Genomic DNA, 71,465 nt, shown 5'->3' on the forward strand with positions numbered 1-71,465 from the left:
GGGCAACATCAAGCCCATGGGAAAGAATCATATGACTGGGCAAGATGTCCCCAAACACCCAGGCTCCAGGTCCCAGGGTAGGACTGCAGGCTGGTGCCAAGAGGGGCTGAGAGGCAGCGTAGGCAGTTCTGAGAAACTCAGTCCTACGGGTCTATTTCTCTAGGTTTTATCTTGTTGCCGGAAGAATCACACTCTTTAAACACCGTGGTTTTGTAATATATTTTGATAGCATTACTTCCCTGACTCAAAGTTTCTTAGCTATTGATATATACTTATATATTTATTACCATATTTATATAATAATACAATATTATTATAAAGTATATGTTATACATATTTTTTTATTGGTTACTCTTCCAGATAAATATGACAATCATTTTGTCGGGAAGGCTGGTTCCTCCCCGGAGCTCACCTAAGTTACACCATTTGAGGGTCTGCCTAATTCACCCGCTTGGATCATCAAGCAACATCCTCATGATGAACTATGCAAGAGCCCAAGTGAACCAGGCTCCAGTTGTGCAGTTAGATTTCATGCAATTTTTAGCTTGTAGAGGGAGGGTTCTAAAGAGGGAGGATATTTTGGCCACACTTCTCTGAAAAGCTTAAATGAAAAGGAGCAGTTTATCATGCCAACCAGTTTCAAAGTCTATTTTTCCCCTCTCTCCAAAGTGGAATTACTCCCTCATGTGATAAATATTATTTTTTTAAATTTACTTCTATTGGTAACATGATGGAATTACATTTACAAATGCTCTTGTATTTGTCTCTGTCTGTGGAACACAGACTAGTGACTTAGCCTTTCTGAGCCTCAGTTCTCACATCTGTAAAATGGCACTAACGATCTTCATTATGCCAAATGCCTGGCTCGGAATCTGGTTCCAAGTAAGCAGTCAGTAAATGGCAGCTATAGCAGAATTATGAGAGGTAGTAGAGCATATGGGTTAAGACTACAGGCTCTGGAGCTAGACTTCTTGAGTTCAAATCTGATCTTAATCGCTAATTTTCTGATCTTAGACAAGTTACCTAACCTGAACATGCTTTAGTTTCTTTCCTCTTCTGCAACATATCGGTGATGAAAGTACCTGCTTTATTGGTTGGAAAGAATGAGTTCATGCTATAAAACAGATCAGTTTCTGGTACATATTAGGAACGCAGTTAACAGTAGCTACTTCTGTTGACCTGCCTTGGTAGTGTGATTACTGATGGTCTTGGGCATCGTCATTCGGTCACACGCCACAACCAAGAATATGTTACCTCATAGCACCACCTAGTGCTTATTTGGGGAAATTCCAAATGTATCCTTCAAGCAACTATCATTTGGTTGGGAGATGATCCCTTTTTTTTTTTTTTTAAAGTAGGCTCTGTGCCCAGTGTAGAGCCTAACATAGGGTTTGAACTCACAACCTGGAGATCAAGAGTCACATGCTCTACCGATTGAGCCAGCCAGGTACCCCGGGAGAATGTCATCTTTTAAAAAATAGGGGCGCCCAGGGGGCTCAGTCAGTTAAGCATCTGCTTTCAGCTCAGATCATGATCCCCGGGTCCTAGGATAAAGCCCCGAGTTGGGCTCCCCGCTCCACAGGGAGTCAGCTTCTCCCTCTCCCTCTGCCTTCAGCTCTCCCTGCTTGTGTTCTCTCCTCTGTCAAATAAATAAATAAAATATTTCTTAAAATTAAATAATTAGTTAAAAAATAAGAAGAACCATTTTTAGGCATATATTTTTTTGGAAATATCACGATTTCAACTTTTCTCTAGTCTATCTGGCTTGTATTTAGAACAGTCAATTGTTCTTGATTACAAACAACAGAAACTGACTCTGGCTGAATTAAGCAGATTATTGAGCATTTCACTGAATCAACAGGAAAGGGAACCAGCCTAGGGAAATGGACAGGAAGCAAGGGAGGCTAAGCAGTGGGGACCCCAGTGAAGGTTATGCCATAGAACTGGCTTGATTAGTATGTCACTACTGGCAAGGGCTACCTCTACTATTTCTAGATGCCACCACCAGAAATCACTGCTGCCTTTGGACTTGATCTGTTGCTGGCTGCAGGGGCCTCTGCTAGATACAGGTTCTACGAATGAATTCAGAAACTGCCACTTTCTGTATAAATCTCTCAAGATTCAAAGCATTTGGTGAGACCCTGGGTCCCCTAGCAGTGTCCTAGCTGCCCAGAGCCTGTAAAGAGACACCATGTGCTTCCCACGGTTTCCACAGTAGGAGGTGACACCTTGCCTTCCAGATTCATGGTGATGGATTGCCTTGAAAAAGAAGGTTTAGGGGCACCTGCCTGGTTCAGTCAGTAGAGTGCAGGGTTGTAAGGTCTAGCCCCACATTGGATGTAGAAATGACATAAAATTGTTTGAAAATCTTAGAGAAAGAAGGTTCAGATATCAACCTCAGGGAGGGTTACCAGAGAAAATACAGGACACCCAGTTAAATGTGAGTTTCAGGGGGGAAATAAATGCTTTCTTTTTAAAATTTTATTTTTAAGTCATCTCTACATCCAACATGGGGCTCGAACTCACAACCCCGAGATCAAGAATCACAGGCTCTACCAACTGAGCCAGCCGGGCGTCCCTGAATGCTTCTTTAGTATGAGTATGTGAATATTGCACGGAACATAAAGCAAAAACTTGAAAAAGACAATCATGCCTAGTTTAGGTAAGGAGGACACAGGGGGACCAGTTCTCTCATACATACATTGTCGCTTTTATTAGTAAAAGTGTATTAGTCTGGGGTCCAGAGAAGCAAAACCAGTAGGAGAAATATATAAAAGAGATTTATTATAGGGATTGGCTCACACAATTATGGAGGCCGAAGTCCCACAGTCTGCCATCTGCAAGCTGGGAACCCAGGAAGCCAGAAGTGGAATCCCAGGCTGAGTCCAAAGGCCTGAGAACCCAGATTACTGATGGTGTCAATCCCAGTCCAAGGGCAAGAAGAGACCAATACCCCAGCTCAGGCAAGCAGGCAGGAAGGTGGCGAAGCCTCCCTTCCTTTCCTTTTTGTTCTATTCAGGTCCTTAACAGATTGCATGATGCCCACTCGCTTTGAGGGGGGCAATATACTGAGTCTGCTGATTCAAATACTGATCTAATCTAGAAACACCCTCACAGACACGCCCAGAAAGAATGTTTCATCTGGGTACCTCACGGGAATTGCAAACTGGTGCAGCCACCTGTGGAGAATAGCATGGAGATTCTCCATGAAAAATAGAACTACTCTATGATCCATTAATTGCACTACTGGGTATTTACTCCAAAAATACAAAAAAAAATACTAGCTCAAATAGATACACGCACTCCTATATTTATAGTAGTATTATCTACAATAGCCAAATTATGGAAGTAGCCCAAGTTTCCATCCATAGATGAATGGATAAAGAAGATGTGGTGTAACTACATATACAATGGAATATTATTCAGCCATTAAAAAAAAAGAATGAAATCTTGCAATGGATGGATCTAAAGAATATAATGCTAAGTGAAATAAGTCAGTCAAAGAAAGACAAATACCACATAATTTCACTCATATGTGGAATTTAAGAAACAAAACAAACAAGCAAAGGTGAGGGGAGAGAGAGACAAACCGAGAAAGACTCTTAACCATAGAGAACAAACTGATGGTTACCAGAAGGTAGAGGGTGGAGGATGGTGGAAACAGGTGATGGGGATTAAGAGTAGTACACTCATCTTGATGAGCACTGAGTAATGATGTGTAGAATTGTTGAATCACTATATTATACACCTGAAATTAATATAACACTGTATGTTAACTATACTGGAATTAAAATAAAGCTTTTTTTAATAAAGCTTTTAAAAAGCTTTTTTAAAAAAAGAAAAAAACCTGAGCACCTCATGGCCCCATCAGATTCACACATAAAAATCAACCAATCACACCAATTGCATTAAAAATACAACCAAAAAAAAATACAACCTCTGACCCAATAAGTCTATTTTTAGAAATCATTATGGCCTTTGACTCAGGAGTTGAATTTTAAGGAATTTGTTCTAAGGAAATAATCAGAAATAAGCAATAACTTGTATACATAGCACTCGCTGCTGTTATTGTTCAAAAAAAAATTGGAAAGAAGCCTAAACATGCAAATAAGGGAATGATTAAATAAATTACGGTTGGTTAATGCACATGATGGTATTATGCAGTCCTTAAAATGATGTTTATGAAGAATTTTAGATATAACTAAAATCACCCAACTAGAGAGGATGGTATTAACATGGTGGGGCTGGAACAACTGTGGGCACCAAGGTCTTGAGAGTATGTGTCCCATGCAGAAGAAACTGACAAAGGAATGTTCACAGATAGAAGCAAGGCAGATAACTGCATGTACAGCTCGCTAGCTGTATAATTTTTGGCAACTTACTAAACCTCTATCTCATCTGTAAAATGGGGATAATATAACAGAACTTAGAATAGTGCCTTGCACATACAAAGTGTTAAGTATTAGCATTCATGTGCATACGTGTGCTGCATGCATTTGAAGAGAGAGAAGTGGTGGTCAAGAGACAGTTGTAAAAATGGTGGCCACTCAACCCCATGTTCCTGTATTTCCACAAAAGTTTCATGGATGTTGGGAAGTTTCCCGGATTGCAGCTATGTTGATATATTGATATGTTCTTGAAATCGACAATCCTAATAGAAGCTTCCAGAATGCCCACTTCCCTGACTAGGGCAGAGGTCACAGCACCCCTGATGGTAGAGCCCTGGGAGTCATTCTCAAAGTCTTGCTCCTCCAGTTCTTCCAGGGATTTTGTAAGCACTTAATTCCTTGCATTAGGTTCCTTTTTCAAAAGTACTAAACAATTTCTGCTTCTTACCACTGAACGCTAGTACAGGGGTGAAATAAAAAGGTTTGGGACACGTAAAGATCTTAATGCCTTTTGACATCAGGTGTGCCTAATCATACCTAGGTGTCTGAAATCTAGGCGTAGGACAAGGGCAAATAGTTTAAATATATGAGTCATAAGCATATGAATAACACTTTAAGCCATAAGAAGAGATGAAATCTTCTAGCTAGAGAGTAGGGACAGATGCTGGCCCGGGACATACTCAGGGCACCTCAACATTTAAAAGTCTGACAAAGGAGGTAGAAATGGAAAACCAAGCTGAGAAGGAGTAGCCAGTGACAAAAGGGGGAAAAAAACCATCATAGTATGTATCCCAGAAACCCAATAAAGAAAGTAACTCAAGGTGCACTGATGAACTCTGTCAAATGCTGTTGAGAAACAAAGACAAGGTTATGAAAATGTCCCTGGGATTGGAAATAGAGACAAGAATATTCTGAAAGAATGGTGGGGACGTGATGCATTATACCAACAAGGAAAACAAAGAAGGCAGACACATGGAGAGGGTAGTGGGTTTGGTAGTAGGAGGATAAGGGAGTTTCCACCTAATTGCTTCTATTTTCCTAATAAAATAAAATGCAAGGTCATCAATTGCGAATGAAAACAGAGAGAGGATATTCAAGGTCTGCAAAGAACGGAGATGGTGTGATAAAGCGTGAGGGACGGAGTGGGGATAGACCGTCGCCATAGGTATCATTGTTGGGCAGCATTGTCCATTTGGGATTATGGTAAAAAATCCTCAAGTATGTCCTTCCCCATCTGTTCTTCCCAGGTGACCACTGATCTGTTTTCTGTCACTATACATTAGATTGCATTTGCTGGAGATTTAGATCAATGGGATCATATATCACACATACCTTTTTGTCCCTAAATCTTTCACATTGTTGATGCTACTATACATGGCATCTTTTTCATTTCAATTTCTGATTGCTCACTGCTGTTATCTAGAACTAAAATTGATGCTTCTACATCACTCTTGTATCCTTCAACCTTGTTAAACTCATTTATTACTTCTAAGAGCTTATTTGTAGAATCCATTGGATTTCCTATATAAATGAGCATGGACTCTGCGAATAATAAGTTCTATTTCTTCTTTTCCAAAAAAATAAATAATTTTTTTCAAGTGAGACCAGCTGGTAGGGTACTGTGCTTTCTGCTACCATGTTCAGTTGTTTATGTGTAGTTAGGGAATAGGGGGACCATTGGGTGTTAACCAGGATTAGGTTTTGTAAAGGTCTAGTGTGTAACCAAGAGAGAAGGTAGTCAATGGAGGGTAGACAGAAAAGCTGGTTGGAGTTGAAGACTATCAAGACAGTAGAAGGCCAGGATGGGGGATAGGTCATCCATGTGAATGTTGAAGTCACCAAGAATGATGAACCAGCATCAGTGTGAGGGGCACAACTGAATCTGGAGGAAGAGGCTCCCTCAGTAGAATGTATACACCTGCTGTTCTGGGCTTCTAGAGAGTGGAAGGGCTTGGAGTGTAGATCCCAGACACTCTGGGACTCGGCCCCCCTCCTTAATATGTGCTCAGAGTTAGGGGATCAAGCACTCACCAGGGCTGGCCCCCACGCCAGTCTTTCCACCCTGAGAGGCCTCCACTCTCAGACAATCCAGCTGCAAGCTCTCCCTAACCTAGACTGGATAGAAACAAAGTGCTCTTTACTCTCCTTCTCAGGCAGTTCAAGTCCAGACCACCTGTCACCAAGCCCTGGCCACCCTTTGAGGCAAGACAGAGTGAGGGAGAGAAAAATCAACTTTATTTAGTGAAGCCACAGTTAATTAGATTATCCTGGCACAAAAAAAAATAAAAGAAAGAATAATTCCCGAATTTTAACCCCAGATATTTCTAGATGGGATAGTGAGATCACACGTATATACATGCTAAGGTATGGAGTATGTGTGCGTGTATGTGTGTGTGTACACACAAGCAAAAGGAGATAGAGAAAATTGGTCTTTGATACCTTACACCTGCCATTCATTTGATGATTCCTCCCATTTTATTTACGTCTCTAGTCCTAGGGCTACTCATGCCCCCAGATTTTTCCCTAGGCTATAGAGGGATGCTGATAGAGGGATGCTGTCTATATGCCCTGTGACTCAGGATTGTGTTTCCGTCCCTATTCACTGGTCCTCTTTTAGATGACAATGGATATGAATGGGTTAATGGGATTAAAAACAACCCTACTGTTGCTTTAGCAAACCACTGAGTTTCCTAGGCAACATAATGCCTGAATTTCTCCTGTTTCTTCCTGTCTCTAAAAGCCCCTCTGGAGGGAATGGAGAAAATATTAACCTTGGCTTGCACTCAAGTCCTTGCTCTTCCCCTCCCCCTCCTCCCTCGACTCCCCCAGCAGTTGACCTTGCCTCCTACTTTGTTGAAAACATTGAGGCTGTCAGGTGTAAATTCCCTCAACCTTGAGGTCCCCACCTCTCTTCTTCCCCTCTTAAAGGACAAGGCACATCCTTGTGCCTGTCCTTTTGATTTCAAGGTCTCCTGTCTCACTTCCTGCCACGAGATTGGTGAATATCCCCCACCTCCTTCCTGTATTTTCAATCTCTGAGCATCTGCTGGCCACCGCGCTGTTGGCCTAAGTTTATTGCACTTGAGGGAAAACAAATCAAACCGAGAAATCCAACTTCCCCTGTCTTCCATCCCGCTCCCTGTAGGCAAGCTTCTAAAGCTTATTGTTTGAGAGCTAGATATCCCTGACCCTCACAGCCCACCCACTCGCGAGGCCACTGGAACCAGGCTTCTACCCTCCCCTCCTGACGCAACACTAAGGGGACTCCAGTTTAGGTAACCCAGCGCTTGTTAATGGCCGTGGCCAACTTACTCCTTAGCCTGCCTGCCTGCCTGATGACTCAGCAGCGCTCAACATTGTGAACCTCTCCTCTCTTTGCTTTGGATCAGACCTCGGACCATACTCTCCCAGTTGCTATTCTCAATCTCTGATGGGTTCCTCTTTCTCTACCTATCCCTACAATGGTAGTCTTCCCTGAGATTCTCTCCTGGCCCTCTTTTTCTCTCCACAACTGGCTCACACCCTATAGACGCCAGGCAAGTAACATGAATACGTAATGGGAGGCTGATGGGTGCCTGACAGTGGAGAATGTGCTGGAATTCACAAAGAAGCATGCACCGCCCCCCCTTTTGGTAAGAAACAGTAACCCTCTTCTCTTCATTTTCCACTTTTGAGAGTCTTGAGTTCCAAAAACATTTGACTCTCTTCTTCACTATTAATGAAACCAGAGCAACTATGATAAAAGACAACCGATATTTGGTCTCAGTGTGGGGGATAGAGTAAGGAAAAGTGCCCTTTGAAGGAGGCAGCTGCCTGTCTGCTCCGACCAGTTGTTGCCACAAAGGGATCTAGTGCCAGATCTTCTCACTGTTTACAAGAAGTCAGAAATACAGGTTTCTGTACAAATCTTTTGGTTAAGTGTTTACATTTTAAATTTTAAAAATCAACACAATGTGAGAGTCAAATAGACATGCATCTGAGACAGCTCTAATGACCAGGGCCAACAATTTTCTTTTTAATTAATTAATTGATTTGAGAGAGAGAGAGAGAGAGAAGGAGCAGTGGGGAGAGGCAGAGGGAAAGAGAGAGAGAGAGAGAAGCAGGCTCCGGGCTGAGCAATGTCTGCTAGATCCCAGGTCTCTGGGATTATGCATAACCTGAGCTGAAGGTAGATGCTTAACCGACAGAGCCACCTAGGAGCCCCAGAGATGGGGCATTTCTAATAAGCTCCGAGCTGATGCCTACACTGCTGGTCCATGAACCACACTTTAAGACACAACCTCCATCTGAACAACATGGAAAGTAAATTCACTTGTCAAACATCTACTAATTTTTAAGGCTCAGCTCAAATGTCATCTTCTGTATGAAATCTTTCTAGGTCATACCTCTCATCCCTCCTTTCTCTAAATCCTCCTTATCGTGTGCAGACCACAATCGCACCATCTATAACCTCTTAACTGTATGTCTCCCATCGCTAGACAGTGAGCTCCTTCCTTAAGGGGCATTCATAGCATCTACCAACAAAGCCTAGCATGGAGCAGGATCCAAGAGATCCTCAAGGTCAAATGGACACAGATGGACAGGCCCCTTTTGGGTGTCTTTAAAATCTTAGCTCCTGGGGATCCCTGGGTGGCTCAGCGGTTTGGCACCTGCCTTCGGCCCAGAGCGTGGTCCTGGAGTCCCAGGATCGAGTCCTGGGATCGAGTCCCACATCGGGCTCCCTGCATGGAACCTGCTTCTGTCTCTGCCTGTCTCTCTCTCTCTCTCTCTCTCTCTCTCTCTCTCTCTCTCTCTTTCTCTGTCTCTCATGAATGAATAAATAAAATCTTTTTTAAAAATCTTAGCACCAAATGCTGCCTACTCAAATCTCTGAAAATGTAGAATCCCTATACTTCCCTTTTTTGTTTTTGGAGGTTTTTTTGGAATCCATATATTTCTATTACATAAGACATAGTTAGCAACTTTGAAGTTTTGGTTTTTATCCTTTTAAAAGTTTGAACTTGGGACACATGCGTGGCTCAGTGGTTGAGCGTCTGCCTTCGGCTCAGGGCTTGATCCCAGGGAGCCTGCTTCTCCCTCTGCTTCTCCCTCTGCCTGTGTCTCTGCCTCTCTCTGTTTCTCTCATGAATAAATAAATAAAATCTTTAAAAAAATAAATAAAAGCTTGAACTTTGTGTTACTTTTTTACAGTAATGAAAGTAATTTATGTTCACAGTACAAAAAAAGGAAGCAAAAATTACCCATAATCTCACAACCCAGAGATAGTTGTCATTAACATTTAAAAAATTTTAATTCCACTATAGTTAACATCCTAGTTGTCATAAGTTCTTTTTTTCAAGAGTTCAATGTCCCTCTTTTCTTTTTTCTTTTTTTTTTTAATGTCCCTCTTTATAGATGAGGTCATAGGTAGAGACAATGATAACTCGGGCTAACAATTCAAGCAGGAACCACTGTCCATTTTAAGGCCTATAGAAAACTGGGTTATGTTTTACTACAAAATTTTAAAATACATTAATTCAAGCTACCGTGTAAAAGACATTTTTAAAATGAAGAATATGTCTTCATTGAACACCTGCAAATGGTTCTTTCCTAAACCCGTACTACTAGATGTGGCTCTTAAAAACCCAAATAATCAGCTTGAACTTAAATGAAAGAACCTATACTGACCATAAAGGGAAAGAGGCTTATCTGAGATATTGCAGCACCAACTTCCACAAACTCTAGTGGAAGTTAAGACATACTCTGCTGCTAGCTGAAAACATTTCACTCATGTCAGGGAAAATTGCACTACACTAACAACTTAAGTGAGCAATAGCTCAAGTATATTAGAGAAATCTATTTTGTAGGCTTCCTTCTCTATAGAGGCTATCAGCTCACTCTCAAGGCTCCGAAACTCAGCAAGCATGGTCAGGGAGAAAACAAGGCAGACTTCAATGAGGAATTGGCCAAGTCACATTTCCTGAGGGAAGTAATTCTGATTGTTCTTGTTATGTGTTCTCTCGATCTTCAAGCTCTTTTAAAACCTAGTCCGTTTCCAAGATCACTCTGAAAATGAATCAGTCTGATGCATAAACCCTTTTTTTGGTGGCTTTATGGAAAACACATCTTTGGAAAAATGCATAAATACTTTTCAAGTCCTAATACATAAAGCACATAAGCAGGCAGTATTCCCTGAGATGGTCTAAGGCTTACTTTTGCACCAACAATTCAGAAAGGTCCCTTGACTCCTAAGTTGGCCTTTAGAGATGACAACTCAACACAGAAAGCAAATTCAGTTGTCAAACATCTACTAATTTAGAGCAAAGTTGTATGACAGAGCAAAACTTCATTTATCATATTTTATCTTCTGTAAACTTAAAAATTGTTAAATAATAACTCCAGGCCCCAATGTAGACCATGAATCTACTATCAATTTTTAAAAGTTTCCATCTTCCTAAAAGAAGTGTGGTGTTTTGGGCTGCTAGATCAAGATCAGAGATCAAATCTGTTGCCATGCAACACAAATTTGGACACAGTAACATAAAATCATTCTGGTAACCTGACACCTGGCCAAGATTCCAAGACTATAGAATTAAAGGCATTCTTTCGGATTCTGTCCCTTAATAGGAAAACATGAAAAGGCTTCCAGCTCAGTAGAGACCTTGAACAAAGCATGGTGGGTGCACGTGGCTGGCTTAGTCCCCTGGAGCTAGCAACTCTTGATCTTGGGGTTGTGAGTTCCAGCCCCACGTTGAGTGTAGAGATTTCTTTAAAAAAAAAAAAAGCGTGGTAGAAGTGGGCAGGTTTAGAGGTGGTGGCTCAGCAGTTGAGCATCTGCCTTTGGCTCAGGTCGTGATCCCAGGGTCCTTGGATCGAGTCCCACATCAGGTTCCCTGTGCGGAGCCTGCTTCTCCCTCTGCCTATGTCTCTGCCTCTGTGTGTGTGTGTCTCTCATGAATAAATAAATAAAATCTTTTTAAAAAGTGAGCAGGTTTTCAGACCCTGGGTAATGCCTGGCAAATTCAACGGGCCAAAGGAGTGAGATTTCATGATGGGGCTCTCACCACTTACTAGTTTGGGGCCAATTTTCCATAGCCTCCTCTCTCAGCATCATTGTCTTGCCAATACTCATCTCGTGCTTGTTCTCCAGATCACCCATGGCCATACTACCTGCCCTCCTTAAAACCTGCGTCCCAGTCTGCATGAATGATCCCGTCACCCAAATGTGTTCCATGCATGTACCTCATGGCATTTTCTGCACCTGCTCTTGAGTGGTACTCCACAAAGCAGAACCCACATGCTGTTGTCTTCATCTTCGGGTCCTTCATGATTTTCTTTATGCCTCCACTTCTGCTGAAGAGTTCATAGATTTTTCCTTTCAGTGGTGTAAAAGGAAAGGTTTTCAGCATCCAATACACAGCTATCTTCAGTAATTTTTCCTGTTCTTCACTGTCACCTTGGAAGGGCTGGTCCCAGTACCAGCTCAGTTCCACGCAGGAGTCGCTGCACAGCGCAACTTCGGCAGGCCACTGGGCATAGTGCAGACAGGTGGATGGGACCTCTGCCCCTCCCGGAACCATGAGGTGGCTGCAGCTGTGTCAGAAACGCAGCTGTCGGGGATCCCTGGGTGGCTCAGCGGCTCAATGCCTGCCTTTGGCCCAGGGCGTGATCCTGGAGCCCCAGGATCGAGTCCCGTGTCAGGCTCCCAGCATGGAGCCTGCTTCTCCCTCTGCCTGTGTCTCTGCCTCTCTCTCTCTCTCTCTCATGAATAAATAAAATCTTAAAAAAAAAAGAAACCCAGTTGTCATTAACGATTATGTATATTTCCTTCATGTTTTGTCTGTGCATGTATGTTTCACATAGTGGGTTTCCATATTCAAATTAGTTAAAGTCCACAAATGTTTAACTGAGCACCTGCTATGGGCCAGCCACTATTCTAAGTACAGGGGATATGGTGGGGAAAGAAAGAAAATTTCTCTTCTTGTGTGGCTCACATTCAAGATAGAGAAGATAATCAAAAAAGTGAGTGAATGATATTGTATATTAGGAAGCAGTAAATACAATGGAGAAAAATAAAGCCCAGAAGGGGGATGGAGAGGCGGGGGATGATGTTTCAAGATCTGAAAGCAATGAAGGAATGATCCATGAGGATATTTGGGCAAGAGCATTCCAGCAAAAGAAATCACAAGTACAGAGTCCCTGAACTGGAAACAGGTTTGGTTGTTCCAAGGCCTTACTGAGGCTGAAAGTAGAGTGACCAAGGAAGGAATTGGGAAATGAGGTGCTCAAGTCCTAAAGGTGAGGGTTGGGTAGGGCGGTGTGAATCCTGTGGGGCTTTGAAAGCTGCTGTAAGGACTTTGGACTTTTGCTCTGAGTGAGATGAAGCGCATCTTTGAATACTTAGTTTCAAACTGGTTTCCAGTTTTTGCTACCATCTATCATGCTTTGTGATTTTTTTTTTTCCGTACAAATCTCTGTTTACAGAGATATACATATAGAGAGTGCTCCGGTGAGCACTTCCCCAGGAAAAAGTTCTAGAAGTTAAATTCCTTGGTCACAGGTTAGGAATAATTTGAGGCACTTGCTGCATATTGCCAAAAGGGCTTTCTAGAAAGGCTAACCTCATTTAAAATGTAATTTAGGGGATGCCTGGGTGGCTCAGCCGTTGAGTGTCTGCCTTCGGCTCATGAGATCCAGGATTGAGTCCCGCAATGGGCTCCCTGTGAGGGGCCTGCTTCTCCCTTTGCCTATGTCTCTGCCTCTCTCTCTATGTCTCTCACGAATAAATAAATAAATCTTTTTTAAAAAGAAAATATAATTTAGTTGACATTGAGTGCCTACTACTTTATTGAGGCAGACATGGTCTAGGTGCTTTAAATACATCGGTGAACAAATGAATCTTTCATTCTAGCAATTTCATTCTTGCCAGCATTGTGTCAGAGTGCTTGCCTTGCTGTATGCTTGCCAACATGAAGTATTACCATTCTTAAAAAGCTTCAAGAAACAAAAGGCAAAAAAGAATGCTCCAGTAATTTGAATGATGAAAAGTGGTACGTTGTTACTATGTTCTTTTGGATTTGATTACTAGTGAAGTCGAATTACTTCCCACACATTTTCTAGCTAATCAGCCAAATTGTCCTATTTTTCTTTAAAAGCTTTTAGAGACCTTTGAAAATAATTTAAAGGAGGCAGGAGGTTTGGAAACATTAACAGACTTAATATATATCTTGGGAAATAAGTAGTCCACAGGTCAAGTACATAAGCTTTAGAAATTGATTTGAAGCCAAAGAGCACATATAATGCAACTCTTATGTTCTGGAGAGGGCTTTTAAGTCAGGAGCTCCCTTCCTATTTCCACAGAATTCGAGAACTCTGGACAAAACCTTTCCACCGACTACAAGCCAGAATGGGGTGGGGGGCTGCTTTTCCTCAACAATCTCAACATCCCAGGGTTACTTAAGAGCCCACCTAAATATCAAATAAGTGCCAAGAGCATTTATATTCTCAAGCTGTATCGCTGCTTGAAGTTTTAAGTTGAATACATTTTCTACCCACTGTGTGAGGCAGGATTTCCTTCAATCAATTATCCAGGGGAATACAGAGGTGTAGCAGGAAGGACATTGTACTGTGATGAATGAAAATTATAAACCCTCCAGCCTTCCATAAAGGCATTTACCCCACTTTTTATAAAGACAAAATATAGGTGTCTGCATGGCTCAGTGGGTTAAGTGTCTGACTCTTGATTTTAGCTCAGACCATGATCTCAGGATTGTGGGATCCAGCCCCGCATCAGTCTCTATGCTCAGCGGGGACTCTGCTTGAGATTCTCTCTCTCCCTCTTCCTCTGCTCTCCACTCCCCACTCTTTCAAATAAATTTAAAAAGATAAAATATAGCTGAAGTGAGATAACATACAGCATTGTGTAAGTTTAAGGTATACAACACACTGATACGTTTATATTGTAATAGGATTGTTGTTGTAGCATTAGCTAACACCTGTCTCATCCCATAGTGATCATTTCTTCTAGTGGTGGGAAAAAATAAGATCTAGTCTCTTAGGAAGTTTAATGTTTAAGATACAGGTTTGTGGCCTATAATCACTGTACTGTACTAATAGTGTACATTAGCTCTTCAGGACTTATTTATCTACTAGTTGCGAGTATGCACCCTAATACATCTCTCCCCTTCTCCCACCCCCAGCCCTTGGTCACCACCATTCCACTGTGTGTTTGTGAGTTCAGTGTCTGCTTTTAGATTCCACGTATAAGAAATATCATACTGTATTGTCTTTCTGCCTCTGACATTTCCCCTACTTTCAGTAGTGTTTATTTTTGAGGAGAGAGAATCAGGGATGAAGAGAAGGATTTTATTTTTTTAAGATTTTATTTATTCATTCATGAGAGACACACAGAGAGAGGCAGAGACTGAGGCAGAGGAATAAGCAGGCTCCATGCAGGGAGCCCGATGCAGGGAGGGGTGGGGGGACACGACTCCATCTGATCCCGGATTCCAGGATCACGACCTGAGCCAAAGGCACAGGCTCAACCACTGAGCCACCCAGGTGTCCCAACAAATATGACTCTTAAAAAATTTCAACAGGGGGGCAGCCAGGGTGGCTCAGCGGTTTAGCGCTGCCTTTAGCCCAGGGTGTGATCCTGGAGACACGAGATCAAGTCCCACATCAGGCTTCCTGCATGGAGCCTGCTTCTCCCTCTGCCTGTGTCTCTGCCTCTCTCTGTGTGTGTCTCATGAATAAATAAAATAAAATCTTTATTAAAAACAAAAACAAAACAAAACAAAACTTGGGCAGCCCCAGTGGCTCAGCGGTTTAGTGCCCCTTTCAACCCCGGGTGTGATCCTGGAGACCTGGGATCAAGTCCCACGTTGGGCTCCCTGCATAGAGCCTGCTTCTCCCTCTGCCTGTGTCTCTGCCTCTCTCTCTCTCACTCTCTCTCTCTCTCTCTGTCTCTCATGAATAAAGAAATAAAAATTTTTTAAAAATTTCAACAGGGGTTATCTGGGTGGGAGCTAATGACTTATTTTTTACTTTGTATCTCTATTAGAAAAAAAAAAACTCTGGTGAACCATTTATTATTCTTAAATTTCCCCAGTTTTGTAAAACAAAATTTCTGTGTGTGTGTGTGTGTTTCACATGTCTGCAAGAATATAAAACGAACTGCTAATGTGTGGGCCCCATTTAAAGATTGCCTGGGGAGCTGGGAGACAAAGAATGAATTTCATTTTTTCTTTTGTTTTCTTTTATTGTTTTTATTGTTTATTTATTAAACAACTTACATATTGTTTGTTTGTTATAATGAGCATGTTTTACCGTTCTACATTTTTTTCACAAAACTAATAATAAACCTTTTTCTTCTTCTGAAGCTAAAAGTGACATGTGCTGACTGTAAAAAATGTAGGAAAGCACAAAGAAACAAACAATCATGACAGTTAACATTTTTACCAGGTTTCCTTTTAGGCTTCCTTTTAATGCATTTTTTAAACACAGTTGAGTTTTCATACTGTGTAGTTTCGTATTGTTTTTCTTTCTTAATATTAAGACATAAGCATTTTCCCATGTCATGCATGCCATAATAATGTTTTATGGTTTTGTCACATTGCAAGTGGATTAATCAGCTATTTCTACTGGCTGGCTCAGTCAGTAGAGCATGCAACTCTTGCTCTTGCGTAATAAGTTAGAGCCCCACATTGGACATAGAGCTTAGTTTTAAAAAAACTTTTCTGATAAGCATCTTGGTAATGAAATCTTCATTTGCATTTCTAAGTGTTTCCTTGGCATGGATTCCTAGAGGTCAAAGCACTGGACCAAAGAGTACATTTCTAGAAGTGGGATTAATGGATAGAAACTATTTTTATGAATGACAAAAGGCTATGTCAATTTCTACTCCCAACAGAATACAAGAGTCTCATCACCCTCCTGCCAGCCTTGTAGATCATCCTTTTTCTCCTTGAATCTTTCCGACAGGGAGGTCAGGTGGTAGGTGACAGTGGTATCTCCATTTTTCATTGCCAGCGAGACTGAACATTTTTCATATGCTTATTCACCATTGGTGCGCACTCTTCTTTGGGCTACCTATTTCCATTTTTGCCCATTTATTGACTAACATCTTATGGATTTTCTTATCAATCAAAGTGAGCCCTTACAAGATATTAACCCTTTTCTCTGTCATTAGATGTAAATGAAAATATTTTTCACAAGTTTGTTGGTTTTCACAAATACCTTGGCCATAGACTTTTAAAACCAAAGACAGGGCAGCCCTGGTGGCGCAGCGGTTTAGCGCCTTCTGCAGCCCAGGGTGTGATCCTGGAGACCCTGGATCGAGTCCCACGTCGGGCTTCCTGCGTGGAGCCTGCTTCTCCCTCTGCCTGTGTCTCTGCCTCTCTCTCGCTCTTTCTGAATGAATAAATAAATAAATCTTTAAAAAAATAAATAAATAAAACCAAAGACAGAGTCTAAATATAGCCTTGTGCCCTCAGTTTAAGCCTGCTTTCACTTGATTACATCGAAGAAGTTTGACAAAAGACCTATAAGGGCCATTTCAGCTAACCCTAAATTCAGATTTGTGGGGAAAAAAATGTGTGGGCCCAATTTAAGGATTATTCCACTCATATGTACTTTTAAATGATTTAAGAAGATGGGGTGGGGGCAGGGATGGAAGCAGTTTGTGCCAGAAATTTTTTGTGCTCAGAAATTCTGAGGTAAGAAGCCAATTCTCTCGAATCTCTTGCGTGTTGAGAGGGGGAGTAAATTATGTGTAAGCGAACAGAACTCTTGGTGGAAAAGTACTGCTCTGGGCCGCAGATGTGAGCAGGGTTTGGTTTTAATTATATTTCCCCCTTCTGTCTATTCTTTCTTCCGCTCCCCTCCCCCCTGTGACAGTGAAGAGGGCGGCCAGATTAGGTTTTTATAGGGTATAGACAGCCCTCCTCCCTAAGGCCTGCTCCTGTGCAGACGGTTAGCACATCAATAGCCGGGGGAAATACCCGGGAAAGGAAGGGACCAAACAGGATCTCCCGGTAACTCCCGCTTTCGTCTGGGATACAGCACAGGGTTATTGAGACTGCCAAGGGTAGCTCGACAGGTTTCAAATAAAAGAACGCTGTCGGTGGATCGCGGTTTGGCGCCTGCCTTTGGCCCGGGGCGCGATCCTGGAGACTCGAGATCGAATCCCACGTCGGGCTCCCGGTGCATGGAGCCTGCCCCTCTCTCTGTGACTATCATAAAAAAATAAAGGAGCGCTGCCAACAAAGAAACTTTGCTATTTTGAGCCAAAAAAAAAAAAAAAAAGCGCAACAACTGAAGGTTGCTTGCTGATGCGTTGGGACTGAGCAAGTCTGTGATTGCGAAAGGGTTTACATTTCCGAGAATGAACCCAACTTAAACCCGGTGAGCCGATCCGACACCCCCAGATATTGGGAGGACTGTCAGGGGCCTGTGCACTGACGAGAGCTCCCCGGGGTGTCCTCGCCACAGCCTCCGGCGGCGAGGATTGCAGAAGGGTCGTTAAGGGGAGTGGAACGGGGTTCCCGAGGTGGAAATGCGTGGTCTGGGCCTCCAAGGTGGAAAGAGCAGCTCGAGGAGTCTCTTTCCGGGGCCCCAAGAGAGCCTCGCGGTCCCGGGGGACGGGCGGGGAAAGGGGAGGCTTCAGAATGGGAGGCGAGGGGGAAGCCGCAGCGAGAGAAATGGAGTCGCGAGCGGCGCGCAACAGGTGGCCGAGCAAAGGCCAGGCTCCGCGAGCTGGTCGCGGCGCGCAGCCGGCGAGGGTGCGGAGGAGGGCTGCGCGCTGCGTCGCGCTCAGCGAGAGGCCGGCGCCGGGACGGCGTGAGGCCGGGCCCCGGGCCTCTCGGGTTGGGCGGAGGCCGGCAGCGGCTCCCCCCGCCGCAGGGCAGGCGGGCCCCGGCCCCGGGAGAGGAGCGACCGTCGGGAGACCAGGTGGGGGGCGGCGGCCGGACGCAGCGCTGTGCCTCGGCGGGCGCGGGGGGCGGGGCCGGGAGGCTCCGCCCTCCCGCCCGCCCCGCCTCCTCCGCCGGGTAGTCCTTGTCCGCTGAGCCCCGCGCGCACTAGCTCGCTGAGAGGGAGGAGAAAGCAGCCAGTTCCGGAGCCCTCCCTAGCCCGGCCCAACCTTTGCTCCAGCGATCATGGCTGCCGAGGATGTGGCGGCGACCGGCGCCGACCCGAGCGAGCTGGAGGGTGGCGGGCTGCTGCACGAGATTTTCACGTCGCCGCTCAACCTGCTGCTGCTCGGCCTCTGCGTCTTCCTGCTGTACAAGATCGTGCGCGGGGACCAGCCGGCGGCCGGCGGCGACAGCGACGACGACGAGCCGCCCCCGCTGCCCCGCCTTAAGCGGCGCGACTTCACCCCCGCCGAGCTGCGGCGCTTCGACGGCGTCCAGGACCCGCGCATACTCATGGCCATCAACGGCAAGGTGTTCGACGTGACCAAAGGCCGCAAGTTCTACGGGCCCGGTAACGGCGGCCGCCTAGGGGACGCGGAGACAAAAGCAGGGGCCCCGGCCCGGGGCTGGGGCTGGGGCTGGGGCCGGGGGAGGCGCGGGGGAGAGGGGCGCCCCGAGGGAGGCATGGCGGCGAGCGGGCGGCCGTGGCAGGGCGGCTCCCCGGCGGCGGCGGGCGAGGGCCACTCTAGAAGGGCTGCGGCGGGCGGGGGACGCCGCCAGCGCGGGGATGGGGGGAGGCTGGAGCGCCCGGGCCGGGGGCGCGGGGCGGGGGGGCGAGCTCGCCAGCCTGGAAGGCCGAACGCGCCGTTCAGGGAGCTTCGGGGGCATGGGGTTTGAGGGTTCCTTGAAGGAGGGGCGGTGTCGGGCTGGAGAAGGGAAACTTGGGTGTCTCGAGGGCAGCGGGGTGGCGGTAGGTGAGGGCAGGGGTGGGAGGAGGTCCAGGCTCGGCGAAGAGGCCAGGCCCTCTGCCGCCGGGACTGGCGGTGCTGCCTGTGGCGATGTGGGAGCGGGGCGGAGGTGGGATCGGTGGCAGGTAGCAGCCGTGTGCGTGCGTAGTCTGTGTCGGTGGCTGGCCAGGCGCGAGTGTGCGCGCGCGCGCGTGCTTGGAATGTGGCATGTGTCAGGTATGTGTGTGGCGTGTGTTTGGTATGTGTGTGCGCGTGCTGTGTGTGGCCGACCGGAAAGCTGGAAGGTGAACGGAGAGGCTCCCTGGGTGGGGGGCGGAGGGGAAGGGAGCCCATCTAGGGCAGAAGGAGGCTGAACGTAGCGGACAATGGGATCGTGGCGAGATGAAAAGGTAATACAGCATTTTAGTCCGTCTACAAGCGGGAGAGAAAGGACTAGAAGCCAAAAAAAAAAAATTAAAAATGGAGGGAGGGAGAAGTGGGAGGATCCTGGGAAACAAAAGGGGTAGGGCTGTGAAAGCTGCTGGGTGTGGGGATTTCAGGAAAAGCCAACCAGAGGGGAAATGAGGGTGGATGACTGCTGAGCCTTAGAGGGGGGTAGGCTCGAAGGGCCTTAGAGATGAGGCTTTCTAAGCCTGGTTGCGGATCAGAATCACCTGATGCGCCTGAGGAAAAACACAGATTCAAGGCTTAATCACAGCAACAGTGGAGGAGGCTCTGTGGGGGAGGTCCAGCAAATCTGCGTTTTAAGCGGCTCCCCCAGGCACATTTGAGAAGGGGCCAGGTTTGGAAAGTCCTGCAGTGTAGTAGAATATTCCGGAGATGAAGAGGAAGAGATTTTAGCTCCTGTAATAATGAACTCCTAGAAACAGGGAGCTCAGGGAGTGTGTCCACATTGAGGGTGCCCCTCCCCACTGGTCTGGAGAGAGGAAAGAGGATAGAAGGCAGTGATCTACGTCATCTCCAGTCCTGCTTTGTTTCACTCCGCCAGTTCAACTAACCAAAATCAGATGGGTTGGGGTTCTTCAGGAACTGGTCCCCTTAGCGGTTTTTGTGGTTAATTTAGAAGACCTACTTTCTGTAGGCCATGGAACTGTCCAAATAATTTGAAAACCACCCCTTTATTGTTGTCATTTCCACTTTACGTAATCATGTAAATAGCTGTTCCTACTGAGCTACAACCATCAAGTACTCCACGCGGGTACATAGAGCAACATCATAGGATTGTAATTTGCAAAGTCATTGAGAGGAATGCAGGCCTGCAGCACAGAAACACAAAAACTGGGGAGTCAGGCGACCTGAGTTCTAATCCCAGTTGGATTAGTGACTGGCTGTGCGACCTTGTGTGAAGCATTGTTCTCTCTGGGCCTTAGTTGTCTCTCTGAAAAATGCTAAGGATAGGCCCATTGTGAGATCTCCTCAGTCTACCCTGTGGTATCATCCTGTGAGCCCATGAATATGTGATACCATGTGCAAATGATAATTCATGTAAAAAAGGATTCCTAAAAATTACTCGTTCTGGTGCCCATCATTCCACACATGGTGCTTTTGTGGGTACTAGAAGTACAGCCATGAGTGAAACAGACACAAATCTCTGCTCACGGAGCTTATATTCTACTGAAGACACGTTCTGGTCAATAGTCTATATTCTCCAAAGACACTTAATGTTCTCCTTGAGCCATTTTTAAGTATTCTGTGACCATAATCTCTGAAGTATTGAGGTCAAAACCAGAACAGTTGGTCTGTTTTCAAGTATTAGGTGCTACGATGTCCATTACCATGTATATATACACATATATATACACATACACACACTTGTGAAAACCATAATGGAGGTTTTTTTTTACCTTCATTAGTAGACATGGTAGCATGTAATGAAAATTGCAAACAACCACTCTTCTTTAGAACCTTATTTGCATTTAAAAGTTGATCATAAATTTTGTCTATTTTTTAAATTTTTATTTATTTATGATAGTCACACACACACAGAGAGAAAGAGATGCAGAGACATAGGCAGAGGGAGAAGCAGGCTCCATGCACCGGGAGCCCAATGTGGGATTCGATCCCGAGTCTCCAGGATCACGCCCTGGGCCAAAGGCAGGCGCTAAACTGCTGCGCCACCCAGGGATCCCAATTTTGTCTAATTTGTAAAAATAAAAAAAAAAATTCTAGGGGATTGAGGTTTCAGTGACCAGGCCATACTGAAACTTGATCTCCTTATACTTGGCATAGTAATTATTTACAGACTTTTTAATGTCTGAGTTGCTACCCAATCTACCTTGGGGAAACAACACATGGGTTAAAGTACACTGGGTTCTTTTCATTTACTTGTGCAATATATAAATAAGTTGAAACACCTACTTTAAGTACCTATTGAATAATTCACCACTCTCTTGGACAAAAGTTCAGTGTAATATTATATATAATAGCATTGTAATGTTTTACATAATATTGGGATATTGATTCAGTCTTTTTTTTCCCATGGAAGTCTAAGTATTTTGAGTCTTGTCTTCAAGCTCACCAGAGTGACAAACCTGATCCCCTCTGCTACCTCTTCTTTACTGATAGTGTAGATTATGTAACATGTAGATAGATTTCTGAACTACTGATACTCTTATAAAACGATTTCTGCTGCAGATGCCACATGTTAATGTTTAATACAGTCTCACAACCAAAGATTGCTATAAAATACTTTTGACTCATTAAAACATATCAGAATACGTTCCATAAGGAAATGTTTTCATTTATGCCTTCTTACTTCCTTCCTTAAGAAGCCACTACTTTCTTTCTTTCTTTTTTTTTTTTTTTTTTAGAAGCCACTACTTTCACTGGTGTAGCCCAAGCGCCTACAACAGAGACAGACTCTGGGTTCAACGTCCTAAAGTTGAATTCTGACCCTTGAATTCAGTGTTATCTTGGATGATTTCCTACTACCACCACCCCATCCTGCCCCAGGAGATAATCATTCATGGCTGTTTTATTAGTTATTTGAGAATCAAAGGAAATGGATGATAATGTATAGCATATTGATTCGTAAAAGTCTAATGACAACAGGTCCTTCAGGTTCTACTACATAATGATGAAAATACCAACATTTACTTCTGGTTTGCAGATGGAATTTGATGCTGCAAAAGAGAGCTGTCTTTGTTGATGGGTAAGGAAGCCATTTTCTGTGTATGAACCACAGAGAAATTACTGTCTAATAAAAAATTGGTCTTTGGTTTTGTCTGTTTTTTAAGAGGGGCCATACGGGGTCTTTGCTGGAAGAGATGCATCCCGGGGCCTTGCCACATTTTGCCTGGATAAGGAAGCACTGAAGGAAGAGTACGATGACCTTTCTGACCTCACTCCTGCCCAGCAGGAGACCCTGAGTGACTGGGACTCTCAGTTCACTTGTAAGCATTTTTAAAAAATTGTGCCTGGATCAAATTTCTACCAGTAATGGGATTCACAGCAGTACAATAGTTACTACTAAGCAGCCTGAAACTGGGGAGCATTTTGATAGGCTCCTGAATCTTGGATGGATCAAGTTCATGGCTTGAAGTAATTGCAGCAGTGCTGAGTCACTTGCTGTGATTGCATCCAATTTTTAGCTAGTTCTCTATGGAAACTTTGGTTTCTGTTATATAAATCTTTGACAGGTTCATATGGATTCCACACTAGGATTTGGTGCTTGTGGTGTAGGGGAAAGTATCGTGGCCATGTAGGCTACAGAGAGAGGGATTTTCAGAAGTCCTCACCAGTAAGACTTGCTGTTTAAAAGCAGCCCACATTTCTGTTGAAGAATGGGAGACTTGTGTTCTACAAAACAGCTTCTCTCTTAATCTAATTGAGCCTAACTATAGGCCTCATCCACAAATGATGCTTATAATCTGCCCAACAACAATGGTGTCTGCATTTTTAAAAAGAAAAAGAGGAGCTGCTTGTTTTCCTGGTTTATGCTATAGGCTGAGATCTTTGGGAGGAGGGGGGAGTCAGGACGGGGGTTAAGTTCAAATTTCAAGAACTGAGGACTTGGCTTTGGTTGAGCCTAAGTGTTTAACAATCACTTTAGCAACATTGCACTGCTAAGAATTTGACTAATCTTTCCCACCTTTGAAGCAGTATATAAAGACTGTGACCATCACTTCAAGATGTTTTATTTTCAAATTTATCTTTTCTGTTTGCTGTTCTCTATAGCCAGTTAAATATTACTGACTCTTTTGGCTGAATCCAACCATTTTCTTTGAAAATAATGCTGACTTCAGAGTCTGGGTTAATTATTAGCTAGCTGTGACTCACTCCACCTTCAAGTTTTGGGTCCCAACTGGACAGAAGTGTAGCTTTCAGGTCTAGAGGCAGGTTTTTACTTTGAAAACACAATTCAACTAACATCGTCCCTGATTTTTTTTTTTATTTGTATCCAAAGGATGCCTTTGTAAACAGAGGTTCTTTTATGTGGAGCTGCCGAGTTGTAATTTCTGACTTAACAAAGCTCAATCTTCTAGGGCTTGCCTTCACCAGGGAGGTAAAAACCATAAAAACTTTCTCCCCCTTAAACTAATAAGACCAGGCCCATATTCTGTGTTGACACTTGAGCTCCACTCGAGACTGGTGTGGACTCTCCTTCAAGCAGGTTTCTTGGGCGCCACCCAGCTTTTGTCTTGCACAGTCCTGAGCACCCTAGGGACCTTCATAACATGTTCAAATAGGGAAGTTCCTATTGTTTCCAGTGATTATTTCACACAAAAGCAGGCCTGGCTACCTGGTTAGACAGGTTGGTTACTCCTCTAATTTCTACCCATATGCAGAAAGAGGAGACTCTCAGCCCTCTAGGCCTCTGACATTGATAAGATTAACCCTGTGTTAGCTGGGCCACAAGAGAACAGCCAGTGTGGTGGTTGGTGGTCTGTTGACTCTATCCCCTCTCTCCTTTTTAAAAAAATTTTTATTGAAATTCAGTTTAAGTAATCTATACTGTATTCTTAGTTTCAGAGGTAGAGTTTAGTGATTTCTTGAGTTGCATACAATGCCCAGTGCTCATTCCATCACGTGCCCACCTTAATGCCCATCACCCAGTTTAACCCTAACCCCATCCCCCCATCCCCTCCAGCGACCCTCAGTTCTCTATAGTTAAGAGTCTCTTATGGTTTTCCTCCCTCTCTGTTTTCATCTTTATTTTTCCCTCCCTTCCCCTATGGTTCATCTGCTTTGTTCCTTAAACTCCACATGAGTGACATCATATGGTATTTGTCTTTCTCTGACTGAGTTAATCTTGCTTAGCATCATACACTCTAGCTCCATCCACATCACTGCAAATGGCAAGATTTCATTCTTTTTGGTGGCTGAGTTTCTGGTTTGCAGTCTTAAGTCTGTTTTCTCCAACATCTCCAGTGCTCTCCTGCCTCCTTAATCACTTTCTTTAACTGCCCTGCACAGCTTTTTTCCTGGGGTGGAGAAAACATTCAGTCTCCTGCTTTCGTTCATCCACTAGACTCCTCATCCCTTCACCACCAACCATCTGAGAAGTGCTTGTCCCCAACCACTACTTCATTTCCTCCCCATACTTCCTTACTCTCTGAGACAGTTTGCTGCCCCACAATTCCACTGAACTTTTCTTTCTCAGAGGTTTCCAGGAACCTGCTTCTTGCCAATATTAACTTCACTTTTCCAGCCCTTGTGGACTTCCTGTTGCGTGCCCCCCACCCACCCACAGAGGGGCTCCCTCTCCAGAGCTCTCAGTTTGGTTCATGGAAGCTCCAGGCTTAACTTCATCAACTCACGTTTCCATTTTCCTTTAAAGTAGCTCATATCCTAGCCTTTCTGTTCCCATGGACACCCTACTCCTGGCTCTTGTTCCTTCACACACAGATCTACCCACTGCCCCCCCACCCCGCCCCGGGCAGCCTGCGCCTGGTCTCCTGGCTCTAATCCGCCTGATATGCCACCACCATCCCATGTTGGCCAAAGCACTGGTTTCCTGTGTCGTTCTTTTGTCACACACTTTTGCCACCTATAGGATTAGGTCCAAATGCTTCAGGTTGGCTTTCCACAACCTTCGTAATATTTACCCACACTGCTTAGCCATCTGCACTCCCACTGTTGCTGTCAGCTTGGTCTCTCTATGGCTCTCCAGATCTGTTACATCTCCCCTGCATGCCTTTTTGTACACTGCAATTCCATTTTCTGGAAACCCCTCTCGTCTCAGATCCTTCCGTGCATTTCCCAAAGCATTGCCTTCTTTGGGAGGGTGTTCTAGAATCCTCACTCACAGCTCATGAGCCCTTGCTCTTCTCACCCCCTCCTGTCCACAAATACGACTCCCTGGGACCTTCCCAGTGCCCGACATCACTACCTGTTCTGTATTTCTCCTGAATGAAACTCTTAATTCCCCATTGGCAAGGACTGTGCTGTATGTCCTCTGTGATTGACAACTTCGAGAAGCCCAGCACATTGCAGCACAGGCGGTAGGCCTCTACCGAATGCTTTCCAATGAAATGTAGCGGTTCTCTGTAAAGCGTGAGAGTGCTCATTTGTGTTTTCTTCTCTCCCTCCAGTCAAGTACCATCATGTGGGCAAACTGCTGAAGGAGGGGGAGGAGCCCACTGTGTACTCTGATGAGGAAGAAGCAAAAGATGAGAATGCTCGGAAAAATGATTAAAGCACCCAGTGGAAGCATATCTATTTTTGTATTTTGCAGAATCATTTGTAACATTCCAGTCTGTCTTTAAAACATGGTGATTTCGATATTTAGAGAAGTTTCGAACTTGCTGTAAGTTTTTGTAATTAACATCACTAGTGACACTGATATAATTAACCTCTGTCTCCAAGTGCATGACGTGTTTGTGTGTCACAGACCCAGACCGTGAACTGCAGTGCCGTAATCCAAATGTTGGCACTCTCCTTCTGTCTGTAGTTAGTGCAGGCTGCCTTTAGTTTTTCCTGAGAGAGACAGGTAAGACTTGGGTATTTCCCCCAAACAGGTAAAAATGTTAAATGGGAAAAGTCCTTCTAGTCCCGAAAAAAAGGATCCCCTTCTGGTCCTGATGTCCTCAAGAGTGCAAAGCTCTTCCTCCTCAATTGACTTAACTGCATGATTTCTGTTTTATCTACCTCTAAAGCAAATCTGCAGTGTTCCAAAGCCTGCCTTGGTATTGACTAAAGAGAGCTGCCCAGGAAAAAAGAAAGAAATCTTAAAGCTGGGCTTGGTTGGGAAAAATACATTCACTGTGTTTCTAGACTGCATCATTCTTTTTGTCCTCCTCTGGACACTTAGAAGCCCCCACTAACACAGCAATGTATAATAAGGCTCTAAAAACACCATCTGAATGTTCAAAAGAAAGCTTCGGAAGAAATCTACTGGCTTCCCGAAAAACCTAAATATACAAAGAAAATGTAGAACTATTTCCCCAATCCCCATGTTCACAGTGGGACAGTGTTGATTTCACACAGTTTTTGCCGTGAGAGGGATTATGGTGAACAGAAGCAGGCGTTTGCCCTCTGGAGAGCCTACACATACACCGCACAACACACGCCCCTGAGGAATGAAGAAAGTACACATTACTAGCCAAATGGTTTTTAACGTATATTTCTTAAGGTAACAGTTATTCTTCCCTTGTTACAAAACCATAGCCACTGCAAGAGTAGTAGGGCAAGAGTCAAGGTCTTTGATATTGGTCTTTTGGTTAACAATAAACTTAGCTTAAGTAGACTGTACAGTTGTATGAATTTGTAAAAGTATTATATGAACAACTAGTGAGGTTTCAAACTCTTGTAACTGTAGTTGAATAGTTCTTGTATTTTCTTGTGAACCGTGTTTAATGGTTTTACCTCAAATCAGAAAACAAAATGAAGTGCTTTGGTCAGTTAATAAAATGGTTTTACCCAGTATAGTGTGGTGGGTTTTTAAACCTTTTAAGGTTTCTTAAACCTTAACCTAAGAAACCAGATTCAATCATTTTACTTTAGCTTAATGCTCAGCTCCCCTTTTGGGGGGGTGTGTGCGCATGCATGAGTGTGTGTGTGTGTGTGTGTGTGTGTGTGTGTATTCCAGTAAAGGAGCAAAACTGCAGAGGCCTCACACCGAAAACCAAATACCAGCTTGTCCTGTTAAATAGTGAATTGAGGGGGGCCTGCGTGGCTCAGTAGGTTTAGCATCTCCCTTTGGCTCAAGTCATGATCTCGGAGTTCTGTGTCTAGGCTCCCTGCTCAGGGAGGGTCTGCTTCTCCCTCTGCCCCTCTCTCCCCACTCATGTACTCTTTCAAATATATAAAATCTTTTTTAAAAAACCAGTGAAATGAGATTAGCTAGCCTGCCCTAATGAAAATGCAAAAACCAACATTGTTTTTTAAATTAGTAAATTTATTTTTTGTGACTTGTCAAATTCTGCCTCTAAACTCAGAGGCACCTCTGCCTTGAGGTCCAGAGCAAGGTTATTACGGGGTAGCTTTACTAAGGGCATAAAAAGTGCCAAGGCAGCGTTGGTTCTGTTTTCAGATATCATCTGATCAGGAAAGTATTCAGGAATTCTATCCTAGCAAAATCAATTCACCTCTTGTCAAAAGATCAAATTTGCATATGCAGTTCATTGTGTAAACACGTCTTTCTCTGAATATTGATGTTTTGTCATTTTAACATTCAAGTTGGCAGAGTCTTATTACAAGGGAAGTATTCTGACCTGAAAGCTTGCAGCTTTCCAGTTTTTCTGTTTCCAAACCATTGCCTGTTTCTGTTGTTTTTAAATGAGCCTATCCCCCCAACTTGCTTTCATTCAACTGATATCTGAGTTGCCCATTTTGTGCCAAACACCCTGTTATACCGTGTGCTTTGGGGAAGGGGGTGGGAGGGAGAAAAGTTGGGCCACCTTGCACCCTGAAATCCCATTTAGACCGAAGTGAAGATCAGGCTACTCCTTCCGAGTTAAATGGGTTTGTCTGATGCCAAGAGGAAATCGTCCAGAGCCTGGCTAAAGCTTCGATCTCTAACCCAATTCCCCGCCATTCCGAATGAAATCAACATTATATTGATTACATGTAAAAGGCTATTACTATAAGGCAGGACTCTGGTCTAAAAACTTCTCAAATCCAGCTAGCATATTCCAAAACCACATTATATAAAAGGTGCCATTCAAGATGGGCGTGGTGGTTACAGGCTCCTGGCCAGCAGGGGAGGTGTCAGGTGAACCCCACAGGTTTGTGCCCCTGCTTTTACCCAGCCCCCAGCTGAGGTGCTGTGTGTGTCCTCAGGACTCGGAACTCTAGCTCCTAAGCTGTTTTCTGTACCTCCAGATCTGTGGCTTCTCTGCATAAGGATACATCCACCTTAACCTCAGGGGGCCAAAGAGGCTAATCCAAAATCTAGAACAAGCTTCCAGACAGCCCATGCTGTTTCAGAGAGTGCTCTTTGACACCCTCCCCCGCCCCAGCAACAAGGACCCTTTCAGATTGTACTAATAAGGTATAGCCTCCGATAAAGAACACTTAGAGGCTTAGAGGCGGTTTGCTGTGCGCCTCACATGAAAACACAGGTGACTCCCCACTGGTCAAAGCTCCTAGCTTCTCTGACCAGACCTCCCCCATCCCACACCCACACTAACATCAGGATATTGTAGAAACTTGAACACTGCCAAGTGCCAAATGGGTGAGGTGAACCGTGTGGGGCCCACGTCGCTGCCTTCTAAGATTACTTAACTGGTAAAACCTTTGCTGAAGGGAGGACAGTTTTAAGTCCAAATACTATTATCTCAATTTATCCAAAATGAAGATTAAAAACTGTGATCTTCAGTTGCATGAGCTCTGACATGTCAGTTCCCAAACATTAGCATCATGTAGGGAAAAGTTGCATAGCAGCAGTATTAAAGCCAGATGTGTATGTTTTCATAGAAAATGTAGATGTGTGATAGCTGAGCCAATGCACGTGGTAAATGAACAGACTCTAGCCACTACAACCATTTTATTTTTAATATATCTGAAAATTAAATATGTACTATTTCTCTAACAATGCAAATGAGATAGGATTGGCAACAGTAGTGCAAAGCAGCATACTATAAGTAGAAACTCACCCCCACCCCTGTGGAATTATTAGCATTTATTTAAAACATTTTAAACAGTCTCGCAACAAACAAAAATACATTTATTTGGTTCTTACTTTGAAAATTACCAGGTTATATGGCTTTCTACCTGAGAAATTCAAACAAATGGAACAAAAAGACATGGACAGATTTTTAGTTTTTTTAAAGCGCTATCATCAGCAGCACATACAAGGGAAAAAAAAAACATGAAAACACCTATTTAAAAAGACAGTTTGAAGTTCAGGCCCTTACTTAATAGGTCATAGAAAAAAGATATGAGAAAATATTTTTGCACCACTTAACAGCACAACAAAGAGCAATGTTGATTAATAGAAAGTGATTACAATATTTTCTGTTCTATTCATTCCTTACTAAGCCATTCATTCCATTGAAAAGGACAGGATAAATTCTTCTCTTCCTCATTTAAGGCCTACATACACACACAAAAAAGGTTTATTCAAATCTAAAATGCATTACCACAAGACATATAAAAATCCAAGGTTGTACAGAAAGTAAACATGAAACGAGTATTTTTACTTACATCTAGGTCCCAGGATGGTATTTAGCAAACAAAACCAGACAAAGTATTATATAGAAGTGACTTAGCACCAGTTCTATTATTACCCCCCCCCCCCAAAATTGCACATGCTGTCTTCTGCAATTTATTTTTCATGTCTGGTTACTGAGCAGCAAATTGTTTTCATGCCTAAAAATCTCTGCAAAGAAAATTATCTAATGAAGAAGAAATGAAGACTTGTTTTCAAAACAAGCAGAAGTGCTTTCCATTACAAACCCAGAATGTTCTTTGTTTCAGTGGCATGAAACATGAAAAAATAAGGAGGCAGGGTCTCAGTGGAGGGAAAAATACCTAGGTACCAAAAGTTGTCTGACAAAATACGAGCTCTTAGCCCTTGAAAAGGCTACTCTGGATGACAGTACTTTAAACATGAGTAGTCCTTGCTAGTCCTCAGGAGAAAAGGCACTCACCCCATGAGCGATTTTTCAGAGCTGACCAGCCAAACCGAGTTTTGATGGCAGAGTCACTAGTTTGAAAGAGGAACTGAATACACGGGAGCCAACAAATCATTCATTGGTTATCATCTCATTAATAATAAGCACGACCTGCTATGTTACATTCATTTTTGAGCTTTTGCACAAACTAGCATATCTCTACTAATTGTGATTAGAAGAGATCAATGAAATGATGTGTGGTTCTTACTTCAGGTAAATGAGAAGACCTTGTAGCCCCTTCAGGGATCAGGTTGCTCAAGGGGCCAGTTATGAGCACAGAGCGTGCGTGCCTCCTCATTCAGGGCAACCGCACTGACTGGCGTCCTACCTTGGCCCTACCAGTTGGTACTTTCCTATGGAATATCCAGTTAAGACTGAAATGAATCACATCCTCTGAAAATGTTGCCTTCCACTGCTGCTGTGAGTGAAAATCTCCTTTTCCTGCTGCAGCCAGTCAGATCTCATTGATGTCTTCCACTGCCGAGTCAGGTATAGCTTTGTTGGGGGAAAAAAAGACGGTCATCTACTGCCCCTGAGGCCCTAAATCCTATGTAAGGCAGAATGAATCAGCCGAGCTTTCAATAGAACATGCACTGCGTTAAGATGTAAGTCTTTACGAATCTATAAAATATCTCAATTTAAAAACATATTCAAGAAGTCCAAAACCAGTAGGTAAAAAGATAAATTGCTTCTGTTAAGAGTTTACAAATCCTGCACACATAGCATTTTCCCCAGCTAGAAAACTAGGGCTTTGCCCTTGACTCCTCCTAACTCCATGGCATTATTGAGGATTGAGGAGGCACTTGTTAGTGTTTTATAAAAGTCAGTTTGGGGATAGTCAGTGGCTTTTTACGAACTGATGTCACCCAACCCTGAGTGAAAGGATTACATAACCTGAAATGGAATATTGCCATGTCCTATCTTCCCAAGTGCCGTTATTGGTACCTTGGGATCTTTCCATATTTCCTTTTGCAAATCCCACTGGTTATTTTACTTCGATTCTCTTGCTTTTCTAGGATGGAATGATATGGGGTTCTTCAAAAAAAAAAAAAAAACAAAAACAAAAACAGCTCTGCGAATGGTCCGCCATCCGTTTAAGCCTCAAAGGACAATCCGAGCCCCTTTTTGTGGATTCTTCCAAGTTTCATTTCTCAAAGGTCAACTCTTTGAGTACTGTGAACATAGGGATAAGGTGAATTGTCTTCTGGTGCATGGTCACAGAACCTTCCAGTGTCATGAAGAAGTCTGTGATATGTTCTAGCTGTCCTCTCTTCTTTTACCTGCAGTTATTTCTAGATCAAAGTCGGGATGTTTGGTGGCTGCACATGGTGTTTCTGACCAAATCCAAGAACATGTCAAAGGATGCTATTTCATTCACCACTGTCCCCTTTGAAGGTAAATGATGCTAAATGGTGATGTTCTAACAGCTAGGGAGCCACCAAGGACTATCAACCCCTCTCAGTGCTCATATGCTTCCTCACTGGCACTGAGTTCAGATTGCAGCTGAACTGTAGAAATGTCTGTCCTTGAATCAAGAAGTTTTGCAGGCACCTTGTTTTACCATCCTTTGGAACCTGGATGTTTCTCATTCCCAAAGTTTGCCAACACATCTGCAGTCATTTATGCTTTATACTTTGGCGAGAGGAACAGGGTTTTGCATTTGACTTTGCTCAAGCTTTTAAGTGCCACGCTTCTGCTCTGTAGTTGCTAACTACATAGCTATATTTGGTTTTAAATTTTCTTCTTGCACGTTGTTTACAGAGAATGAGGGTGCTTCTGATCTAAGAGACCTTCAAAACATTTGAAAATATAGAGAACTGGTGTAGCTGCTTCCTAAATAGCTTCTGTAGTCGATGTGCTCCTGACTGTTACGTCTAATATAATAATTATCAGAATTCGGCATGAAATCTTTCGAGTGCTCGTGTCTTTTAAACCTTCTTGTCTCCTGGTTATATTCTGACTTCCATGGAGTCTCTCTTCTTTGGGGCAAATCCCCCAAATAGAAAACATGAGCACTTTTCGATGATGCTATTGGCACATGAGTGGGCCGGTAGTTGACTTGCTGGCCAAATGTGCTATCTCCAAACCTCCTCCTCTTCCTTGTGATGTGGTCTAACAGACTGTTAGAACCGGATTCGTGGTAGTGGCCTTCGTCAAACAAGTATTTGGGGTCTTGTGTTTCCCTCCTTTTGCTGTTGCTCTTCTCACTTCTAATGGAATTGTTTTCACCCTCAAGCCATGAACATCTCAGTTCATACTTAGACCTCTTGCCTGGTTTCCTTAGCTTGGATTTAGAGAAGCTGTCCTCCCCATCACGGTTCCACTTTGAATACAAGGTCTGCGGGCTTGACCTAATTTCTCGATCACTAGTGGTGGTCTCATCATCATCAAGAGATTGTTTTTCTGGGGAGCTCTCATATGTGGCCACAGACCTCTCTTTTTCTTCTTTGTTTATGCTAAGATTTTCACTGAAGCATTCAGAATCACTACTGATTTCCTCTAAGAAATCTGTCAACTCCAAATCTAAGTCTGCTGACCTACTGGGTGAGGAAACTTGGCTTTGACTTGCGGATTTGGAATCTTTGACCTGGTAAGCATGCATCTTTTCCAACAGATGGCTCTTTCCACCAGCTGGGGACAGGTGATCACCAGCTTCACTGGCTGTGTCCTGGCAATGATTTAACTCCTCAGTACATTCTTTGGCATAATCCACTTTTCCTTTCTTTTGTGGTTTATGCTCAGGATCCTGAGTATAGATCTCTGACTGGTAGTCATCTTCTTGAACCCGTTCTCTTGTTGCCAGGTTTTGCATTTGGCTCAGACTGGTGGAGTGATGCTTACGTTTCCTCAAATTAATTTGAAATCCATTTCCCTTAGCATGGACAGCCCTCTGCCACTGACACGGGCTTGCTACGTGACTCGGTTCTAGGCAGATACGGGCATACTTGGGAGTTTGATAATAGTTTAATAGGTAATCAATAAATTCATCTGTTTCATAGATCTTCTGTTTCCTGCCATGGTCTGCCTCAGATAATATGGAAGAATCAGATTTATTAGAATTGTGGTGGTCTTCTTTCTCAGAAGACTGACCTTGAATCATCTCATTCTGCAAAGAATTCTGGTCAGAGACGACACTGTGATTGTATCCATCAGTTAATAATTTTCCAGTTCTCTCTTTTCTAGTTGAATACCTTATTTTTTTTCTCCCGAGGTGGTGGGAAGATTTACGTAAGTGAGCCCTGGTTCTCTTCTTCATTTTTTGTTTTCGTTTATTGTCTGACTTGGCAACCTGATATTTTGGCATTTCCTCCTGATTTTGAAGATACTGAGTATTTAACTCTTCTTTCTTCAGAGTTTCCAATGTGTTCTCTGGAGCATGATTCACTTTGGGGCTTGCATCATCTACCCTCTGTGGGTTAAACTGTGTGGATCCCTTTAAAGAAAAAGGTTAAAAATCTCATATGAAAAACTTCACAGTCTAAAAATGTCCAAGAAAACTGAGCTTGCTGACACAGTTCTGAAGAGGTTTCTAACATGTAAGATTGATCCAAGTTAGGAACAATATTGCACTGACGACTGAAGAGGTATGGAATTCAGCCTCTTGGGCTAATATGAGCTGCTTTTACAAAGGTCTGTGCATCACCGTTTATATGCCTTCAAAGCACATGATCCTTTTTTTAAAATTTGTTCACAAACTGAACACTTATGGTTCACTGAGTACTTATGGTTCCAGGTTGTAGGCTAGAGGCTGGGGATATTAAGAGGAATAAGAAATGCTCTAAAGCCTTCCCAGAAAACCCTAGAACAGGAAAAGACTGATGGGTGAAATGTGTGTCTAAAGGGGAACCAACTGGCTTAAAAGATAACCTGCCTCTGTGCTTTTCATCTCAGCCACTTCCCACAGGTCGCAGGTTAGGATGTCCCTGAGCCGTTCCCCCTTAGCTGCTTCAGGCAGAAGCAAGGTAGCAGGTAGAAAGTGTGGCTGTGGTAATGGCTCTGCTGTGCTGGCCACTCTGCAACCGCAGGGCAGGAGACAGGTGCTTCCCATGACCCTCCCTGCTGAGAGAGATTGCACCGTGCTCTCGCTGACCCGGGGTGCTCATCATGATAGTGCCTACCCAGGACCTGGGAGTCTAACTTGGGGACCGTGTAATTGGTAGGAGGCCCTGTCAATGGGGCCAAGGATTAGACACCACATACATTTAAATTTGACAAATTCTTAGAAAGGAGTCACCCCTGGAGGTCATTTCAGTAAGATAAAAGATTCAGCTAGCCTTATTATAAATGTAAATGGGAAATTTGGGATCCCTGGGTGGCGCAGCGGTTTGGCGCCTGCCTTTGGCCCAGGGCGCGATCCTGGAGACCCGGGATTGAATCCCACATCGGGCTCCCGGTGCATGGAGCCTGCTTCTCCCTCTGCCTGTGTCTCTGCCTCTCTCTCTCTCTCTGTAACTATCATAAATAAATAAAAATTTAAAAAAAAATAATAAATAAATGGGAAATTTTTCTGATCCTGATTTTACTAAGGTTGCTTGTCCATGCTAATGAGAGACAGGCTGGGAATGCAAATATCTGGCAAAGTAACTCTCTTTGATCCTGATGTCATTCATCTGCATATTTAAAAACACTGAAGATGCATTTTTAAATGAACAATCTGGGAACCTTTCTGGCCTTTACTCCAGGCTACCTGCCAAGTCTGGTTACCTTTAGGAGGTTAATAAAGCAGGGCCAAAATAAAACCCTGAAACTCCAAAACGGAAACTCTTCAAATGAAACAAATTGCTCTGTGAGGTCAGGAATTCCTTCACAAATAGTTTAGGATGAGACTATCAGGAGCTTGCTACACAAAGGTCTCTGTCCAAGGCTCTTCCTTCCCATCCAAACCTGCTGCAGATGAATGGACAAGTCGGGTTAATGGAAGACTACCAACCTAACCCTGTGCCGTCCATCCTGCCCCTCCTGGCATTTTGTCACATCCATTAGGAACCTAGAGAAGTAGCTTCACTAGCTCTACTGCTCTGGGCTGTACTGTCCCAGAGTTCAGGAACACCAAGCATGGGGAGGCCAGGCCGCAGGGGTGAGACACAACTGCGTTGGAGCCTCTGGGCACCCTTTTGTCATCCACAGTTGGGGTTACTGGAGATCAGCCTATTGAAAACAAACCCCAAGGAATGCAAAAAAAAGTCTTCCCTGGAGCCAACTTCAAACAGGCCACTGCTTCAGTGTAAAAGCATGCCTCAGAAAGGTCAGTACCTACCAAAAGCGAAGACGGATTGAGAAAGAGCCTTACTGCAATTTTCCTCAAGAGTACCCGTAGCAACCGGAGAGCCTCCACCCTCCTCTGAGCCAGCAGGTACTTCCTCTCCTCCCACTCCTCTGAAGAGTAGGGCTCCCGGACACCGTGGGCTGTGGCTCTGGCCTTCTGTTTCCTGTGGCGGTGCCTGTCTCTTTCCTTCGGGCCCCGTCTCCTGACCCTGGCCTTCTTCCTCTTCTCCCGGGCTTTCCTCTCCTCCTCCTTTCTTTTTCTGGACAAGAATTAAGAGTCAGTCATTCAGAAGGCATCGACTAGGCACCGGCTCTCCTTCAAGCTCCTTCCCCACTGCCAGAGGAGGACTCATCATTTAGGTTTCCAGGAATCACTTGGTGCTAATCCTAGGGGCCTACAGAGACAACTTAGGAAGTGACACACCGTGGCTCTCAGTCAAAGGGAAGGACACAGAACTGAGCTGGTCACTCAGAGGCATGCACAAGAGAGAGTATGTGAAAAGAAGGCTACAGAATTCAAGGAAGGGGCTTCTATAAGTCCCCACTTTCTCAAACCACAAGCAGTCTAGCTTGTGAGCCCAGCCATCACGGTGTGGTGGTGATTCCATTTCTCGAGACCAAAACCTTCCATGGAATTGGCTTCATGTATGCTTATAAATAAATGGGGAGTCCTGGCACTCCGAAAATCTTATGGGTGAGAACTGGTCCTTGGTACATATTACTTAACACCAGACACTATTCTAACAACTTGTTGGCTTAGAAGAACATGGGCTTTGTTCACCACTGTTTTCTGAAAAATCCAACTGTTTTGCTTGGGCCCTTATGGAACCGTGGGGAAGGGGAAAGAAGGGACAGTGACCTGAGTGAGGATTTAGCCAAAGGCTGGAGGATTATCTCAACTGCATGTTTAGTCTGGAAATTTGGGGGAATAGTTGCCTTGACTGGGCTTAAACTCTGGCCAAGAGTGTCACAGTCATGATCTCAAGCAGCTCCTGTCACCCTACCAGTCAAAAAAGTGAAAGACACACAGAAGGGGATTTTTATCGCCTATTTTGAATGAGCATAATTTCCATGAGAGACCAAAAGAATAAACATGCGAAGGGAGGGGCCAGGGGGTCAAACTGGTTTTGAGACCCCTGTAGTTCCAGCCCACGTGTACCTTCTTGGCAAACCTTTGGCAATACACTAGCCCTTTTTGGCTCCAGTCCCTAAATTGGAAAACAAGGATAAGCTCAAAGAAATGAACATGGAGGTTCCTCAAGTTCACCATAAGAACTCAGGTCAACAGAAAATATAAGGTCAAGAAATCCATGCCTTCTTGCCATTGACCATTTTTGTGGAAGAAAATCTCTCCCAGATCTAAAAAGAATTTGTTTTTGTTTTTTGCTTTTAATTTTAAATTAGTGGGCAAGGTAAACTTTGGTAAATTGGGGGTTAACTGGTCAACATTTTAATTTGGTGGGCTAGGATTTCATCGTAAAAGCCCTGATCTCGGGATCCCTGGGTGGCGCAGCGGTTTGGCGCCTGCCTTTGGCCCAGGGCGCGATCCTGGAGACCCGGGATCGAATCCCACGTCGGGCTCCTGGTGCATGGAGCCTGCTTCTCCCTCTGCCTGTGTCTCTGCCTCTCTCTCTCTCTCTGTGTGTGACTATCATAAATAAATAAAAAATTTAAAAAAAAAAAAAAAAAAAAAAAAAAAAAAAAAAAGCCCTGATCTCTTTTTTTTTAAATCACTTTTTAAAAAATCATTTCTTCCCAGATATCTTAACCTAGCTCATTACCTTACTTTTTTAAGTTTCTCGTTTTCAGTCGTTGGGCCATTTTGGTTTTGTTAACAGCACAGCTAAAAGACTGTAGGCTTCCACAGAGTTTTCCAATCTGTACCAATTCCTGCCACCCCCACCTCAGTGTTACCTATCAAGCATAGCCATTCACCTGAAGGGATAAACCCACACATCAAAAGCGAAAATCCCTCTTGGTCTCCTCACCTTGCAGCCTCTTCCTCGTCTCTCTTTATTTTTTTCCTTTCTTCCTCCAGCTCTTGTAACTTTAGCCTTTCTTGATTTCTCCTCCTTATTGCCCCTTCACTGAAATGTTTTGTTGTATCAAACATAACCTGCCCACAAACAATTCAGAGTTTCATTAGAAAAGACTGCCACTGGACTGGGTGTGTTCCAGGCCAAAGAGATGAAACCAGTATGTATAGAACAATTCAAAACTTGAACTCAAAATGACCTGTCTGCATCCCCATCTCCATACTGTTCCACTGTTCCTTGGGCACCTGCCAGACAGCCCTGTGGGTTCTCAAACTATCTTTGGCAGAACCGTTGAGGAGCTCTCATATGGCCATAGAGGGTATCACAGGGTCATTATGGGCCCAGGCTCTGAGGGATGTGAGTATATTACCTCTGGTTTGTTATAAAGATCAACTGAGTTCAGGTACTTTAGTCACCAGAACCAAAAACGGTCAAAAAAAAAAAGTGTAGGGGGTGGAGAAAGGATTGGGGAAGCAAAGATGCAAGAGAACTGACCTATGGGCTATAAGATTGGAGTGTAGTAATTATTAAGCTACTTTGTAAATCCCCCAAATAGAGTAAAAGTCCTATCAAGACGCTACAAACAAATTTGCTTGAAAAATAAAAGGAGGCAAAAATATCCCTTTAAATGTACACAATAATGCCAAACACCAAACTCATGATTGTGGCCACCTTTGAGGGGAAGGAGGGGGATGATGTCTCATCTCATGGGATGTTTTCTTTTTTATGCCAGGCAGTGGGTACATGGGTGGTCACTATAGTATGTGTTTTATCTTTTGTCTGGCTAAATAGCTCAGAATTTTAAAATATATATTCTAACATAAGTAGTTTCATACATCAAGTGCACATACATACATACACACACACACACACACACACACACACACACTCATACTCATACGTAGGAAGCTACTTAAGCCCCAAGTCCTAATTCATGCTCAAGGCTGACTGAGAGAATGAGTGTTTAGCTGCATCTTTTCCTCTGCTGGATTAAGAGGTCAAAAAGGAGATGGCCAAGTGTTCAGACATCAATGAGGTGGCATGACCAGATAGATAGGATGATCTTGAAAGGGAAGGATCCAACTTTGTTGAGATTACATTCCACCAATTTACCTGACAGACATCCTGAAAATGTAGGTGGTTGCCCCAAGAGTAAAGGGGAGTAAACTGCCCTCCTGTGGTTTCAAACTGCAATGGATCCTGCATATGAGATAGTTCCATAAGGGCCAAAAGAATTCTTCAGCACCCTCAAGAAGCTGGGGCAGAGCCCCGGATTATAACAACCATCCCTTCCAAACTACAACTGGCAGCACACCTGCTAGCAGAAGAATGTCCACATCAGGATTATTTCTCTTCCTAAACATCCATTTATTAGTGACAACACAAATCTCTACATCAGCTATTGATCAGAGCCTAATGGGGTTTAAGGAAATATATTCTAGATGCTTCCTTCCAGCTTTTGAACCACCAGAAATGTGGGAAATGAAAGGAATTCTGGCTCCTTCTTACCTTGATGTTACAGGCCAGAGCTTTCCCATCATCTCCTTTAAGCATCAACTTCATCCCTCGAAGGGACTCCATGGCTTTTATGAAGTCTGTCGACTCCTGGTACTGTATAAAGGCCTCGAATGTCTGCAAGCCAAAGCTGAAACCCCCAAAGTTCCCACCAGTCATCACTTCTCTGTAGGGGTCAAGCATAGGGATATCCACATTTTTGATCTTCCCAAAGCTTTCAAAGACCACCCGAAGGATATCTTCACATGGTTTCTCCCCGCTGGAACCTTTAGGTGCAAACCATTTGCAGGGCAAGCCTTCGAAATAGATAGAATCTGGGCTCTTATCCTGGTCCTGCTCTTCAGCCCCCTCACTTGCTGAGGCCTCCTTTTCCCTGGGGAAGCGCTCCCACTCCCCCTGGGCATCAGTAGCCACCACTTTTAAGTCTGTTTTCAAACCATTCAGCTTGATGATCTTCCCATGTAACTTGGCCTTCAAGATCTGAACCAAACTGCGCGTTTCAGCCTCACCCTCAAATCGGATGAAGTCCTTCGTACTCTTGGAGAGCCGAACTGTGGTGAACTGGTCAGGGCAAATCAGGCTCTTCAGCTGGTCAAGAACTTCCCAGTTGGAAAAGGGCCTCATAGGTTCTGAGCTCTCTGGGAGCAAGACCTTGATCATCAATTTTGCTATGGGCTTGAGGTAGAGGTGCTGAGCTGCACAGAGCTCTGTTGCCTCAGAGTTATCGTGCACCACAGTGACCGTCATGATAGCCCTGGAAACCTTAGAGGGCGAAAGAGAACATTTTCATACAGAGGGAGCAAAATACGGATTTGGATTTTGCATGGTGCTAGCATTCCCGGCCTTCAGTTCAATTGATAGGGTTAAGTGTGCTTTGGGGAGAGACCTGACACAACAGCTTGCGTTTGTTTACTGTGTTTACAAGTTTCAAAGAGTTTCTGTACACAGTTGACTCTTCAACAGTACAGGAGTGAGGGGCACTAACCCCCTCCCACCACTGTATGGTTGAAAATCCACATATAACTTGTGATTCCCCCGAAATTTAACTACTAATAGCCTACTGTGGACCAGAAGCCTTACCAATTACAGAAACAATTGAGTAATACACATTGTGAATGGCATATGTGCAAGATACTGTATTCTTACAATGAAGTAAGCTAGGGAAAAGAAAATACTATTAAGAAAATCCTAAGGAAGGAAAAAAAAACGGGAGTGCCTGGCTGGCTCTGTTGGTGGAATGTGTAACTCTTGATCTCAGGGTTATGAATTTGAACCTCACACTGGGAGTAGAGATTACTTTTTTAAAAAAGAAAGAAAATAAAATCATAAGGGAAATACATTTATAGCACTGTATCAAAAAAAATCCACGCTTAAGTGGACCTGTGCAGTTCAAACCTGTGGTGCTCAAGGGTTAACTGTACTGTATGCTTCAGTTTCTTTCACTGAAAAATAGAAATTCTAGGATTTCTGAGAGGATTCAATGACCGAGAAGATTCAATGAGTGAATACATGTGAAATCCTTAGAACAGTGCCTGGTACATAGGAAATTCTCAATAAACATAAGCTATGATGATTATTTATTAGTGGCAGCAGTCTTACTTTATCTCATTGACTCATGAAGCAATCTGTGAGTAGGTGTTTTCGTGCCTGTTTTACAGATGGGGAAATTCAGACAGATTCAAGAAAATCAAATGACTTGCCCACACACTGAAACCCTAAGATTCCAAATCTCCAATCTATTGTGTGATTGATCTCAAATGTAGAATCCCATAAAAACTGGCTGGAGGTGCTACAGAAACAAGGCAAGGATAAAATACCTGCAGCGCATTCACAAACACACACCTGACTTAGCATCCGAGGTGGTACATGGACATAGCCGCTCGTATGCCTCTAGTCTATTGACATGAACTAAATTGAACTCTAAGTTCAAGAACAGAGGCAACAACCTCCTCTAATGAGTGACCAAATAAGTTTGTCCTCCACTATGGGACTGGAAACCCCCCGTCCCCCAAACTTGAGGGCTTGCTGGCATTTCATATTAACAAACTCTTTTAAGCTGCCCCAAGGTAAGATCGCTAATACTGGGAATTAAGGATTTCTGCTCCTATTTGCTGACTTCAAATAGCACTTCCCAATAAAGAAGTTCTTTCTAAAGCGTATATATTCAATGTTCATTTAACCTGAATTTCTCACTAATGTTAACTTCAGGGAGGTTTAGACACAAACATATGGTTAGATGATAGAAATTCTAACAAAATTTACTATTAGACCTTGATTAACTTTATAGGTACATAATTTTTTTTAATTTTTAATTTAAATTTGATTTAGTTAACATATAGTGCATTATCAGTTTCAGGGGTAGAATTTAGTGATTCATCAGTTGCATATCACACTCATTTACAAAATAACTGTCCACAAAGGACAATCCAAATCAATTTCCTTGGGTTTCCATAAACTGTTTTTTTTCCAAAAAGGCCTCCGAAGGCTATATCTCAGATATTAAGGTTCTAGAAATTGTTATAATAGCAACACTGAACTGAGAATGTTATGAAAACAAGCATGTTCTCTTTCCCCAAAAGCATTATCTAAATAGCAAAATGAAGAAAAAAAATCCAGTTAGTTTGCTGCAGTTTGGAACCTAAATAAGAGTCAACACTAAGCTCCTTTAGGAGAAAAATTTGATATTCAACTAAGATATACTGAACTCCAAAATTTATCTATAGTCAACAGGTATTTGTTTATACAACCTAATTTAAAGCAACAGCTTTTAAAAAATATTCCAGGGGGAAAATACAAGCAGTTAATCACTTCAAATTAATCAGGTTTGTCATGTTCTTCCCATTTATTCCAGTGATACTGCCTTTGTGTTAAACATTTTAGAATGCTTCCTTTTGGATTGATTTCAAAGTCTGGGTTACATTCTTTTAAGTAGCCTTGCTGGAGGTCAATTTTGAAATTCTTTTCCCATGGATTTGATATTTAGAAATTATCAAAAATTACTTAGAATCAAGAATGTTGCATAAAAGGGTGACTATAAAAAACAAATTGATTTTCTTAATCGGCTTATAACCACCACCACCACCACCCCCTTAAAAGGAGATTCCAATAAAGGCTCCAATTCTTTTTTCTTTTTTAATTAGTTCATACATCATTGGAATGAGTTTTTAGAGCTTTGAAAGGTGACAACTTTGAAGGACAACATTCATTTGAATGTGGTGGTATAACAGTTGCAAAAATAATCCCAAGTTTTTACCCAGCACCATATCTATACCCTGCAATGTGAGTTATTGTTATGAGGAGATAGGGTCTATTTTTCCCCAGTTTTTGAATGTGAGCTGGCTTTTTTTACCCTCCAGCCAGTAGAATGTGGCAAAAGTGACAGAGTGCCAGTTCTAGGCCTAGGTCTCAAGTGGCCCTGACTCTCCTGGAATGCTGCCATGCCATGAGAACCCATCTGAGCTAGCCTGCTGGAGAATGACAGACCACATGAAAAAGAGCCCCCTTGTGGCAGATTAGCTATCCAAAACCAGCCAGCCCCTAACCAACCCACCAACTGACCACTGCCCTGTGAGCAAGCACAACCGTCTTGCCAACCTGTAGACTTGTGAGAAATAATTAATCGCCATTATTTAAGACACTAAGTTGGGGGATGGTTTGTTACATAACAATAGCTAACTGATACAGACATCTAGCTCTTAATTAGTTTCAAGATACACAATTACATTTAACAGGTTTTACACAAATGAATAAAAATTATAAAAACCAATTCCTGGGAGCATTTTGGGAAGAAAAAAAAACAGGAGCCTTCATATCTTGCTAGAGATAATGTAAATCATTTTTTCTAGAATAATTTAGCAAAAACAAACCAAGAATCATAAAAAGGCTAATCTCCTTTGATCAAGTAACTTGCTCTAGAAATGTATCCTAGAGAAATTATTAAAAATAAGAAAAAAAATGGGGCACCTGGCTGGCTTAGTACGTAGAGTGTGAGACTCTTGATCTCAGGGTTGTGTGTTCAAGCCCCGCATTGGGCATGGAGCCTACTTTTAAAAAAATGCTCAAAGCTGATTATAGTGTCATTTGGATACAATTTTGTCCAAACTATGTATGCACGGGAATAAAGTCCAGAAATTGAATTATTTTTTGTAAAGTAGTTTTAATAAAACATTCTACCAATTTAATCATACTTTCAATAGATGCATTTTTAGTCACTTGTTTAAAACTATAACCAATATAAATGGATCTTATTTAAAAATTTCTTCTTAAAATTAAATTCACAAATACTAAAAATCACCAACTTTTTGAGATTGAATATATGCCTCAGATCCCTCAGAAAGGTGATTTCTGCATAATAAAACAAATTTCTATATTTTAGCCAGATCTCTTCACTTTCCTCAAGTGTAAAAAAGGCTCTTATCAAATTTGGAGGGAAATGGTCAAAAACTACTTTATAGTGTTTGATGTACTGTATTTTTGACAGTTTTAAAAAAACTGGCTATCACTTCCATCTCACAGTGAACCAAAAAATAAGCAGTACATTCTATAGCAGAGGACATAACTCAGATGACTACAGCAAATAGCAAGATAGTCTCAGTGAGCAAAGAATACTGAGCAGAGCCTGAGGAACGGGATGGTGTAAAGGAGCAGCCACTCCTCAGCTCCAGCTGTAATGAGGAGAGAACAGCCTGGGATGGCCAGATACTCCTATTATTCTATTCCAAAGAGACCAGAAATGTAGCTCCTCATGTGAAATCTGATTTTCAGATGTTGGCAATCAACGTAAAGAATTTAAAAGCACTGCAGAGTGCAAATAAACACATCCACAGGACCCACTGGCTTGCTAGTTCTGACCTCTCTGCTCTAAAGTATCTTTTCTCAGCTGTTTCTTCAGGGATAGGACTCTACACCTGGATTAGGAAGCATCTGAGTTACTTTCTGACTTTTCCAAGAGGACCTGATCTTAAAAATCAAAATCCCAGCCTCCATCAAAATCACCAACACAGAGGCACCTAGCTTGCTCAAGTCGGAGGGGCAAGTGACTTTCAATCTCGGGGTAGTAGGTTCAAGCCCCAGGTTGGTTGTAGAGATTACTTAAATAAATAAAATTTTAAAAAATAAAGTAAAATCTCCAATGCAAATTCCTGTTTCCCAAAAATAGTAACAAATTACACATTTGTTCTCATTTCTTCCCCTGTTGTTCACAGGCTTTAAAATTAAATGTTTATGAATATCTTAAAATACTCTTCCAGAATAGGGAGCTAATTTCCAATCTTATTTTTTAAAAATATTGAGGCACATGTCAGTTCATAATGAACTTATAGTCCACTAAGGCACTAGATTTTTTTGTACTTTTGCCAAATTCACGTCTCTTCTTGAAATTGCTAAGGGGGGATCCCTGGGTGGCGCAGCAGTTTGGCGCCTGCCTTTGGCCCAGGGCGCGATCCTGGAGACCCGGGATCGAATCCCACGTCGGGCTCCCGGTGCATGGAGCCTGCTTCTCCCTCTGCCTGTCTCTCTCTCTCTCTCTCTCTCTCTGTGTGTGACTATCATAAATTAAAAAAAAAAGAAATTGCTAAGGGACTGAAGCTGCTACCTTTTTCATCTGTCTCAGGGACCATATGATTTCTCATCTCTGTTTCTCTTTTTATTGTTCCACTATACTGCATATCTCTTTGACTAACCAATGACTTCCTTCTTCATAAAATTTCAGTGGCTTTTTAGTCTTCTTACTGTGTATCAATGAATACAGATAGGAGCTGACACTTGTTCCTTTTGAAGCTTGCTTTCCCTTTGGCTTCCAGGCCACCACCCTCTTCTGGCTTTTCTCTCACTTTCCCAGTTGGTCCTCCTCAGTCTTCTTTGTGGGTCCCTGTTCATCTCCCTTTCCCTCAACTATTTGTTGTGACTTGGTTTTCACCTTTGGTTTTCCCTTAATTTTGGTTGTGCCTTTGGTTTTATGCAATATATCTTCAGCAAATAATAATGTTTAAAATGACAGATGTAGATGAGCTCTTCTTGGGATAAGAGAACAAATAACCAATCCCCATGGAAAGTCAACATTTAGCAATCACCTGAAGGAGGAAGGCTCAGCAAGAAGTCAGAAGGAGCACCCAGACATGTAGGAGTGAAGAAAAGGGTTAGCAGTATTAACTATAACTAAGAGGTCAAGTAAGGTGAGAACAAAGATGCACTACTGAATTTTTGTTTGAGATTTTATTTTTAAGCAATCTCTACGCCCAACGTGGGACTCAAACTGACAACTTTGAGATCAAGAGTCTCATGCTCTACCAACTGAGCTAGCCAGGTTCCCCAAGAAGTGTCCACTGAATTTCAAAGCATAGAGGCTAGTGAAGGCAAAACCCAGATTATAAGGTGAAGAGTTAAAATGAAGTAGAGAAGCAAAGCTAGTGTGTGGATTATGATTTTAAGGAGTGGAGCAGGGGTGCCTGGCTGGCTTGGTCAGTAGAGCATGGGACTCTTGATCCCGGGGTTGTGAGTTCAAGCCCCACAATGGGCATAGAGCTCACGAAAGCAAGCAAGCAAGCAAGCAAGCAAGCAAGCAGTATCTAGAGCATGTTATAGGGCCAGTTGAGGATTTAAGGATCAAGGAAAATAATGTATGACAAAGTGATTTGGAAATCGTAACTTGCTATATACATGTAAAAAGAAATCCAGAAGGAAGGTAACTAAGGACTGGAGAATACTCTCGTTTAGAGAGTGGAGGAAGAAGAGACTCTGAGAGGTGTTCATTTCAAGAGACAGATGAGAACTTCTTCTGCTCTATGTGCTGTCCTTTGGTGCTAGGGTTCTAAGAAGGGTTCTAAGAATATCCGGATTCCCTGACCTCAAGCACCTTATGGTCTATTGCTGTGTTTCACAAAATACGGTTGTGTGAATTACCTGCATCCAGATAGGCTTGTCTTAAATACATATTCCAGGGTCTTATCTCAGGCCTAATGAGTCAGAATTTCAGAGGATGATGAATTTGAATAATCTTAAACTCATGCTGTATTGTTTTAGAAATGTTTTGTTTATGAAGGATCTTACCTTAATTTATAGAATCATTCCTCTCAGGGAGGGTCTGGGTTATTTTCATTTTGTTTTTATTGTGGATAATGCCTTTTTATAGTAGAGGCAGTATACAGTATAGGGATAAGGTTGTGGGTTCCAGAACCATGCTGTCTGGGTTTGAATCTCAATTCATATCACTTACTAGCTCTGTAATTTTGGGCAAACTGTGTAAGTCCTCTATATTCAGCTTCCTCATTTTAGTATAAGTATCATCACAGTGTGTAATTTAATTGATGCAAGGACTAAGGGAGTAAGTCATTGCAATGTGCTTAAAATGGGCCTGGTACAGGGTAAGCACTCAATAAATATGGGCCATTATTACTGTTACTATGTATCTTCGTGAATCTAGAGTCAAACTTCTGTTGAACTATCTTCCTAGGATAAAATTTCAGGATGGGATTACTGCATATGTGGACTTTAAGAAACAAAGCAAACAAAGTTAAAAGGAGACAAACAAAAGAAAACAGACTCTTAAATACAGAGAACAAACTGGTGGTTGCCAGAGAGGAGGTGGGTGGGATGATAGATGATATAAAGGGGACTGAGGGCATACTAATGGTGATGAGCAGTGAGTCATGTATAGAGTGATTGAGTCATCATATTGTACACCTGAAACTAATATAACATTGTATGTTAATTATGCTTCAATACAAAAGTACAAAAATAATAAAATAAAAATATTAGAGCATAGAGAATATGGCCAATAAAATGGTAATAGTGTTCTTCTGTGACAAATGGTGACAACACTTATGGTGAGCACTGAGTAACATATAGAATTGGTGAATCACTATGTTGTATACCTGAAGCTAATATAGCACCGTATGGTAATAATACTTCAATTAAAAACTCGCATAAAATATGGATGGGAGGGGGATGCCTGGGTGTCTCAACTCTTGATTTCACTCAGGTCATGATCTCAGGGTTGTGAGATTGAGCACCACATCAGGCTCCATGCTGGTGTGGAGTCTACTTGAGATTCTCTCTCTCTGGCTCCCTCTGCCCTCCCCTAGGCCATACCAAGTAGGCTTTTTACATATATCATGGTTTCAACGCTACAGCAATATCACTGGCAACTTCTGCCAGATTACTAAAAATTAACTAGACAGTGCCTGGCTTATAGGTGCACAATAATTAATTCCTGTTGTGAGGCTTTTTCCTAAAGGAGACCTCAGCCAAAAACTAACAAAAAAAAAAGATAGGAAGAAGAGGAGGATTACTACCATGAAAACAGGTAGGAGGGACAGAGGGAGGAGGAAGGAGAAGGGAGAGGAAGAGGAAAGAAGAAAAAAGAAAGGAAGAAAGGGAGGGAGGGTTCTGTACTTACTAACATGGAAGGACGCTGGTGATACTTACTACAGGGAAAAATTAAAAGCAAGTCACAAGATTGGGTGCCTGGGTGGCTCAGTAGGTTAAGCGTCTGTCTGCCTTTGGCTCAGGTCATGATCCCAGGGTCCTGGGATGGAGCCCCATGTCATCAGCCCCTGCTCAGAGGGGAGCCTGCTTCTTCCTCTCCCTCTGCCCTTCCTCCTGCTCCTGCTTTCTCTCGCAAATAAATAAAATCTTTTTTTAAAAAAAAAAGTTTCAGGATAATGTGCAATATGATCTTGTTATTGTAAAAGTAATATAATAAAGTAATAAAAGTAATATAAGTACACATGCCCCTCTAAATATAAAGTCTGCAGAGATGTATATCAAACTGTGAACACTATTTCCCCTAGGAAATGGACTGAAAATTATGAGAAAGGAATAGACTTGCCCTTTTTACTTTGTACATTTATTACTTTGATCTTTGAATATTTACAATAAGCATGTGTTAATTTTGTATTAAAATTGTTTTTTAGTTTTTCTTTTAATTTTCTGTTTTAAGTAGGTTCCACACCCAATGTGGGGCTTGAACTCACAACCCTGAGATTAAGAGTCTCATGCTGTACTGACTAAGCCAGCCAGGTGCCCCTGTTTTGAAATTGTTTATGAAAAAAAGGAAAGTCACATGATGATAAAGTATTAAAAGGAAGCAGTTCACAACTGCTGATCTAAAGTTGCTCAGAAAGGATCAAAACAGTCATAGAATAACACCTCCCTTCCCCATAACCAGTCTATGTGGGTCATGACCAAAGCCTGGGAGCTTAGAACTTTGGATAATGAGGAAGCACTTGGCCACATTACATAACATAACAAACTACACAATGTCAAGACATTTTGATGAGTTTTGACCTATGTACACAAACCTATGAAACCATCACCACAATCAAGATAGTGAAAATGCTCATCATCCCTAAAAGTTTCCTCATGCCTCTTCATAATCCTTACCCCACCCCCAGCAACCACTGATCTGACTGTAGAATGCTTAAGTTACAACTGATTTATGTTATAGCAAAAGTACACTGATGTTTCTGGAAAATACTCATAGTTACATCCAGTACTCAACTAACAGGTGCTTTCTTCTAAGTCAGGATAGTTTGTCAACTTCAAGCTTAAATGTGCCAATCCCTGAACCTAGTTAAAGTTGTATAGGGTCCGTGGGTGGTGGGATGGGGTAACTAGGTGATGGGGATTAAGGAGGACACTTGTTGGGATGAGCACAGGTGTGCTGTGCAACTGATGAATCACTAAATTCTATCCTTGAAACTAAAAATACACTATATGTTAACTGAATTTAAATGAAAAAATGTTTCAAAAAGCTGTATAGGGCCCTACTTTGCTCTTAAAAAACAGATCTAAAAAGGTTTATGCTTTCCCACATACAATCCCTGTTTTTTGTTTGTTTTTAAAGATTTTATTTATTTGACAGGGAGAGGCCACAAGCCGGGGAAGAAGCAGAGGCAGAGGGAGAAGCAGACTCCCCGCTGAGCAGGGAGCCTGATGTGGGGCTCGATCCCAGGACCCTGAGATCATGATCTGAGCCAAAGGCAGATGCTCAACCGAGTGAGCCACCCAGGCGTCCCCAATCCCTGTTTTAAACTCTGTTTAAACCAAATAAACATATTCAAAAACCAATCTGTCCTAAATAAGATATATTTTTTAGGAGATATACACTTCATACATATTTATACATGGGAATAAAACTATATCTACTAAAATAGATAGAATCACTGTGATCAAGTTATTAAGCCATGACAAAACTGATTGTTTAGAACAACCTTTTTCAGGGGCGCCTGGGTGGCTCAGTTAAGCATCTGCCTTCAGCTCAGGTCATGATCTCAGGGTCCTGGGATCGAGCCCCATGTCGGGCTCCCAGCTCGGCAGGGAGTCTGCTTCTCCCTCTGCCTCTGCCTACCACCCCCCCCCGCCCCGCTCGTGTTATCTCTCTCTGTGTCAAATAATTTTTTAAAAGGCTGAATTGCAATAAAGATTTTTAACTCTTCTCACGTTCTACCATGACCTCCCCTGTCCCCTCCCCCATGTACCCACATTTTCTCCTAGTCTTGTGATTAAAAGCTACACTTCTGAGACCTCTTCTTCTTTAACACCTTTGCAGAGGCAAACGAGAGCTCCTCCAGCCTTAAAAAAAAATCAGTCATTCAATAACATTTACGCAGCATGCATTCCAGCAGTATCTTGTGTACATAGGCATTTGACTCAACATGCGCCCAATGCCAGAACATTCCTAGCAGATTCTCAGGGATGACAACGGCTTTCTCTAGTCACCTGTCCACCTCATCTACCTCTAAACCTAGCAGCAAAGCTGACTAAACAGCCGTAGAATAAGAGAATAGAGAAAAGCAACCAGTCTTGAGAAGTTCTCACAGGTGTAAAATGCTTGTTGTAACTGGCAGTGAAAATTCCAGAAATTCTGTGAAGTCTGCATCCAAAGTCACTCCAATACCTCCTTTCATTTCAGAGGATAGAGAAAGTCCTCTGCTATGTTTGTCTCAGGGCTTTTACTTATTTATTTTAATTTTTTTTTTTGTCTCAGGGCTTTTAGATCAGAAGTGTGACTTTACAACTTTAAAAGCATTTGAGTCATAAGCAAAGTTTTCATCATTCATCCTCTCTCACTTTTACTCACACTCAAATATTTGCTATCAGAGTTCTAGCAAGGCCATGGCAGCAAGGCACGTTTTTTAAAAACAGTGAAAAAAAAATAGGACCATCTGCACAATTGCATATCTTCCCTCAAAGTAGTTCTTTGCTGTCTTTCCGTTTTCTCCAGGCCTTTGAACCTTAGAGTTAGTCATTTTGAAAGCACTTAAGATGGATCAGATTATATCAACATATTTATAGTCAGTGGGGCAGCCAAAATATATCTAGGTCAAAACAACCTAGCCAATTTCCAGTTTCCTGGCTAGTACAGAGTCCCAGTGAATCTTGACCAAATAGCAGTATTCCCTGGCTCTCCAGTCAAGAGGTCATGGATAAACATTCATTTGACACTTCATTAACCCAAATAGCAATTTTCAAACTGAGCCTGACCATATGCTCTGATTTTGAAAAAAATTAAAAATCACATCATTAAAATGAGTGGCACTCAGTGTTGCAGTAACAGTAATAGAGCCAATACGGGACCCATCAAATGACTCAATTCCCAAATCAAGATCGTCCAGAGGGCTTACTGGGGCACCGAGGGCTTTGGGGACAGAAAGAAAGGGACTTCTGGACCCACAGCCACTCAGCAACGATAAATTAGCAACCATGGAATACTGGCATCCTGCTGACGGAGAATCTCTTCTACCAACACTCAAAGAAAATCTGCTCTAAGGTAGAGTTTAGGGTAAACATTTTTGTTATTATTGTTTCAGGTGTACAACACTGTAACTTGACATCTGTATGCACTACAATGTGATCGCTCTCAAAAGTCTAATTACCATCCATTGCCCTACAATTGACCCCCTTCACCCCTTTTGTTCATCTCCCTCCCCCTTCCCCTCTGGTAACCACTAATTTCTTCTCTGTATCTATGAATTTGTTTTTGCTTTGTCTTCATATGGTTTGGTTTTTAGATGCTACACATGAGTGACATCATATGGCATTTGTCTTTGTCTGACTTATTTCACTTAGCATAATATCCTCAAGGTCCATCTATGATGTTGCAAATGGCAAGATCTCATTCTTTTTTATGGCTGAGTAGTATTCCATCACGTGTGTCCATATACATATCTTCCACATCTCCTTTATCCATTCATTCCTCAATGGACATTTAAATTGTTTCCCTATCTTGGCTATTATAAATGATGCTGCAGTAAATATAGGGGTACACATATCTTTCCAATTTAGTGTTTTCATATTTTTCAAGTAAATATCTAGTAATGGACTGGCTGGATCATATAGTAGTTCTATTCTCAATTTTTTTTGAGGAAATTTCAGTACTGTTTTCTATAGCGGATGCACCAACTTACATTCCCACCAACAGTGCACAAGGGCTCCCTTTTCTCCACATCCTGGCCAACACCTGTTATTTCTTGTCTTTTACACTAGCTATTCTGACAGGTGTGAGGTGATAGCTTATGGTGGTTTTGATTGGCATTTCTCTAATAGTACAGGAAATTCTGACCCTGAAATGAAGAAACCTAGATTCATGTTAATTCATCTCTTTGGGCAACTTAATAGCCCATTTTTGTTTCCCTATATCAGAAGATCATACTAATGGTTCCTTTGTGTGATGATGTGTGTAAAAGCAAAGTGTTTTTAAAGCCAATAAAAATAAATTGGGGCCTGGGTGGCTCACTCGGTTAGGCATCTGACTCTTGATTTTGGCTCAGGTCATGATCTCAGGGTCATGAGATCGAGCCACACACTGGGCTCTGCACTGAGTGTGAGCCTGCTTAAGATTCTCTCTCTCCCTCTGTCCCTCCTCCTCTTGTGCATGCGCTTGCAGTCTCGTGCTCTCTCTTTTTCTATCATTAATCAATAAATAAACAAATAAATATTGATCTAAGAAAAGATTTGTGTTAGGTCTTTCCATGCAAATGCATTTATATAACTATGTGTTGCTGTGGACAAGAGCATGGGAGAGTTTTTTTTTTTTTTTTTTTTTGGCGGGGTAGCTTTTTTTTTTTTTTTTAAGATATGCACAGGACAATGAGCCAGACCCAGCTGACCCATTCTTTGGCCTTTTGCCCCTTCTTCAGCACCAGAAACATTCTTGTTGTAGAACACCCCTTTCCAGACACTTCTAGCTAAGAACACCACTTCATACCTTGGATCAATGTACTATAATGCTACTAAGGTAGACTCATTGCTTTCTCTTCTTTGTGTTACAAAATAAAAGCTACCAGAGATTTAAAGGAATGTGGCTGGGAATCTTTCCTTTTGCCTCAGTCACTGCACAGTCAGGGCATTATGTGTGGGAAATGAATACCACGAAGTCACCAACCAGTGTTTCGTGTCTCAGTTTTACCTTCCTGTCTGAAAATGACCAGCAAACTCCCTGCCTGCAAGTCGCCACCTACAGGGGAAAAGCAACCCTTACATGGGATCACACTTTGCACAACGAAGCAGTTTTCTGAGAGCAGCAGCATCTCTCAACCTTTTTATAATCCCAAGGTAAACTTAATTTGAATACAAGTCCTATGGAAGAGGATATTACCCAATACCTTAGGCGAAAATGTGTTCAAGGAAGGAGAGCCTGGAGAAGCCACAGTTCATATGAACTCTTCATGGTAGCCTGCTGTGTCGTGGCATCTTGACCACGGAATACTGTCAGAGAGAAAGTGGTACAAAGTCAGAAATGGATGAAATGGTTTCAAAAAATAAGGCAACTGCATATTTATGACTTTTGGCATAAACAGTGCTGAGACCTACATGGTTGTACTTATAGACCATCACGATCTGGTTTTTCTACCTGTTTAATTCCAGTTAATTTCTACCTGTTTAATTCCAGGTATTGATGTGGTCAACGTATTTCTCATTTTTCACACCCCCAGCAAATTTCTGTAGAAATTCTATAGAGGAAAAAAATCCTACTGAAGTGATAAAGAGACTTGCTGCATGTCTGGTTAGCTGTTTCCCGTCTTTAGGGATTTGCATTTTCCAATTACTTTTTTTTACTGAAAGAGTGCTACTCTTTCCAAAGGAGTTCCACCACTACTCTGTGCTACCAGCATGGGAAAGAGTGCCACCATGGACATCTTTGTACACATCTTTTAACAGATTATTTCCTCAAAATATGTTACCATGTCAAAGGGCAGGAGTGAGCTTATATAGCTCACGACATATTGGCAAATCGCTCTTGTGAAAGATTATGACAGTTTATCATGACATCAGCAGTATTAAACTGCCGAGTCCCCTGTGGCGCTGCTGACACTTGGATCATTGCCATTTTTATTTCTGCTACTTTTATTAGTAGGTAAGGGCAACTTGAAGCAGCTTGAGCTCTCATTTTTTAAATGAAATTCAATAAAAATTAAACATTGGCTCCAGCCCACCCCAATAGTCAACAGCCTATTCAATGTCTCTAAGCTCCAGGTTTTGTTCACATTCCAAGGCAACAAGTATAATAGAGCTCTTAATTTCCATGCCCCCTACCCAACTTCCTCTTCACCTCCACTTGCCTGTCCCCACCCAGTGATTTCCATCTCTCTAAACAGAGCCACCCTCCTCGCCCATGCTCAGGCTCAAAACTAGGAGCCGTCCCTCCCTCCATCACCTTCGGCCCTTGAGCAAGTCCTCCTGACTCTGCCTTTACCACATTCCCAGGCCATGTCCACCATCACTGCTGTTTCCCGGGCCCAAGCCAGTGCCATCTGGAACCTGGATTACTGCCACATCCTCCCAACTAATCTTTCCTGCCGTCCTGGCCCCCCCAGAGTCTATGCCAAGTGACAAGCAAAACGATTTTTTGGAAGCCTTAAATCAGATCATGTCAAAACCCTCCAGTGGCTTCTCATTGTGCTCTGAACAAAATTCAAACTGCTTACCCTCAAAAGCCGGCCCCTGCGTACCTGGTTCAACTCATTTTGTACCCTTCTCCCCTACCTCTGGTTCTCTCCCTATCGTAGACTGTTGGCTGTTCCTCAAATGCACCAAGTTCACTTGCCTAAGATTTTCTCATGGCTGGCTCCTTCTCATTTCTCAGATTTGGCCTAAATGTCCCTTCCCAGAGAAGCCTTCCCTGAATGTCAGCCTAAATAGCATGGCTCCCCCACCCTGTCATGTTGGAGCACAGCACCCCAACTTATTTTCACTGTAACACTGAAATGCTCAATTATCATATGCATTTATTTATTATTTATTTATTTTATCATATGCATTTATTAACGTGGCTTTTGTCTGCCCCGCCACCTGCCCCTCAGTCTGGAATTTCCAGGAGGGCAGGACTGCATCTGTCTGGGTGACCAGTTTATCTTCAGAGCCTAGAATAGTGTCTTGCACATCGCAGGAACTTCATCATGCTAACCGTTACCTCAGAGATTATGCACATCAGCTACATTTCAAAGGTGTTACCTCCATATGGAAAATGGTAACAACAATGCCCACAGCTGGATGGTGAAATGCCAGCGCAGACCTGCAGGATCCTTCAGGCTCCCGGAGCTGTTAACGTTCACCAGTGAACCAATGTCGCCAAGGTCCACCTAGCGTACCTACCAAGCAACGACTCTGTTTAAGACACTTTGGGGGATACAGCAAGGAGTCACCCTCAAAGAATGGAGTCTAGAGAGAAAAAGAAATTAAGACAATTAACCTGGAACCTGAGGAGTAAAATGGCAGGTGCCACGAGAAGCAGAGGATACTTCTGGGCCTCAGATGAGCACAAATGATTTGAACAGCCTTTCACATGAAATGAGTGTTAGAATCTCTGGGAAGATGCATCTGGGCTCTTCAAAAGTGCTAGCACCGCTCCCTTCAAGCATGTTGGGGCATGTGCAGGAACAGTGGGTTGTAGCTGTCACAGGAGCCAGCCTAGGGGAAGACACTGCTGCCACGTGGTCAGCCAGGGGCCAGAGGCACTGTCCCACAGCGCCCAGACAGACCAGCATAAGGAAGAACTGGCCGCCCCCAATGCCAACACAGAAATGGCTTGCACCTGTCCATCCAGAACATATGGAGTGCCTTCGGGGACTTCTGTATGAACATGTTTAAAATGGTATTTGCTAGGAAGTGGTTTTCTGAGTTGGTTCCCCCTCCCCCGAACTCTTTTTACCACTTTCACCTACCTCCTATACTCAGCAAGCATGCCGCAGAAAGAAAACCTGAGTCCAAGTGAAGGATGAAGGACAACAGCAAACCCTGAATTAGAATATTCCTGAGTGGGGGCTGGTTTCCCCTTGAGCGGTAGTTTGGGGGCCTACGGGGGCAGGGAGGTGCCAGGACTGGGGGATGCAGAGCACTTAGACCCCAGCTAAAGGAATCTGTCATGCACAGCTCTGGCCTCTGCTGTCAAAGTCAGATCAAGCCTCCTGATGTTTCAAGAGAAACTGGAAATCCCAATTTTTAAGATCTTTTGGGTTTTCTTTTCCCTTTCTTTCTTTTTTTTTTCCTTAGGTAATCTCTACCCCCAACATGGGGCTCAAACACACAACCCCAAGCCCAAGATTTGCATGTTCCACCAACTGAGCCAGCCAGGCCCCCCAAGATCTTTTGGTTTTTCAATGTTGACCCCAAGCTAATTCAATGGCTTTTTAAAACATTGTGCAGGCTGCCCCAGTGTTCATAGCAGCAATGTTCACGATAGCCAAACTGCAGAAAGACCTGAGATGTCCATCGACAGATGAATAGATAAAGAAGATGTGGTATATATATATATACAATAGGTATTATTCAGCCATCAGAAAGGATGAGTACTTGCCATTTACATCGATATGGATGGAACTGAAGGGTATTATGCTGAGCAAAATAAGTCAATCAGAGAAAGACACTTATATGGTTTCACTCATGTGGAATATAAGAAACAGCACAGAGGATCATAGGGGAAGGGAGGGAAAACTGAACGAGATGTCATCAGAGAGGGAGAAAAACCATGAGAGACTCTTAACTGTAGGAAATAAACTGAGGGTTGCTGGAGGGGAGGGGGGAATGGGGGAACTGGGTGATAGGCATTAAGAAGGGCACGTGATGTGAGGAGCACTGGGGGTTATACACAACTGATGAATTACTGCACACTACATCAGAAACTAAGTATGCACTATATGTGGGCTGATTGAATTTATAAAGTGAAATAATTAAAATAAAATAAAATAAAATAAAATAAAATAAAATAAAATAAATAAAATACTGGGCAGGCTGAAGCACACCCACCTAAGGCTGAACTAGGGTCTCTCTCTTAGCTTGCTCCTTCTGTATGTTGAACCCCAGGATCAGTTTGGTCACAGGCAACTGGTGCTCCCTGAGGGCTCAGTTAAATATGCTGACAATCAGGCAAGGCTCTCAAGAAAGAGTGAGGCGGGATAGGCTTGGGGACCCAACTAGGGCCTTGCAAGTGATCAGCACTGGTTTTGCTGTCTTCTTCCTTGGCGAAAAATCCCCAGCATCTCCCTAATTCTTACGACATCAGGGCCCAAATTCCTTTCCAGGCTCTCCAAAACGTGACACTACCTCGCCTCAGCAGCCTTATATTTCATCATGTGCCTGTGTCCCCTCGCCGCTCCAGTTGGGCCAGCTTTCCTTGAGTTCCTTCAAACTCAAACCAGTGAGCCCCTCAGCCAAATGCCCTCTTTCCTTGTGTAAATCCCACCCATCCTCCAATGCCTTGCTCACCTCCCGCCTCCTTTATGAAGCCCTTTGTGACAGTAAGCAGGAAAATGCTTGAGAGCTCAAGGGCTCCTGTCAAGGGGACCTGGGTTCAAATCCCACCTCTGCCACTGAGCAGCTGGATGATTTAGCAATCTGCTTTGACTTTCAGAAAAGGATCATAGTCTACCTTTCAGAAATTCTGAAGGGTTAAGAGAAATGACACAAATAAAATCCTCAACTCCCAGGAAGTGCTCAATCAACGTGAGCTTTTATTACTATTATGGTTGACCTTTCTCTGTGTCTCTAAGTGTTCCAGCCTTACAGTCGATTCTGGGCAGAGCACCAATGGATGGATTCCATATGGCCTACGTTTGCTCAGACAGAGCCCCAGACATTGGTCCATCTCAGTTTCCAGCCTGGCTTTAAAGAGCTTCTTAAAGTTCCAGGAACATGTTGGAAATAACACGGAACTCACAGAGACCCAAGCGGACTCTAAATCAGAGAGTTGCACAAGGAACACGACCCTGGCCCTGAAACAATTCAGTAAAAGTCCCTCTCTCTAGCACCGGCAGAAATGCACGCCGGGAAGATACACACGTAGCCAGAGCCAATGACAGAGAGAAAGGGTGTTTCCCCCTCCCCCTCACACACACCACCCCTTTCATATTCACTACTTTCTGTACCTCACCTTTCCTTCTGATGCTGGAGATGGCACACGAAGCCAGCCAACGTCCACCCTCTTCACGTGTGTATGATGGGCAACCTGGACAAATGGGCCACATGGCAAAGGTCACCTTTGGCTGGGCTTAGATGGAAAGCATGCAGGCCCTGTCCCCCCGAAGTCAGTCGCATTCATCCTCTGGTAAGCACCCTACCTGGGACCCCCTGGGCACCAGCACCAGCAGGCTGATGATGCTTGTCACTTTTCTCTGTGTTTAACGAGGATCAGAGTAAAAGCACCTCCGTGCAATTTACTCCGTGCTTCCAGTTCTTCTATGCTTTGAGTGATCCCCTCCCAAACAAACGAACAAAAAGCAGGGCACAGTAAAGTGTGATTCCTGGAATGCCATTCTTTAAAAAGCCACCCCCCCCCCTCGCAAAAAACGCCAAACCCCCCAGAAATTGAGCGGTTTTCTCAGCGCCAGGACTGAGCCCCCCTCCCCCAATCGTGCTGTGCAGGTTTACGCTAGTTCGGCAGCACGAAGTTCCAAAGTCAGCAGCAGAGGCGGGCAGGAAGAAAGCACAAAACGGGCCTGATCTCTGAGACCCTACAGTCAAACTAGAAAAGACACAGAGAACATGAAAAGACCCAAACGGTAGCAGCCCTCGCGCTGGAAGCCAGTGTTCCCATGCAAACAAGTCAGTCACTCCTCGAGGTTGGTTAGCGGTGTTCAAAAGTTCTCCGGGAATGGTTGGCTTCGAATAAAATCGCAGCAAAGGCAGAGAACAAATGGGAAGACGCGGGTCCCAAGGACCAAGACTACCCGATCCCCACCCCCCCCGCCCCCGAGTTCGGGAATGGCAGGTTCTCTTCTAGCTTGGGCGTCTCCAACTTGCCTCTTCCCCTGGCTGCGCTGACCCCCACAAACCCAAGATAAGGCCCCGGCGCTTTGTGCCTTGTGGGTGAGTCCTGCTCTCCCAGTCAGACTGGACGTGGTATTATTCGGCCCGCACCAGAAACCTCAAGAGACTCCTGACAAGTCCCTGAAACCAAGGACCGGGTCATCGGTGGGGCGGAGGCGGGGAGCCCTGCTAATGACTGATTGAATGGGATGCGTGCAGGCGGAGCAGGGGGAGGAAGCCTCGGCCCTTGGCGTGGGGATCGAACGGGAGAGGGCACCTTCAGGTCCTACAAGCGGGATGCCACGGCCGGCGTACCCCAGGGGAGTGCCTCGAGTGACCTCTGCTGGAACAGCGGCCGGAGGGGGGCCCTAGAGTGGGTGCCAGAGCGCCCCCTAGTGCGGTGCCAGGGCCCGAGGAGGTGCGGCACAGTCTAGGGAGAAGGGAGAGGACCAGGGGAAGAGCCCAGGCGCATCTCTGGAAAACCTGACTCTGCAGGGGCAGGTGGGGCGACCCAGGCCTCCCGCGCATCCCCTCCCCAGTCCCCACCGAGGGCCCCGTGTGGCCCTGTCTGCGAGGTACCGGAGCTCCCCCTAGGCCAGGGCGGCCAGCGGGCCGAGACGCAGCGGGACGTGGCTGCTGCCCGCAGAGCGGAGGGCATTTACCGGGAGTCTAAGGAACCGCTGCGTCTCCACTCCGGTCTACGCCTGGGTAGCTGGGCCGCCGCCCCCGCCGCCGCCTCTCTCCAGCCTCCGCAGTCGCAACCGCCAACGCTCCCGGTCGCTCCCTGCGACTGTGGCCCGCGAGGCCAGCTGTTGAATGGCTCGCGTCGAGCGCACCGGGCGCGGAAGCGTCCCCGCCGCATCCAAGTCGGCGACGCACGCGCGCGCCCCGGTGCCAACGCCCTGTGCGCCCCTCGCGCCGCTGCGGCCCTGGCGAGCTCGCCGCGGCTGCTCCCCGGCCCGGGCTCCCGGCTGCGGGCTCGCCCGCCAGCTCCCCGCGGTGGGCTCTCGCCAGACCAACTGCCTCCCCAGGCCGGCTCCGCCCCCCTCGCTGCCATCCCTCAACTGGCCCGCAGGACCAATGGCAACCATGGGCTAGTCCCGCCCCCTCGATTCCCCCGGGGCCAATCGCCTTCTCCTGAGGACCCATCAAGGGGCCCCGCCCCTCTCGTGCGGCAAAGCTGCTGCCAAAGTTTATCCCACTGCGCGGTTGCTCCTGACGATTGCGAGGCTTTGCCCAGGCTCCCCCCCCCCCCGCCCAGTCCCCCCTCCACGAAGTTACAGTGATTTCAAGGCTGCCACTCACCTGGCCTGCAGACCCCCACGCGACCTATTCTTTTGAATAAGCGAATATTTAATAAGCTAATGAGAGAGGTACCGTTGTCCACCTCGTCCCTGAGCAGGGCTATTGTGAAACGTGCACCCGCCTGGCCAGAACGTGCACATCACAGGGTCAGCAAGACTCTAGAAGGTCATCCACTGACTCTCCCCGCAATGCCGCGTGTTTTGTGTTTTGTTGTTGTTTGTCCTACGTACAGGGGCTCTGCGCTCTTGGCTGGACGACTTCCAGTGAACAGCCACTTGGATAGCGCAAGGCTGAGTGAAGCCGCCCCCCCCCCATAACTTCTGGCCCCTCGAAGCCACACAAAGCCAGCTTTGCCCCTCTTCCCACAAGGGTCCAACAATTTGAAGACAAATCTGGCCCCACGGTTCTTCCAGGCTCTGCTGCTCCAAAAAAACTGAGTTCGAGGCTCTGCTTTGAGTTTACGCCAATTCCTTTATATCTTTCCAGAAAGTGGAAGGTGGGAAGTAAGCCTCTCTGCCCCCCCACCCCAGCTCCCAACCCCAGGGCATAGACCCTTCTGCATAGAGCAGACCAGGACAGTCACGTCCCCTGTCTAGACATTACATTTTTCTACTCCAGCTCCCTAGGATGGCATTTGCTTTCTTGACTGCCATATCATAGCCCACGAATATTAGATTTACTGTCAGCTAACCCCCAGGCTATTTCTCACTGCTCCTGCTATCACAAGGCTCTGTTTTCTACTTGATTAGCTGGTAAATGTCACTGGGTTTGGGGGGGTGGGGCTGCTAATTTCACTCTTTTTTCTATCAAGACCTCTTTGCTGGCTCATTCTGTACTTAACATCTCTCCATTTGTCTTGCTACTACTGCCAAGCTCAGGCCTTCATCCTGTGTGCACAACTGCCAAAGAATCTCCTAACAACTCCTTACCTCTACGCTTGTACCCTCCTGGGTGGCCTGCCAATGCTCGTGTCTTCATCCTTCTGACACCAGAAGCCGCAGTGGTCTCTCAAACACAAAGATAATCCTGTCACCCACCCAACCTAAAAGGTCACCCCAGCTTCAAATTCTTTCATACTCCTTTTCCACCTCCCTTTGCCTCCACGATGAGATCCAAAACCCCGACACGGCATGTGAAACCCTTGGTGATCTGGCCTCACCTGCCCAGCCTCATTCCTAGCTGTCTCACCTCCATCACAGAGCACTCAATACTTCAGATCTACTGAACTTCCTGCTGTTTCTCAAATGACCCATGGTCTCCAACCACTTCTATGCCTTTCATACAAAGTCTGGAGTAACCTGCTCCCTCCCCTCCTAATCCTGACCTGTAATACACAGATATGTTTTATTCATTCATTGAATACCTATCCCGAACACCTGCAAGTGTCAAGTATGGGGGTATAACAATGTGATCTTTAAAATTTTGACTTGATCTCTTCATCAGGTGCTTCCAAATAGAGGGTAATGATTCCATTTCCATTCACATTGCCACCCAGACATCAGGCAGGTCTTTGTAATGATTGGACTTCAGATTCCTCCAGGCAGCTGAGACTAGGATCATTTTCCTTGTGAAGTATCATTAGATAATATTCAGACTCATTCCATTAAGGTTGGCAGTTTGAAGGCCAGAGGTCTTCCTTCATTTCCTTCACTTTAACTTACAAAAAAACAATCATTAAAATGTTCTGTGAGAGAGTATATGCTTATTGTGTATGTTGGGTTCTTTTTCCCTTTTATTTCTCTCTTTAAAGATCAGGATAAATCAAACCAACACGCTGTACACTTTAAATTTACACACTGTTGTATGTCAATTAAATCTCAAACAATTAGATAAATAGACCAGGATAGCAATTTGTAACATACCATAGGCATTGACGTTTCTGGATCTGAAAAGAAAGCACATGAACAGGACTGACTGTATGTTATAAAAATGAATCCAGGGGCACCTGGGTGGTACAGTTGGTTAAGCACCGGCTCTTGCCTTCAGCTCAGGTGGTGATATCAGGGTTGTGGAATTGAGCCCCATGACAGGCTCCATGTTCAGCAAGGCATCTATCTGCTTGGGACTCTCTCCCTTTCCCTCTGCCCCGCCCCCTGCTTGCTCACACTCTTTCTCTCTCTCTCAAATAAAAAAACAAATCTTTTTAAAAAACGAATCCACTGGAATCATGTAATTGCAGAAACTTCAGTGTTGGAAGGGACTGCTAAGTTAATTTAATCAAACCCCACCCTAGATGCTAGAAACTACTATGCGGGCAGCTTTTCAGGTTCTTTACAACATTCTTAGCTCCTTAGCCTCCAGAGGCAGGCTGTGTTCTTACTGTTAAAATATTGTCTCTATATGGCTAAAGGATTTGAGGGGCACCCAGAATGCTTCTCTGTCCACTTTTTCCCCCTAGGGTTAGATGTGTCCTTGGGATCTCCCCTTTCAAAATGCAAACCTCACTTGGAAGAGCCACATGCTAACATTTATTAGTTATTAACATTTAGCATGAGGAAAGTAGCAGAGCTTAATAGAAAGAAATTGCAATTTGTACCAAATTGCAGTTTTCAAAGTGGTTTCACTTATTTTATCCTATTTGATCCCTCAGAGTAACCCAAGTAAAATCTCTTGATTTCCATTTTACCAGGGAGGAAGCTAAGACTCCCCTCTGTTAAATCATTCCTCAGGGTACTCAAATTCCAGGTCTGCTATTCACCTTGGGCAAAGGACGGGTCACTCTAGGCCTGTTTCGTCATCTATAAAAATCAGACAAGGTGCTTTCCAAGGTTTCTTTCAGCTCTGTCTACAATCTCTCCACTCCTGCTGGCTGAGATCAGGACACAGGGGCCCTGGGCATTTTCATGGTGGCAAGCAATATCGTGGTACCAGAGGTACATTTTGGAAAGGAGAAGCTCCAGCATGAGAGCAGTGAATACTAGAAGGAGGAAAATCTGAGAAAGGAAAGAAGGCCTGAACTCCAAACTTAACCATTCCTCAGGTCTCTAATGCAACCACTTCAATTCGAATTGTGAACTGTAAATCCCAATTCATTTGCTCTCATGGTGAAAGAATCTTCTATGTAAACCTTCTTTAAAGTCTACTTTGGCAAATTGTTTTATCATATTCAGATAAAAAGTACCACACTAAATACCATAAGCCTATTGTGCGCCATCCCCTGCTTATTCCACAGAACAAAAGGGCAGATAAGAAATTGCAGCCTAAGGAAGTCATTTGGAAGGAAAACCAACAGGCAAATGGATGCATTCTAATAATTTATGCCAGTCGCGGGGCGCCCCGCTAGCCCTCCTCCGCTCATTCATTTGCTGAGGGAACTGAGATGCAGCTAATCTAATGACTCCGTGTTTGCTTAATCTTCCTAAGCAAAGACAGGCTTTATGCCTAATATAAAAGGAATTTGAGATGCCAGGTGAGAAGTGGTGATCTTTAAACTGGTTGCGCGAGAAACCGAAAGCTAATTCCTAAGACGATAGGCCTACTGAAGAGTCTGTTCTTTTTGGAGTATTTAAAAACATGTTTAATTACAGTAGAATCAGTTTTCAGTTACAGACATCTAATCATTTTTTCAGTAAATGGCTCTGAAGTCAGAATAAATGACACTAGCCTACTTCTGGGAGTTCTTACGACGATTAATTAATTGGTTTTAAAGGGTTTCGGAAGTTTTCTAAAACAGCGGCAGAGGAATCAGAAGACCCAGATTTAATCCAGATTCTGCCTTCAGTAGCTGTGTGGCCTATATGATTTACTTTACTTCCCTGGGGCTCAGTTTCTCCATCTGTAAGATGAGGGGAGTTGAGCTAGATAATCTCTTTATTTTTGGTCTCACATTCTGCCACTCTAGTATCCCCCATCATTATACATATACTTTTTTTTTAAGCAGCTTAAAACAGCAATCATCTACTTTTGGTTTTCTTCAAATTAGATTCCTGAAAAAATTTCCACAATGTCCTGCTGCTCCCCAGACACAGTCACTTAGATGTGCTGACCCCAACAAAACTGTCCCCATATAAATATAGGAAAATACGCTAAAGATACAGAAAGAAGGGGAAATGGAAAATCTAGACTTCTACATTCATGGACAAGGAAGGGGGAAGCTATTCCTTAATAGTTGCTGACCCATACTTTCCTCTTCCCTCCTTCCTTTCCAAGTGTTTCTTTTCCAAAGATTTTATTACTCTGCCTCTCCTCTGAAATGAATGTGGGGCACTCACTGCCAGCTCTAAAAACACTATGTCTATTTAGAAGAGGACTTGAGAAAAGGTATTTTTTAATTAATCAATTTTAAAGATGTATTTATTGTATTTTAGAAAGAGAAAGAACACGAGCACGTGATGGAAGGGGGAAGGGGCAGAGGGAAAGAAGCAGCTAATGGTGCTAATGGTGGAGCTCCGTCATTCGAGGCTGGATCTTAGGACCCTGAGATCATGACCGGAGCCAAAACCAAGAGCCAGATGCTTCACTGACTGAGTCACCCAGGCACCCCCAGGAAAAGATATTTTAAAAGGAAAATGACATGGGTGTCTGGGTGGCTCAGTCTGTTAAGCATCTACCTTCAGATTGGGTCATGATCCCTGGAGTCCTGGGATTGAGCCTCACATTGGGCTCCATCCTCAGCAGGGAATCACCTTCTACCCCAAACCCCACCCCCAGCTCATTCATGCTCTCTCTCTCAAATAAATAAAATCTTTAAAAAAATAACAGTAAAATGACATTATACATAGAGAGGAAGAAAAGTAGAACACAAAATTGTATGTTCAATGTAATCTCAACCAGGCTAAAAAACAGTGCATCTACCACAGATTGGATGGCCATCGACCAAAAGGTTAACAGGCTGGTCTTTAATAGGCAGGACAGAGGGTTAGATTTTCCCCCCTTCACTTTAGCTTTGTTTTTTTTCACACTTAATGAGCATGCATTGTGTTTCTAAGAAGAATATATATATTTATCTTTAACAGAAGGAAGAGTAAGTCCTTTTTTACAGACAGCATAGTGTTTAAAATGGTAGGAATTAGTGTCAGATTGCCTGAGTTTTATTCAAGGAGGACTTACCATCTTGAGTGACCTTGTATGACCTCGGCCAAGTTCTTTAATTCCTCTGAGACTGTTTCCCATCTATAAGATAGCGATAATACTATTAAAGAAGGAGCTACTCCCCATAAGGGCTTAGAACAGTGTCTGGCACATTAAAAGCACTCAACATGAGTCATAATTTGAAAGGTTAAACATTTATTATAAATATAATATATGCAAGTATCAAAAAAAATAGTACAGAATACATTAAAAGAGAAAGTAGAGTTTTCCCTTACTGAACCCCCAGACTTACTTCTAGAAGTAATCACTGTTAACAGCCTCATGTTTTCCTTCCAGAATTTTTAAGGACAAACTCAAACATGTATCTTTTAAACACACACTTGCATGCAAACACAGAATCATAGCATACACACCATTTTGCACCTTGTTTTTTCACCTAATGATCTCCCTCAGGAGTCTCTCCCTAGCAAACATCTAGATTTACTCATTTCTTTATTGTGGTAAGAGACACAGAACATACAACTTACCCTTATTATTATTTTTGAGTGTACAGTTCAGTGGTGTTATGTATATTCACGCTGTCATAAACCAGATCTCCAGGCCTTTTTTGTCTTGCGCATCTGAAACTCTATACCCATTTCACCACTGTTTTCCTTGTCCCCAGCTCCTGGCACCACCATGGCGCTTCCTGCTTCTATGAATCTGACTAGGTTAGATGTCTCACATAAGCGGAATCCTATAGTCTTTGTCCTTCTGTGACTGGCTATTTGCCTTAGCATAATGTCCTCAAGGTTTGTCCATGTTGTAGCACGTGACAGGATTTCCTTCCTTTTTAAGGCTGAATAGTATTCCTCTGCATGGACACATGACATTTTATTTATCCATTCATTTGTCAATGGACATCTGGATTGCTTCCACCTCCTGGCTATCGTGAATAGTGCTGCTATGAACGTGGGTGTGAAAATATCTCTTTAAGACCTTGCTTTCAATTCTTTTGGATATATACCCAGAAGTGGAGTTGCTGGGTCAAATGGTAGTCCTAATTTTAATTTTTTTTAAGGAAGCTTTATGCTGTTTTCTACAGCAGCTGCAGCATCGTACATTCCCATCAACAGGGCACAAGAGCTCCAGTTTCTCCACATCCTCGCCAACACTTGTTATTTTCGGGTTTGTCTTGTTCTGTTTTGTTCTATAGTATTCATCCTCACAGGTGTGAGGTGATTCACTCATTTTTTTTTAACAGCTACATAGTGTTTCATGGTATGGAAAAAAAACCTCTATCACAGACAGTTTGATGGAGGCTAGTCTTCAGCTACTTCAAATAATGCCACAATCGACATTCATGTATGAAAATCTTTATATAAATGTGTGGTACTTTTTAGCAGAGGAATTGCCAGGACAGAGTGTGTGCATTTTTGGTAACTTGTCTTTTCCAGCTTGACAAGAAATGGTTTACTAAGGAGACTTAAGAACAGAAGCAGGTCTTGGGCAGCTGCAAGATGAGTAGATGTCTGTAACTGCACCTCCTATAAGACTTGCTCATATAGCCATAGGGGCTGGAGAATGAACACTAGAAGGCAGCCCAGGAGGAGACGTTTGAGAAGCATATCTCTCCAGCAGATCAAAGATGTTATGCCCTGGGAACTTTTTTTTTTTTTAAAGTAATCTCTATGCCCAACATGGGGCTGGAACTCACAACCCCAAGATCAAGAGTTACATGCTCTACCAACTGAGCCAGCTAGGTGGCCCCTGGTAACTGTTTATTAGAAAATAATTTCAGACTTACAGAACAGTCGCAAGAAAAGCCATGTTGCTCAACTGTTAACCCAGTTTCCTCAATTGTTAACAGTTTGTTAATTTGCTTTATCATTTCCTTTTGATACTTTGATATTCCTTTTTTTCCAAAACTATTTGAGAATAAATTTCACCCATGATGTTTCTCTAAGCCTAAATACCTCAGCATGTATCTCTCAGGACAAAATATTTCTCCTACATAAGGACAGAGCAAATATTAAAATCAGGAAGTTAATATTGATAAAGCACTTATCTAACCTAGAGACCATATTCATAATTCTTTAGTTGTACAAATAATGTTCTTTGCAGCAAAATGAATTGGGGGGGGTTCTGGGATACAATTCAGAATCATACATGGCATCTGTCATTTCCATCTAGCCTCGTATAATCTGAAACAGTCCCTCAGAGTGTCTCTGCCTTTCAGACCATGTCATTCTTGTATTTACTACTTTTTTTCAGATTTTATTTTTAAGTAATCTCTACCCCAACTTACAACCCGGACCGAGATCAAAAGTCACATGCTCCACCAACTGAGCCAGCCAGGCGCCGATGATGATGATGAAGCAATCACAAACTTACAGAAAAGTTGGAAGTACAGTACAAAATGTCCTGCATTTTTCTTCCTGAACTATTTGAGTGTAAGTTAACAATGTGGTGCCCCATTATCCCTGAATAATTCAGTGTGGGTTTTGTGGCCAACAAGGATATCTTCCTATTCATGACACAACCGTCAAAATCAGGAAATTAACATTAATAGATTATTAACATCTAATCCTCAGGTCCCACTCGAGCTTCATCAGTTGTCCCCACGTGGTCTGATATAGAAAAAAAAAAACCATACAGTGCTTTTCATTGTTACATCTTCTTCACCTCCTTGAGTCTGGAATATTTCCTTGGTTGACTTTCAAGACCTTGACTTTCGTTGACTTTTAAGACCTTGGCACTTCTGAAGACTGCAGGCCAGTTATTTTGGAGAATGCCTTTCAATTTGGGTTTGTCTGTTTCCTCACGATTAGGTTCAGGTCACACGTCTTTGGCGGGACTATGACAGAAGTGACACCATAATCTGCATTCCATCAGGGTGGAGCGTGATTTCTGTGTCCTTTTACTGATGACGTTCTGTTGATCACTTAAGTTGAGAAGCCAGGATTCTCCATCATGATGCTATGCTTTGTAATTCATAAATATATTGTGGGGAAGTGCTTTGAAACTGTGTAGACCTTCCATTTCTCATCAAAGTTTCAATTTATTTATGTGTCTATTTATATCAGGATAGACTTAGGGTTTCTTATTTTATTCAATGGGTTGTGACCCATGACCTTCACTGTTCACTTTGATGTTCAAGTTGTCCTAGATTTGGCCACCAGGGGCTCCTTTGAGCTGGCCTCTGTGTCCCTTTGATATGTCCCCATCATTCCTTCCTTACTTTCTGGCACAAGATAGTCCAGGCTCATCTTGTGCTCTCACTTACTCAGTCCTGAAACCAGCCATCCTTCTGAGAAGCCCTGGTTCCCTTCAGTGGAAAATCTCATTTAAGAGCCAAATGTGGGTGCTAGTTGTAGATAATGCTATCTGTATGTTGCTGCTCCCTGGCCCTCTCAGAGGCTTCATTTTTTTTTTCCAGAGGCTTAATTTATACACCTTTACTCACATGCTTACACACACACACGCTCATACACTCACAGATTTTATAACTACATCTACAGCTATAGCCATCTCTATCTATTTAACCTCAAGTTCATTCTGATATATCCCATCCAACACCACGGGGCTCATTCCAGTATGATCACTTTCTGCATTTGTAACAAGTTAAGATAATGAGATAACTAGTTTCTATGATTCTTAATATAATTACTCATTTTATCAACTCTCCCCGTATGTAACTGTGCTGGGAAGTTTCTTTTTTCATTCATTCATTCATGCATGCATTAATGCATTTCTTTATTTTAGTCATCTCTAACCCCAACGTGGGGCTCAAACTTACAACCCCGAGACTAAGAGTCACATGCTCCACTGACTGAGCCAGGCTCATGCCCCTCTTTTCTTTTTTAAAAAGAGTTATTGATTTATTTATTTGAGAGAGAGAGAGAGAGAGAAAGCACAAGCAGAGGGAGCAACAGAGGGAGAGGGAGAAGCTGAGCAGGAAACCTGACTCCAGGCTCATTCCAACTCCAGGCTCATTCCGGGAACCCTGGGATCATGACCTGAACCAAAGGCAGAGGTTTAACTGGCTGAGCCCCTCAGGTGCCCCACCTCTTTTCTAATAGTAACTACTATTTATTGACTGCTTATCATGTGCCAAAAACTGTTCTACCTGTTTTACATGCAAAATTTCATTGAATTCTCAGTATGCCCTGTGAAATGGGCATGATTATCCGCATTTTAGAGAGGAAATTGAAGCAGAGAGAAAGTTGCTCAAGGCAGGATAGCTAGTTCAAATGAAGCATTGGTTAAACAAAGATCTAAATGACTTCCTAAGCACTGTGCTAGTTTTCTGTCTTCTTTTTTACTGTGCTAAGAACACTTAATGTGAGGTCTACTCATTTAACAGATTTTTAGGCATGCACTAAGCACAGGGCGCATGGCAGACCACTAGCACGCATTCATCTTACATGATGAAACTTTATACCCTTGAAATGCATCTCTGCATTCCCCCCTTCCCCAAAGCCCTACCAACCACCATTCTCCTCACCGTTCTCATGAATTTTATTTTAGATACCTCATATAAGTGGAATCATGTAATATTTGACCTCCTGTGACTGGCTGATTTCACTTAGCATAATATCCTCAACGTCCATCCATGTTGTTGTTTATGGCAGGATTTCATTCTTTTTTAAGGATGAATAATAATCCATTGTACGTATACACCATATTTTCTTTATCCATTCATCTGTTGATGGACACTTAGGTCATTTCCATACTGTAGCTACTGTGAATAATGCTGCAGTGAACACGGGAATACAGACATCTCTTTGAGATCCTGATTTCAATCCCTTTGGCCATAGGCCCAGATGTGGGATTGCTGGATCATATGATAGCTCTATTTTTAATTTTTTCGAGGAAACTCCATACTGTTTTTCCATAGTGGCTGCACCATTTTACATCCTATCAACATTGCCCAAGGGTTCCAATTCCTCCTCATCTTAGCCAACACTTATCTGATGCCTTTTATGATAATAGGCATCTTAACAGATGTGATTTTGATGTGCATTTCCCTTATGATTAGTGATGTCGATCACTTTTTCTTATGCCCATTGGCCATTTTTGTGTCTTCACTGAAAAAAAAGTCTATTTTATTCTTTTGCCTATTTTAAAAATCAAGTTATTTGGGTTTTTTGTTATTTAAATAGCTAAAGGAGTTTCATATATATTTTGGATATTAATCCCTTACCAGATATATGCTTGGCAAATATTTTCTCCCATTCCATAGGTTGCTTTGTTACTCTGTTGTTTCCTTTGCTGTGCAGAAGCCTTTTAGTCTGATGTAATCTTATTTGTCTATTTTTGCTTTCATTGCCTGTGCAACACCACACGTGTCATAGTCACGAAATCATTGCCAAGGGGCGCCTGGGTGGCTCAGTGGTTGAGTATCTGCCTTTGGCTCAGGTCATGATCCTGGGGTCCTGGGATCGAGTCCCACATTGGGCTCCTGGCAAGGAGCCTGCTTCTCCCTCTGCCTATGTCTCTGCCTCTCTCGGTGTCTCTCATGAATAAATAAATAAATTTTTAAAAAAATCATTGCCAAGATCAATGTCATAAAGCTTTTCTCCTGTTTTCTTCTACGAGTTCTCCTGTTGCTGGTCTTACATTTAAATCCTTAATACAAAAATAAATAAATAAATAAATAAATAAATAAATAAATAAATAAATAAATCTTTAATACATTTTGAGTTGATTTTCATGTATCCTGCAAAGTAAGGGTCCAATTTCATTCTTTTGCATGTGGATATCTCGTTTTCTCAACACGATTTGTTGAAGAGACTATCCTTTCCTCATGGTGTGTTCTTGGCATCCCAGTTGACTGTTTACTGTACATGCATGGCTTTATTTCCAAGTTCTTTATTCTGTTCCATTGGTCTCTGTGTCCATTTTTATGCTGGTACCATACTGTTTTAATTATTGTCACTTTGTAATATATTTTGAAATCAGGAAGTGTGCTGCCTCCAGCTTTTTTCTTCGATTTCTCAAGATTGGTTTGGCTATTCATAGTCTTTTGTGGTTCCATATGAATTTGGGAACTGTTGTTTCTATTTCTGTGAACACTGCCATTGGGATTTTCACAGGGATTGCCTTGAAGCTGTAGATCACTTTGGATAGTATGGATCATTTTTCTAAGATGTCCCTCAATGAACCCTGCCTAGTGGTATTCTCCCACTTGTATAATCACTTCCCCTTGACTGTGAGCTGGATCTGGTGAATCACTTCGAATGATAGAATCCAACAAAATTTATAGAATGCCACTCACTTCCAAGATTACAAGAAGACTCTGGCTTCTAATTTACCCTGGCTTGCTCACTTGTGTGCACATGCTCGCTCTCTCGCTCTCTCTCTTCCCCCCTCACTTGCTCTCAGGGAAGCTAGCTGCCCTAAGGAGAGTCCCATGTAGCAAGAAGCTGAGGGAGCCCCCTGGCCAATAGCCATGGAGGAATGGAGGCCTCCTGTCAACAGCTCACAAGGAACTAAATCCTGCTAACAACCGCATGACTATGCTGGGAAGCAGATGCTCCCCAAGCTGAGCCTTCAGATTGGAATTTTGTGACACGAGTCTGAGCCAAAGAAACCCAGCTAGGCTGTGCCCAGATTCCCGACACACAAAAACTGATTTAATAAATGTTTGTTGTTCTAAGCCACTGAGTTTGGGGGTAAACTGTTAGACACAAATAGATGACTAACATAGTAAGTGATCTCCCATTTCCATTGCCACCCTCCCTGACATTACGTCTGCTCACAATGTTTCAGGCCTCTCATTCCC

The 71,465-nt window shown here is 43.3% G+C and overlaps 2 protein-coding genes and 1 pseudogene across 5 annotated transcripts; 1 reads left to right on the forward strand and 2 right to left on the reverse strand.

The window, feature by feature from the left end:
* Positions 1-11,437: 11,437 nt before the first annotated feature.
* Positions 11,438-11,947, reverse strand: LOC112649100 (nuclear cap-binding protein subunit 2-like; annotated as a pseudogene).
* Positions 11,948-18,425: 6,478 nt separating this feature from the next.
* Positions 18,426-27,114, forward strand: PGRMC1 (progesterone receptor membrane component 1). The gene is made up of 3 exons (XM_025431285.3): positions 18,426-18,851; positions 22,485-22,640; positions 25,782-27,114. The coding sequence occupies exons 1-3, from the start codon at positions 18,524-18,526 to the stop codon at positions 25,883-25,885; spliced, it is 588 nt and encodes a 195-aa protein (XP_025287070.1). The 5' UTR covers positions 18,426-18,523; the 3' UTR covers positions 25,886-27,114.
* A 2,221-nt stretch (positions 27,115-29,335) lies between these two features.
* LOC112649174 (A-kinase anchor protein 17B) lies at positions 29,336-59,144 on the reverse strand. Of its 4 annotated transcripts, none has more exons than XM_025431284.3 (8): positions 59,026-59,144; positions 57,489-57,563; positions 54,716-54,781; positions 52,726-52,828; positions 39,116-39,883; positions 37,559-37,686; positions 35,596-35,830; positions 29,336-33,738 (listed from the first exon to the last, which is right to left on the reverse strand). In XM_025431284.3, the coding sequence occupies exons 5-8, from the start codon at positions 39,866-39,868 to the stop codon at positions 32,098-32,100; spliced, it is 2,757 nt and encodes a 918-aa protein (XP_025287069.1). In that variant the 5' UTR covers positions 39,869-39,883; positions 52,726-52,828; positions 54,716-54,781; positions 57,489-57,563; positions 59,026-59,144; the 3' UTR covers positions 29,336-32,097. The 4 variants fall into 4 exon arrangements, with proteins under 4 accessions (XP_025287069.1, XP_025287066.1, XP_025287068.1 ...); XM_025431281.3 differs by having other exon boundaries at positions 35,563-35,830; XM_025431283.3 differs by lacking the exon at positions 54,716-54,781 and having other exon boundaries at positions 35,563-35,830.
* Between the last annotated feature and the right edge of the window lie 12,321 nt (positions 59,145-71,465).

Source organism: Canis lupus, chromosome X (genome assembly GCF_003254725.2).
Source record: "Canis lupus dingo isolate Sandy chromosome X, ASM325472v2, whole genome shotgun sequence".
NCBI classification, from domain to species: domain Eukaryota; kingdom Metazoa; phylum Chordata; class Mammalia; order Carnivora; family Canidae; genus Canis; species Canis lupus.

Bases quoted from the DNA above. Each gene is read 5' to 3' on its own strand.
- PGRMC1 (XM_025431285.3), top strand. From the start codon at position 18,524: ATGGCTGCCGAGGATGTGGCGGCGACCGGCGCCGACCCGAGCGAGCTG. The intron at 18,852-22,484 runs GTAACGGCGGCC...CTGTTTTTTAAG, and splicing joins CCGCAAGTTCTACGGGCCCG to AGGGGCCATACGGGGTCTTT. The intron at 22,641-25,781 runs GTAAGCATTTTT...CTCTCCCTCCAG, and splicing joins CTGGGACTCTCAGTTCACTT to TCAAGTACCATCATGTGGGC.
- LOC112649174 (XM_025431283.3), bottom strand. From the start codon at position 39,868: ATGACGGTCACTGTGGTGCACGATAACTCTGAGGCAACAGAGCTCTGT. The intron at 35,831-37,558 runs GTGAGGAGACCA...ATTCTTGTCCAG, and splicing joins GACGAGGAAGAGGCTGCAAG to AAAAAGAAAGGAGGAGGAGA. The intron at 33,739-35,562 runs GTAGGTACTGAC...TTTTCTTTAAAG, and splicing joins TCAATCCGTCTTCGCTTTTG to GGATCCACACAGTTTAACCC.